This window comes from Sciurus vulgaris (genome assembly GCF_902686455.1).
Source record: "Sciurus vulgaris genome assembly, chromosome: 14".
NCBI lineage: Eukaryota > Metazoa > Chordata > Mammalia > Rodentia > Sciuridae > Sciurus > Sciurus vulgaris.
Window position 1 is genome coordinate 68,336,217 of NC_136475.1, and position 72,089 is coordinate 68,408,305.

Genomic DNA, 72,089 nt, shown 5'->3' on the forward strand with positions numbered 1-72,089 from the left:
GAAGCCCATTTGCTGTTGATAATCACAATAAGACATTTGTATACTAAATATTTTCTTCTTTTTATCATATTTAAATTTTAAAACCACTCTTAAGATTTTTAGAGCAAAATAGCATGGCATTTGGACAAAGATCAAACCACTTAGAGACTGGAGTCCCAGCTTGAGGTCTGGCTCTGCTGTTATTAGATATGTACTTCGCCAAGTCACTCAGTACCTCTGAGCCTTAGCTTTCCTAACAGTAAGGCAATACAGTAACAGCAACAGCACTATCCACCCTCTTGGATTTTAAGACTTTTCAGTAAGGCACAGTAGCAAGGCACATTGGGAGTCAGGCCGGAGCTGTTGAAACAGGAGGGACCAAAGTGACAGCAGAAATTTAGACAAGCAAGTCAGACATGGCAGCCAAGGTCACTGAGCATGGTTAAAAGACAGAAGTAGCAGGATGGCCTCCTTGGTGATCAGAGCTGGTTCACAAAATTGAGTGAGTGCTATGTGGAATCCCAGTACTTCATGGAGGTCCATGCTACACCCAGGCCTCATACCTTAGGAAGAGCAGTAAAAATTATAGGGAAGTAGACTAGATACCGGGAGTGGAAGGTCAAGGGAAGACCAGTTCTGTGAAATGAGGGGAACAGAGGACACTTGGAAACTTAGGTGGCAAACTACAGGGATTCACTAGGTTGGTTAAACTGTAATGCAAGACAAAGGATTCTAGCAATCATCCCTGAGATTCCATGACTTAGTAGTAAAAGAACCTTGGGCCATGACATTGAAGCTCACACATTGTCAGAGTAAGATAAGATTATAGGAATGAACATTGAGTCATCAGAGGGTGGTTTGGGAAATAAACCTAAAGTCGTTGAAGTGGGCCCATCAGTTATCCTAGTTGACTAGGTCTCTGCTTCGCTGGGTGCTCAGTTCCTGCAACAGGTAACTCTGTTTCACTGCCTCCTGTCCACAGGCTTGTTCTCTGTTCCCACCAGTTACTCTGTAAATCTGCACCCAGGGCACCAGGGACATGAGAGGAATGGGCAACATAGCAGGAGCTCAACAAGGGTTGGATGAATGGATGGAGAGACTGAATAAGTATTCCTCTGAGTGCGAAGGAAAATCATGGAACCTTGAGGGTAGTGTCTCATCCTTTGCAATTTAGCCAGCAGATAACTTTAGTTCTCACTCTCACTTCTTAGTCAGAAGGCAACTGTCAGAATGCAGGCTAAGTGCCCTCTTGGAAAAGGCAAACAAGCTGAAAAGAACTCAATGAAAGACAAGAAACCAGTCGTCAACACAAATTCAGAATTTCTACTTGAGGCCTGTCAAAACCAGTAGTCAACAACTGTGTGAGGCAGGAGAGTTAATGACTTCATTAATACTTTAATACATATAATACATACTTGAAATGGACTGACTTATTAGTCCTGACATACCTCCTTCACAATGCACTGAAGCAGAATATTATAGGATGGAATCCTTGGTGTTGCACTCTGGCTTCCTGGTACTTACGTGAGGAAGGTGGACTAGGCTGATGAGGTCTGCCCTTGAACCCTGGAGGTTCAAGGTGCTTATGTGAAGACCCTCAGCAAGCCCCACCCTGTCAGAGAGAGACTGTGCTCCCCCAGCCCTCAATCCAGCAAAGGGCCCTTCGCATTTCCTAATTAGGTTATATTCAGTGTGCACAGGGCTGGTGATGGATGAGATACTGAAGTGTAATCACAACTGATATTATTCACGTCCCAGGAATGTGCAGCCGAGGCTGCCCTGCTAGCTCCAGCAGAAAACAATGATGTGGTTGACAAGTTGCCTTTTCACATTTCAGATTCCGTTCCAGATTTATTCCTCCTGCTTGGCCACGGATACAGAACAGGTATCTAGAGAGAAGAAATAAGCAGGCTATAAAGTCCAACTCCTGGTTGTGTGAGGCTCCTTAAGTCATACACAGACTGGCTTGACCTGGCTGTTAGAATGTTCAGAAATGGGGCCAAATGGATCAGCCTCTCACCTGCCTTGAGATGTTTGGTTGCCTAGAGGCCCAAGTAACCACAGAAAGGGTAATTATATTAATCAACAGGTGTTGTGCCAGACATTGTGCTAGAATAAAAGATGAAGATAAGTTGCCTCTTTTGAAATGATTTGCAAGCAGGTGAGAAAGCCAGACAAAACATGCCAGCAATTAATACAAGACAGAGAGGACTCAGTACCATGATGGGGGGATAAACAAAGTCTTACTGACTCATCAGAGGAGGGGATGATTAACTCTGACTAAGGGGAGGAGGACTACTGAGTAAGAGTATATGAAGAAAGGATGCACATTCCAGGAAATAATTGGGACAGAGCCATGGGCAAGGAGCTATAATAGCACAGAGGAAGGGCAAGAGCCCTGTGGACAGGAGTATGTCACAGAGGAGGTGATGCTTGTGCTGAACTAGGAAGGCTATGGAGAGTTAGGAGGAAGAGCATTCTAGAAAATGGATAGCCCTGCACCCACCCAGGTGAAAGAGTGTGGCAGTTTGGGATACCGCAGTAACACACTGTGTTTGCAACCTGAGGATGGTAGGTGAAGCTGGAGAAGTAGGCATAGCCAGGACAAGACAGAAAATTTTTTTTAAAGCCCAATAAATACTTTGTGTTTCATCCCAATGGCTGTTAAGAAGCCACACAAGGTGGTCCATCTATTTGGCTTGGTGACTAACTGGACCTGAGGGGAGAATGTGGATGAAGGATCCAGGTAATACCTGACCAGAGTTTCAAACAAAGGTATAATTAGGTATAACTGACAAACAGCCTCATGTGATCCCATAGGCTTCACAAAGCAAGAAGGGAAAAATGAAATAATTCTCTTATCTACCCAGTAATATCGTTTCCATGAGCACTCTCTCCCTTATTTGATTATTTATGCAAGTTACCTCCTCTTTTCAATGATCGGTTCCTGGAGGACAGATCTGTGTCTTAACTCATCTTTGTGTTGTGCACACTTTTTAGCACTATCCTTACACATATCAACCATTCTGCAAATACTTGTTGAATAATTAGAAAATACAAAATTTGTATGTGTTGGAGACAAGATGTGCCAGGGTCAGTATTTAAACCAAGGAGAAGTCCTGCAATTCTGTCCTTTGCAGGGAGGTGACTTTCTCTGTCATCCTGCACATCCACCAGACACTTGGGGCCCAGCAGAGGCCTTAAGCGGCTTCAGAGCATCCTTTCTTCCTGTGTCCTGCTGGGCAAAAGAGTCCATAAAATTTCTAGAACACTCCAAAGTAGATGGTCAAACATTTGAAGATGATCGAATTCATGAGTTGGTCATTCACCAGTGCCAGGGACAAAGTGAATAGGAGAGGCTTGTCAAAAGATTCAAGACACTCATTCACCTATTTATCAACATCTTAGAGTTAAGATTCAGCAGGATTCTCTAAATTTTCCATTTTCAAACATTTTCCACAGTTAGTCTTTTTTATACAGTTAGTCATTTTTATACAGTTAGTCTTGTATACTAACTTCTTTGATGGGAAACTATCTACAAAAATGATTTGAAATCTTTTGCATATGAGATTTGTCTATTGTTTCCCATTTATTTATTTAATCATTTATTTATTAGTATAGACTCATGGATACTTATTGTATGCTCTGTTACAACTCAGTTCTCAAATTGGCTCTAGTTTTGACCATTAAGAGTTCATTCAGTTGGCTCCCTTAGTCCAGACATCGTGGGACTTTGGTTTCTAGAAGTAAAAGATACTCCAAGTCATCTTGTATAGCTTCCCCCTCCTTCCTCCAGAATCAGCTGTTTCTACAAGGATCCCTGGTTACTTTTATTGGAGAATGGTATTAGATATCAAGACAAGGGTGTGTTCTTTGCAGCTGGGATTCTATGGCTTCTAGACACTCTTACTCAGTTGGCAGAGAGATTTTATATATACAATCTCATGATTTTATGTATATATACATATATATACACATATATATATAATCGTGTCTACATGTAAATCTATAAATGTTTATATATGTATCTCTGAACCTATATTAAGCTAACTATGAGTTGATACTGGCATCTTCAGCTCCAACCTAGTTCCACATAGATAATTCTACTCTGCTCCCTTGCTCATCTGTATCCTCTTCCTCCTGCAATGAGTCCGGATCTCACCATCAGCTATCCATTTTCTTTATGATTCAATTACAATGTACTGTGTAGTACTTCCAGAATTTTAACCCATAATGCTACAGAAAATAACCTGATAATCTGGAGTGCCTTTAATCTTACACACTCTATTCATTTCTGAATTTACTTAGGCTAGCATTTTTTCCCATCCCTGTTTTTGTGAGGTGGTTTCATGTGTTTGTAATACAGTTAGATTCTTTTGTCATATTTTACATTCCATCCTGGGGTCCTCCAACCTCCTAAATGGTTTCAGAATTTTGCATAACTAAGGTTCTTTCATTGTTCTCTCATGTTCTATGGCTTTGACAAGTGCAGAGTGTCATGCATTCACCTTGTTGTAATAGCTTAAAGAAGAGTTTTGCCACCCTAAAAAAATTCCCCCAGCGGCTTACCTTTCCCTACAAGCCCTTTGAAATCACTGATCTATTTATCATCTCTATAAAATAGAATTTCACCTTCTCTAGAACGTCATATAAGTGGAGTTACATACACAAAGCCTTTTAAGATTGGCTTCTTTCACTTAGCAGCATGCATTTAAGATTCGTGCATGTCAGTGTGATTCAATAGCTCACTCTGAAGCCAGAATTAAGGACAGGCAATTAGTGTAGAAATAGGGGATCTGGTCAAATCCAGGAAATGAAGGCCATGAAAGCCATCTGCCTCTGGAAGTTGGAGACAGCCCCTGGAAGAATGGAATGTCAAGGATCTCTGGAGCTCATTGATTACCAAATTTACCTGCCTTTATCAAGGACCACAAGCAAGGAGCTGCTAATTAATGCCCCCTGGGCCCTTACCTGTCTGAATCACCTTGGCCTTCCTCCTGCCCATTGCTTCTCACTTTATGCAAAACTGGGCCTAGTCACGTAGGCAGGAAGGAGAGATAAGGGGGGAGAGAACTGGAGAACAAAAGAGACCTTAACCTATGAAAGATGTAGGGTGCGCTCACTTCTTGGGACTTTGGAATATCAGCTATGGCTCCCTTCTCCCTTCAGGGAGAAGTCTGTATTATTACCTTTAAATAAAATCTGCTCAATATGCTTGCCCTGGCGTGCTTCTCTAGTGTTCAAACTTCAAAATTAGAGGGAGCAGAACTCGTCACCAGTAAACGGCGATATCAACTCATTGTATGGATGTACCAAAGTCCGCTTAGTAATTCACCTACTGATTTGCTTCTAGGTTTTGGTAATTATGAACAAAACCATTACAAACATTCTGGTGCCAGTTTTTGCATAGGCATATATTCTTAACTCAGCTGGATAAATACTTAGGAGTATGATTGGTGGGTTCTATGGTAAGACTGTGTTTAACTTTGTAAGAAACTGCCTATCTGTTTTCCAAAGTGGTTGTTAACATTTTGAATTCACACTAGCAATGAATGAGAGTTTCTTTTGTTCCACAAAGTTCTGTCAATTCTTGTCAGCAAATGGTATTGTTAGGGTTTTCTTGTTGTTGTTGTTGTTGTTGTTGTTGTTGTTGTCATTGTAATTAGTGTGTACTAATGTCTGCATTGTTGTTTGACTTCTCTTAAAATAATAAAAGTCTGTCAAGAGTAGGCAGCAAAACTAAGACCTAAACAAGAGATCTAGGCCACTGGCCTAAATCACTGAGGCAGTTTGAAGTAGCTCAGACTACAGGAGAAGAGGTGGTTCTCTTTGGGGTGCTATTAGAAATGGGATATAGAAACCATTGATTTGTGTTCTCCATTTGACTTTAGCTATGTTCTTCATTCTCAAATAAGAGAACACAAAAGAGGTGTGAGCTAATACTTACGGTTTAATGTAATATTTCATTTAAATGAAACGTGTACAGGGCTGGAGTTGTGACTCAGTAGTACAGCACTTGCCTGGTGTATGTGAGGCCCTGGGTTCGATACTCAGCACCACATATAAATAAATAAATAAAATGAAAGATCCATTGACAACCAAAAAAATTAAAAAAAAAAAAAAAGAAATGTGTATGTTGGGGGCAGAAATATAGAAAGTAACTTCTCAAAACACAGGGGAAAATAATTTCCAAAATGAAAAAATATGCCCAATAAGGGAAGAGAAAGCTGTCACCTTGGTAGAAGGGACAATATTTAAAACCCTGGTTGCTCCTTTCTGTAAGAGTACTAAGGATTTGTTTAAATCCAGTATGGTGAGACACACAGACAAAAAAAAAAAAAAAAAAAAAAAAAGATGATGACAAAGGAAGAAGCTTGTATATTTACAGATCCCTAAAAACAGGTGGCAGGGCACACCCGCAGGGCCACGTGGAGATGCACCAAAGTCAGGGAGCAGAAAGAGTAAGGGGAAATGTGGTCAAGAGCCTTTATTGTGGTTTTCATAGGAAAATTAAGGCAAGACAGGATAAGCAGGTTTAGGATTGGCTACTTTGAATAAACTCGGCAGGCACAGGGGTAGGATTGTCTGGAGTCTCCTGGTATCTGATTCTGATCTGGGGTGATAGTGGTCTGTGAGTGATAAAGGTGGTGGTAGAGGTGTGAACTTTGGCTTGGTGGGTTTATGTATAAAAAGGCAGACTCCCAGACAAGTTCACTATCTCTAGGAATTTGCTAACCCTAGGGAGAGCTTGCCCATGATGTTAGAGCCTTTGAATAAAAGACATGCTTAAAGTATTCCTTGCTTAGATTTTATTGTTGGGTCTGTTTTCACTGGAGCTGCCTGAGGCTGCTTGACCTTCCTGGTTCCTGAGGATTGAGCAGTGGGATCCTCCCTAGATACTTGGGGCAACATTTCCTCCTTCAAGTTCTAGAAAGATGTGGTTGTTTGTAATATTAATAGTGCCCGTTCACCTGTTTCGTGCTTCATGCTTTGCAAAGCATGTCGATGCATCTGTTGTATGATTCAGTATGACCCCTCGGAGGTGGAAGATTTGTCCAGTACTTTTACTGCCATTTGCCATTTCTCAAATCTTTCAGCTTGCTAAAGAATCTAAATATTTACAGATCCCTCATCCATAGATCACCCTGTGTTCTCTGTTCTGTTTCCTTCTTCCTTTTCTCAGCTTTCCGTGCTGTCCTTTTTTCTAGGCTGTTCCTGATGCTTCATTCAACCAACACACATTTGTTGCACAGACTCAGTAATAGGAACTGTGCCAGGTCTTAGGGACACAGAGATGAATAAGGCAATCTCTGTGTGATAGGAAAAATAGATATGAACATATGTTTTGAGTTCTGATAATGTGGCAGTCATATACCTAAGAATTGTTCCTCTTAATCTTCACATCACTCTCGAAGTGAGTTCTATAATAACCACCATTCTTATCAAAAGTGAGGTTTAGAGAGTTTAAGTCATGAACCAAGGTTGCATGGCCAGCCAATGGACAACTGAGGTCTGAACTCAGATAACCGGCTCCAGAATAAATAAGTATAAACTTTTCTGGGTGCCATGGCCTTTCCACAGACATAAGTCAGAACACTTTCCCTTCCTAATCTTCGAGGTGATAAGTTTCTTTTCAAATAGGAACAACATTATTTGAAAGAAAAACAAAAGTCAAAACGTTTGCTCTGCTCTAAGAGCCCCTGTTATGAACCAACTGGATGATCTTGAGAAAATTACTGTGTTGGCTATCAATTACTAAAATGAAATACCCAAAATAATTAACTTAATAGAAAAAGTGTTTATTATCTCACTGTTCTGGAGGTAATAAAAAATAGGGTGGACCCATTGCTTTGAACTTTTGGTGGGAATGCTGGATACCAATAATGGCAGGGAGTTCATGGTAGAGTAAACTGCTCCCTTCATGGCCAGGAAGAAAAGAGAAACAGGAAGGGACCAGGGTCCCATAATCCCTGTGGAGGGCAAGCCCCAGTGACCTGAGGACCTCCCTGAAAGCCCTACATCCTAAATGTCCACAGTTACTCCCAATAGTACCACACTGGGGGTCCAACTTTTAATACATGGTCCTTGGGGGGGACATATAACAACCAAACTACCGAACTCACTAACTTTCTTTAGGCTTTTGTTTTCTCTGATGTAAAGTGAGAGGGCAGGACTAGATGACCTCTAAGACATCATTAAGCTCTGATGATGATAATCCGATGTATCTATACTTCTGTTTTGGAGACCCATTTCACTTTGAAGTTGAGAAATATAGACAGAAAGTCAAAGAAAACTAGGTGCTCACCTGGTATGAGAAACATCTAGAAATCTTTCTCGCTGGTGTTTCCTTGTTAATATAGATCTTTCAGCATTGCAAACTCAGTGCACCCAAACCGTTGTGTGATGGCACCAGGGAAACAGAAGAAAGTTAACACCTTTCAAAGAAGACCAACTTTCAATAACCAGAAAGCATGTGGGATACAAACACCTACTATGGCCACTCCACCTCCTCCAAAGCTGCCTGAACTCAGGAGGGCATTCCTAGGGGCCCAACCCATCCTGGCACCTTCATGGACTTCCTGGAAGTCCAGCATCAAGATGGCAGCAGGACTGGTTTCTCCTGAGTCCTCTCTTCCTGCCTTGTAAATGGCCAACTCCTCACTGGGTTTTCATGTAGAGTGTCCTGCACAGGCACTCTGGTGTCTCATTGTGTGTCCAAATTTCCTCTTCTTATAAGGGCAACAGATTGGATTAGAGTTTGTTTATATGACCTAACTTAATGTTAATTACCTCTTTGAAGGCCCTGTCTCCAAATGCAATCACTATGAAGTATTAGGGATTAGAACTTCAACATATGAATTTGAGATGAAAGGCACAATTCAGGCCACAATAATGTCGAAATCTTATCCATACTTCTAAGTCCTCCTCAAATACATGTTCCCTTCTAGAACTCTGAAGTTTAACTAGTTGCAATCTCTCCTTCCTTATAATCCCTTTCCTCTAGTCTACCACTTAACTAAGGACCTAAGAGAGAGTAAGTTCCTAAAATGTCTCCTAACAATGTCTTGTTTTATGAGCAATATCTTTTATATATCTAAATGGCATGTAGCTTAGTGCCTTAGTGTGGGAGGCTGCACATATGTGGCAACAGGAAGTATTTGGAAACTCTATTTTTACTGCTCTATTTTGCTGTGAACCTAAAATCACCCCTCCCACCAAAAAAAATTTAAAGGGGAAAATCAGCAAATATACTTTTTAATTGAGTTGGATTCTCTGCACAATCCTCACATTTTAAAAATTTGGGTGGGTCTGACTTCCATCTTTGGGTTTTCCATAAGCCCTCATTTCTTTATAGCTATCTAGGTCACTAGCCTGACAAAGAATGACAAAGCAATTAAGGACAAGAATGGTGTCTGAGACACAGTCTTCCTCCATCATAATCATAACACTAGCAGATTTATGGATTCCAGGACAGCATGAACCTGAGAATAGGAAGCTGCCTCCCCAGTATGTACGAAGCCTATTAACCATACTCAAAGGCAGCATCATGAGTAGTCAGAAGAGCTGTGCAGAGTAGCTACACAAAGGGAGAAGATTCCAGTCCATTGGTACTTTGGCTCTGGAGCCTCTCCTCTTTCCAAATCTGACTTTCTTGGAGACAAAGACAGTGTTCCTTGAGGATGGCACCATCATGCAATGACTGCAGCGTGTGCTTTTTCATTGCTAAAGAGACGTTAGGACCAATGCTAGTGCTGCTGCTGACAAAAGAAACATATCTGAGAAAGCCAGCCCTGTGAGCTGAGAAAGGGGAGGCAGGAAGTCACTTATAGTGGGTTAGAGAAGAGGAAAAACAGCATGGAAGAAAAGACCATAGATGAACCTCGAATCCATCACCACTTTACCTGGAACTCACATAGGCCATGAAACTCACTAATCAAGTCCCGAATCCTCGCAGACATACTCCTTGTTGACCATTTACCTGAGTGTGAAGATCTATACCATGTATCGATGCCCTGAGATCACATGCCCCAGTCCTATACAATGAAGTCTAATAATCATCCCATATTAATCAGGTCATCCTGATCACTCTATCTAAAATTAAACTCTCCACTTGTCGATCATCTCGACATGGTTTCAACTGTGTTGGTCTGCTAGAGCAAAAATACCACATCACAAACTAGATGACTTAATCAACAAACATTTATTTCTCACAGTTTTAAAGAATTTGGAGAAATAAATTCTGATGAAGCTTGGCTGAGAAGTCCAGTATTAAGGCCAATAGCGATGTCTGGTGAGGGCCCACTCCCTGGTTCAAAGGGGTTCTTACAGTGCAGGAGTGACTCTCTCAGGACCCTGTGCTGAGGGCACTAATTTTAATCACAAGGGCTCCACCTTCATGACCTAATCACCTCCAAAGGTCTGACTTTCTGATACACTTAATACTTTGGGGGTTAATATTTTCAACATATGAATTTGGGGAAGACACAAATATTCAGCTCATAACAGAGCCCAAGAGAGTCGGAAAGGAATTTCAAGAATCCTCTGGTGAGAGAGTGGGGTGCTAAGAGGGAAGGGCTCCCCACTAGAGCTCAGCCAGAACAGCTGCACTCTTGCTTATAATATATATCTGAGTTCTACTTGCAATTCAGTTTTTAAAGGGAAAAATTCTTCAAAACCATTAATGTACAAGAAAATTTCAGTATTAGTGAACCATACATCTCAGATGATCCATATGGTTCCAATTTCAATACACACTGTCCCATTGTCAGATAACATGTCAGAATGTATCCCCAGTTGGCATTTGGAACATATGGAGTTGATGACATTTATCACATACTGCCCTACATTAAAGGTGCTTGAGTGCTTGTTTATTTAAACAGTATATGTGTAGAAAGTGTATTCACCTTCATGTCCTTTAGAATACAAAGGTGTTCAGTAAATACAAGTTGAATGACAGTAAGAATATTGGTCATGGCCACTAGCAAGCATATTTAGGCAGTAAATCCCAATGGTTACGATATAATGGAGCAAACAAGCAGGATTCTTATCTCTGCTTTCTACACAATTAGAAACAATTTAAAGATAAGATTTTATAAGCCATAAGACAGGAGGTCCTAGGCCACTCTTAGGAACAAAGATTTTAATATAGAGTCACAGAAGAAACCAACTACCTTCGAAGCAGCTCAGCATTCATTTGTGTAAGCCTCATAGCGTTTCTGGGCTAAGATGCAAAACACAGACTTTCCAAATGCTGACTCTCATATATAGAGCCCAATTTAAACAACACATCCTGACTCAGACTAGTCAGGAGCACCAAGAGGTCCCTGGAAGGTTCTGCTGGAGGCTTTTGAGAACAGCTTCCACATTCAGTCCAGCGGGTTTGGAAAGATCAGAGAAATGTAGGGCAGCCCAAGGACACTGCCAGCAATTTAGCCCAATTCCTTGGCACAAAGTAGGCACCGGATAAATGGATGTTGAATATGTGACATGGGTCCCTCTCCTGCTTCAACCTGTACTGTCAGTGGCTGGAGAGCTCAAAGCATTGTCAAGGCCACTCACTCTATCTGTTGTCATCCTTCTTGAGGAAAACAGTGCAACTATTGTTTCTAGAGAGTTGATAACCAGGCAAAAATCCAGCACACCCACTTCAAGCAAGGCACTCCACCAGGTAGAGAGCCATGCTTGAGGGCCCAGCACATCAGCAAGGCGAGCTGCAGCAGAGGATCCTGGCCCTGAGCAAAAACCACCAGGGGCTAAGAGGAGATGTAGGCCATTGTCAAACGTGGCCCATATCTTTGGTTATTGCGTGTGTGTGTGTGTGTGTGTGTGTGTGTGTGTGTGTTTGTGTGTGAGATAAATGCAAGGACAGTCCTGGGTATCTTCTGCTGTGCATTTCCTGGTTCTCCTCATAGGAGTCCAAATTAGGTTACCTATAATTAGTCCTCATATGATGAGTTGTCCTTTGTGCACAGGGACTTCTGACACTGGGTATCAAGAAAGGCGACTCAGGTGTCAGAGAGACTGTGGGGCATCGTGTACACTCAGGCGTAAGGGTGTGTTTGGTGTGCTTGTCAGGGGAAGGCTGATGGGTCTGTGCCCATCTGTGCATAGGTATGAATGCCTGTAGGGAGGGCAAGACTATCATTGCAGGCTTCTCCCCACTCCTTCTTCAACTTGTTTCTCACTAACCCAGAACATTAACTGAAATAATCACATCTTCCTTCTCACCTCATAATACTGTCACAGCTCTATCATGTTTGTTTTGGCAGATACCAAGTAGGGTGAACAAAGAATTCTGACAATGCCACCAGGTATACAAATGAAGAGGGTTCAGAGAAAGAATTAGTGGGGATTAAAATCTAAATAAAACAAGCCATCACTATCCATATGATTTTTGAATGATCCACAGACCTTTTTCTAGTTCATTTATCCAAGCATTGTTTTATGACATGAATACTTATCATGTGCCAAGTACCTATACTAAGCATTAGGGATTCATTCATTCATTCCATAAGTATTTAAATCCCTGTTATGAGCCAAGCACCAATCAAGAGATTGGGATGTAGCAGTGAATACAATAGGCAAGGTTTCTATCGGAGCTTACATTCCAGTGATGTGGGGTAAGGGGAAAAATAAACAAATATGCAATCAGTATGTCAGGTAGTAAGTGCTGAGAAGAATAAAGAAGGCAAATGATAAGAAATGTCATGGGTGATGCCTTACATGGGACATCTTATTAGATCTCCAGAGAGCCAACACTCAAGTAGAAACCTGAAGAAAGCTCAGGGAGAGATGTATGTACAGGTATCTGGAGAAAGAGCACATCACAAAGAACATAATAAGAATGAATCAATTCCACTTCAGCAAGCTGCGGGCAGGGAAATGACTCATTATACACAAAAGTCTTCTAAGTTGCCTCATACCCCATCTGGAAAGAAGAAAAGCATAAATCAACAATAAATGCTTTACTTACTCGATATGAACAAAACAACCTAATACAAGAATGAAATGAGATAAATGCAAAAGGATTTTTAAAAGCATAGGAGGCTACATAAATCTCAGGTAATTCTATTTATTAGTCACTGAATCTCTATTAACAATAAAATCACATGTGCATTGATATTTGAAGGCCTAAAATTGGTGCTGGCCTGAGTTCAAGAGCTAATACAAATGCCAAAAGTGTCCTAGGAGTTGGTGGTTATGGTGAGTGACTCTGACCTGCTCAGAACTACATGCTAGGCTAAATCTGCATGCAAATATAGACTTATAGTACACCATTTCCTGCTGCATTTGATTAGGTGAAGCTGAAATCTCCTAACCAGGATGTGACTTGAACTTCTTTATTTATAAGGAAATCTCTGGTTAAAAAATTCCTTAGCCTTTGGCAAGCAGTCAATCAAATTCATGAGCACAGGTTAACATATTTCCACCATGGGTGAAATTCTAATTTCCAAAGAGGGGAGAGTCTCACTTAAATCTCTCTTAAATGTTTCAATGAGGCTGGGATGTAGTTCAGCGATAAAGCATGTGCCTAGCATGTGCAAGGCCCTAAGTTCCAACCCCAACACTGGGGGAAAAAAGTTATAATCTTCCAGCTTCTCTTACATTTTTTCTTAAATCTAACTCAGGGGATAATGGAGAACATACACACGCAAGTTCAGCCTGAATGTGGCATTTTGGAGGAAAACCCCAGCTGAGCACACACGAGTATGTTTTAGCTTTGCCAAAAGAAAAATAGTTATGCATTATCCATAGACTATAAAGACATTTTTTGTAAGCCTTACTTTAAAATGTTTGAATTTTAGAACTTAAAATGTTCCATGTGTTTTATATTTCTTCCTCAGTTAGATTAAAGAGAAGTGATTGAATTTTCAGTCTCAGCATACATGCGGTGTATCCCTGGAATGTTTAATATAATATTATTCTGTAGCTATGGAGTTTGTAAACAAGGCTTTTAAACTCATTGCTTATGGAAGCTAAGGGTTTATTTATTTAATAACTCTTTGAGTACCTACTATGTGCCCAGGCCCTGTTTAGGTACAGAAGCTACAAGGGCACATGAAGTTCACACATTACGGAATACAGGACATAACTGAGTCTATAAATAAATATGATGCCATGTCAGGTCATGAAGAAATTGTTCTTGCTTTATTCAGGGAAAGGGATTGTGGGTAGGGCTGCTTCTGTAGGGGAGGGAAAGCCATTCCCTTGAAGTCTCATTGCATAAAGACTTAATGAAGTAAGAAGGGAGCATTGAGTGATTTGGGGAAGTGCCTCCAGCAGATGGACCGAGTGTGGAACAGCCTGAAGGCCAGTGTGGCCAGGGCTGAATGAGTGAGAAGAGAAAGTAATGGGAAATGAGGTCTCACATAAAACCCGGTGTCAAGGGTTCTCATTCCCCAGCAGTATGAGCACTACTGTACAGTCTGGCTTCATTTTTTGGAGGTCAAGAGATGATAATGAACTGCAAGAAGAGTCTGCTATGAAACTACAATTTCCTTGTTAAATTTCATATTAACCCACATAAAAATGGATGTTTGGGTGTTTTCCCTTCTGTGCTTCCACCTATGCATTCCACCTGCCTAAAATTTACTCCTCTTCCTATCCAATTGTTCTCATGTTTCAAGGCTCACTTAAAGTCGTTTCCTCTAAGAATTCTCCCCTGACTCCTCTGACTGACTATAGTTGAATGGCTCTCCTTGATTTGCTACTGGAAATCTATCTAACTTAGGACTTCCTTGCCCTCGATAGATAGGTCTTCAGGGCAAGGCTGAAATGGTACGAGAAAGTTCATGTGTAATTGTCTGTTTTCCCAGAAGGGGGTTCATGAATCCTGTGAGCTTTTAAAATGAGTTTGTGCGTTAAGAGGTGGAGAACCACTATTCATGGCCAGTGCTTCTCAAACATTAAATGGTATGCAAACCGTCTACAATTCATTAAAATGAAGATTCCAATAGAGCAGGTCTTGGGTGGACTTGGTACGACTGGTCCCTGCACCTCACTTGGTAACAAGTGGCTGAAGTCAAGTCAGCACTTGCTTGTGTACAGTTGCTTGTTGCTCCCCACCCTCCCAATAGACTGCTTTTTGGACATTAAGAGCACTGCCAACACTCCTTGGCTTTTCTCCTGAATTGGACTAGTAGTAAAAGAGCCCAATATTGGGCTTGACAGGGGTTCTACAAGAATTAGTCTCAATTAGGCTTCGTAGGTTACCACCAATTTTTCAAGGCTAACCCTTTCCAAAATTCAGAGCAGAATCTCAGAACCACAAAGCAAAACTTTGCTCTCTTTCTGTAGGAAAGCCCCCTAACATTGAAATCTAAATCCATCAAATCCAAAAGCCCTCTAAGTTGTACAGGAAATGCACTCATTTGGAAGGAAGATTCACCATATGAGGGCATGTTTCCTCACTGAATATGTTCAGCACAAATAAATAATTAGGCATTCATCAAAGAAGCCAGAATAATTCACATCAATACCACAAGGTCCTTGTAGCGGTAGGTTCTGAATAAATTATTTAGAGTCTAGAGGTGAAGTCTCATTAAAAACAAAACAAAACAGGAAGATAAGCCCTCTAGAATGGTGTGAAATAGTGAAAATAGGGTTTCAGAAAACAATGCAACCTGCACTCTATGTTTGCACAAACTGTAAAGTTAGTTATCTAGTCATGTGGAAATACAGTGCTTTTATCAGCAGCTAACAGGGCAAATGAAAAACATTCACATACAAGGCATATGTGTAATGAATGTCTTTATGTGTACGAAAGAAAATTTTCAAGTAGAATTATATATAAATATATATACATATACACATTTGTACTTTTAAAAATACCATATGTAATGAAAGCTATGCATAAATATTTACAAAAATACCTTTATCTAAGTAGGCAAGTAACATGTAATATTTTTCAATAAATTCATATGTAAAATATATACAGGAATGCCAACTGGAACATATATTTTGAAATATGGTCCCTCTGTAAAACTCTCAGGAATCTGGAGTGGAACACAGGTAACTGCCAAAGGAAACTTCAGAGCCCTTGTCATTTGAAGAAAGGAAACAATGCCGGGTCTCTTATCTACATGGACTGTTTTGCTTGTCAAATTTCTAACATCACTTCAACAGAGTTTTGTGTTTGACTTCAGACCTCATGGCCATTTGACCCGCCAACTATTATTTTCTTTGAGGCTTTTAACACTCCACCCAAGTATTTTGCTTTCCAGCAGTTGTGTCCGCTTCCTTTTCAACTTCACCTTAACGTCGGCCATGGTTTACAACGTTGGCTTAACGTGCACCTCTAAGGTTTCAGACAGGCCCGGGGCATCGCGGTGATGACCTGAAGTTGATACTGCTCGGGAAAGCCAAGGTCTCCCAGAGGGTCTCAGCTTTGTGCCAGGATTTCCATGCAACCTGAGAGTCCCAGGGCTAGGACCCGGCCCGACGCGTCGGTCTCCCGGGAGTCCCAGCCACCTCCCCAAGCCAACCCTGAGGGCTGCGACTTCACTACCGGAAACGCCTCCCTTTCCTGTCTCCGAGTCCTTCCCTGGGCGGACGAAATGAAGAGGAAAAGACCGAGGCCGATTAAGAAAATTAACATTAATTCACCGGGTTCACCCTCCCGCCCCAGGGCGAAGGGGCGGGACGTGCAGAGCGGGCGGCCGGAATGACCGACGGGCGCAGGTGTCTCTACAGGCGGAATTTTTCGCTCCCGGCCCGGCAGCTGCGCCACTTGCGCCCCACGATGCGTCTGGGGCCGCCGCCACCCGCCTCCCCAGCTGTAGGTAAATCTCTTTGAAAGACCCCGAGGGAAAGAGGAAACGCCTCCTTCTGGGCAGGAAAAACCTGCAGCGCCTGCGTTTCTTCCCGTGCCCACTATTCAGCCCCGAGCCTCCGCGTCTCCAGGGAGCCAGATCCGCTCTCCGGGTTTTAGCGGCAGCTGCGAGGGGAGCGAGGTGGAAATTGACAGAACGCGACCCTCCCCTTCTCCCACGAGGCCGGGCTGCGAATGGCCCGGGGAACTGTGGCCTGGCTGGAGCGGCGCAGTCAGGTGGCACCGCTCCCCTTCCCCCAACCTCGGCAGCCCGCCCGGCACGCCCGAGCCTGGCACGGCTAGGTTGGCTTGGTGGAACCGGGAGAGGTGGGAACACCAGGGTTAGCGCGAGTGTCCCGCAGGCGGGCGGAGTCCTTTTGTCCTCGGGCACAATACGAACCGCATCACCTCGGGACCCACTCTGAACAGAGCGTCCGCGATCTTTCTTTGTGCCCGGGGAGCAGAAAAAGACTTTTCCTCCAAGAAAGCCACATCCCGGGGGGTGGCGCAGGGAAGGGAACAATGGGCTTCCATTGTCCTCCGAGGGCCCGCCAGCCCCGCCGCCGCCACTGACCCCCGCGCGTGCGCCAGGCCTCGCGGGCCAGGGCACAGGTACCGCGGCGGGAGGGCCAGCGGGCCCCGCGCCCTCCGCCCCGCCCCGGCCGGCCCGCCCCCGCCTCCGGCCCCGCCCCGCGCCGCCCCGCCCTCTGCAGGTTCGGGGCTCGCGGCTGGCCGCCCAGTGCTCAGTCTCGTTCGCACCTTCTTCGACCGCGGCCCGGCAGCGAAGCGCAACGCAGACGAGCGGCGGGGCCGGGAAGGGGCAGCCCGGACGCCAACCTGGGAAGTGTTCACACCGTCCCCGAGCGGATAATGCTGTGAGCCGGCGCCGCGCCGGCCGACCCGCTGGATCTGCGCGCACCGGCAGGCACTGCGTGCGCCGCAGCGAGCTTCGGTGCCCAGCGTCCGACCCGGTGGCAGCGGCTGGATCCTTGGCGGCTGCTGGTGAGTCGGCGCCAGCCAGGGCTCCCTCTTCTCTACCTGAATCTTTCCGAGCCGTGGCTGTGGACGCTTCCGGCACGCGCTGGTGTTGGGCTTGGAAACCTGCAGGGAGCGGGAATATCAAGGGCTTCGCCTCCTAACCTGGTGTCCGAAGGATCAAAGGGGACAGAAGGCAAACCGGGAGGGGGTCGGGCAGAGCGACCAGGACGCACAGCTTCACCATTTATGCCTATCACTTTTCAGGGTGGGGCTGTGCGGCTTTACTGCACCCTCCGAGCTATTGACAGAACCATTCTGGGCGTGCATTGCATTTTTCCATCTGAGAATAAACCGCACTTGGCTACCGCGCCCCTCGCGTGGTGGATTTGCATCAGGGCCCCACATGGGTGCACTCTGCGGATCTTCTGTGGCAGTGACAACCGCCTCCCGGTTGCCTTCCCCACTCTTTACAGAGGGCATTGTTTCTGGGGCCCCAACCTGCCGATCTGGCAGTTGATTTTTTTTTTTTTACCCTCCTGACTGTGGTTTCTGAACAGCTGAAGCATTTACAAGATTTTTTTTTTTTCTTTCTCCTTGAAACTGTCTTGACACAGACAAGTATCAGACATGTGAGGACGAATGGATCTGGCCAGTCAGTTTTTCGTTATGAATTATTATACTCCATCCCCCTCTCGCCTTTGGGAGGCATGTGTTTCATCTTATAAATAGAAAGTAGCATATTTTTTTGGCAGGACCTCCTTTATACTGTACAGTCTAGGAGAGGTCAGTTTAAAAATAAATATGCACTTGAATGTTACATTACCGAGAGCTGGGCTGTGGCTGGGACAAGCTGCGTGGACAGCAGCATCAAAGCCGGGAGCACAGCTGTGTTGAAAGGAGTAAAGCCCCAGAGTGCAGCCCAGGCTGACAGTCAAGTAATTACATTTTCCTTTTTTTTTTTTTTTTTTTTTTTAAGCGAGTGAATTAAAATGAAGGCGGGAAGAGGAATGTCAGGAGGGTATTGCAACATGAATCTTTCCAGCCCTGTGTATTTGGGGGAGTGGGCTGCTGTGCGCTGAGTGTGTAGGGGGCTCTGGGGAGGGAACTGATGAATGTGTTAGGGAGACAGATTCCTTCCCCACCCCCATCTCTTAACTCTCACAATATCCCAGAGTTTCTTGGAGGTGCTGCCTTTGGGGAGGGGGGAAGTGGGGAGTCCAGCAGATGTCCCTGCTTTAATAGCAAAGACAGCCTTTGAGACTTCACCTAAACATCATAGGGAAGAAAAGCCTCACCAGAAAGCATCCAGGATGCATCAGAGGTATCCCTAAATTGATTTAAAAGAACCATGAAATATACCAACTTATAAAAGATCTTTGACTCCAACAACCAGGAAATGCAACTTCTTTTCTGGACAGTTCCAGAAATCACTTTGAGACCACCTGCAATTTGTATGGGTTCTTCCTGGCAGCTAAGTTATGTAGGTATGCATGTGACCCAAACCCCTTCCCAAATAAAGCACTCAGAAATAAGGTGGGGCAGTTGTGAAATGTTTAGTGCTGTCACATGTGAAATAAATGATAAAGATCATTTCTTTTTGTAGCGTGAGGGGTGGAACCCAGGGCCTGGCACATGCCAGGCAAACACTCCCCCACTTATCTACACCCTGGCCTGATAAAGATCATTTTCTGTATTTAAAGAATAGTTAAAAGTCCTTCATCAAATCTTCCAAGGTAGGCTTTATCTTTCCATCACATAAAACAGGACCACCACTGCCCCCTGTCCCCTGACTCACAGATAAGAACTTTAGAGGAAAAATTTGGATGCGTTTCTGGGTCCATGGCAGTTTCTGTTCTCCAGTGGTGTCATCTGCTAGAGATTTACATTATGAGTTCCATGATTGAAACATGGTGCGTAGGCTGTGGCAGCCTCTACAGACATGAAATAAGATGAACTCCCCCCTGGCTCATTCTGAGCACTGAAATTCTGTTTTCTATCTCAATAGGACATGTAAAGGCCGCTAGCCTAATAAGTGTTGCACTGTTTTTCTTTTTGCTTTTTATTGCAAATTTAAATGTGGTGCAAGATGCATAAATACAAAGCCATACAACAAATGCAGAAGGCTCCCCTGAGCTAGCTTGCCCTGTCTGCTCTCCAGCTTTTCCTTTAATGTGGTGTTTTGTTTTATGTCCAACATGTTCACAAAAGCTGCCCTTTTTCACTTATAAAATTCCTGGTATTCAACAGTGTTGGGGATAAAGACACTTGAACCTATATCACCCAAAGATTTTTAGCAAGCCATAAAATTTTCACAAGCTCTTTGCCCATTAGCCATTGCATTTATCCTGTGGGTGGAACCCAGTTCACAACCTAAAAAGCCTCTGGGAAGACTGCTCTGATTTTTTTTTTTTTTTTTTTTTAAGTTATATAGGTTTGTTCTTTCAGTTGATTTCATATAGGCCCAGTCTAATTTTTTTCTGACCAGAATCCTATGAATCTGTTTTTTTTTTTCATTGATTAAGAACTTAAAATCTATTTTAAGTGCAGTATGTTTATCAGAGAACAAATATAACCATCTGAAACTAGTAGATTCATCCAGCCACAAAAATCTCTACCCAGCTTGGAAGCCAGAGAATTCTCCTAATACACTACTCTGTTCATTGTTTGAATGTTAAAAAAAAAGTACTCTCTCCTTGAGGCCTGTCCTAAGTGCCAAGAGGTCTTCTCAGCCCTTTATCTTGACTAACTCATTTATTGCCAACAATCATTCTGTGAAAGAGGAACCGTTAATAGTCCCATTTTACAGTTGTAGAGACTAGGGACAGATTGGGTATATAACTTGCCCAAAGTTATACAGCGAGGAACATACCTACACATGTATATGCAATTTAACAACATATTATATGCTTGCATGAGTGGGTAATTCTGCATGAAAGTCAGCAACTCTTTGAGTTGAAGGGTTGGGAAAGAACCCTGAGGTTATTATGCCTGTGGGTCAGACTGCCTAGGTACAGGGCTTAGTTCTGATATTTAATACTTACGTGTCTTTGGGCAAGTTACTTAACATGTGAATCTCAGTTTATCAATGATAACACTGACTTCTTAAGATAGCTTTAAGAGCTGTTAAATGGATCTCGTGCTATGTTTGATGTTAAAAGTCTAGATTGCTTCAATAAAATATTGTAGAACCTTTAAAAAAATTATGATAATATCACCCTGAGGATTAAAGGAGTTGACCAATGTAATATACTCAGAACAGTGGGGGACCTAGAATAAGGGCACCACGATGATGTTTCAGTGTTGTTTCTATTGTTTTACTAAATTCTTAACACTGTTTCTGTCATTTAACGTTTTTCAAAATAGATGGTATTGTGCTTCTTTTCCAGATGAGACTACAGGCTCAGGACAGTTTAGTAACTTAGCCAAGGTCACCCAGCTAAGTAAGTAGCAAAGTCAAGTTTGAACTCATGTGGGTTTGACCTTGTACTGAATACCACATCCTTAGCACCAGGGAGGAGGAGGAACAGGGAAGCTACTAAAATCTGATTATGGCTGTGGTTTTTGGCCTCCAGCAAGGAACTCATTTTGTATTACTCTGCATCTCACAGTGTCACCACCCAAAGAAAGATGACAGTAATTGCCAGCCTTAGGGAATACAGTGTGAATTATTTTATCAGAGATGGTTCAGTCCCATGCATAAGGCCACAGTGGGCTACGAGATCCAGCACAGAACTGCTAAAGTCGACGTAAGCAGTTTAAATTATACCACGAACAAGAGATTTACTAGGTGAAAATGTAGGACTCTGGAATGAGAAAGCAAGCCACGCCACAGCCGGGGACAGGGGATTCCAGCAGCCAGGAAAGAAGTGGGCCTCCTGTGTGGACTCTGTCTTTGGTTTCGAGTTGAGGGTCGTAGGGTCCAGTGGCCGTGTCTGGTCAGCCACCATAGCCACAAGGCCTGGCCCTGCAGTCCCCAGCACTCAGGGGATGCTGAGCCCATGTTTGGTGATGATATTGCCCTGGGAGCTGAGGGAAAGGCAGGAACCACAAGTAGGCCGGGCAGGAAGGGGCACTGGCGGCAGTGCACACGCCCTGCGTGCTGCTAGATAAGCGTCTGGTGTGGAAGATAGGGCAAGGAGGCTTTAGGAGGAGAGCCCCTGGCTTCCACCACCTTGATGCCCTGGGTGTGCAGTGAACTGCAAACCCGCCCTCAGGGCTGTGTAGACTGCTGTAGAGTTTCCCGAAGGGACGGCTCAAAATAGCTCAGGTTGCCTCCAAACCAAAAGCAATAGGCCTGGAGCTGTCCACCTCCATTTAGAACCTTCTCTTTTCCTTCCCCCTTCCTTTAGAGCCTGCAAAACAAAATAACACCCCAAAACTCTAATGAATAAGTAACCAAATGTATATGTATAGCAATAATCAGGTAGATGTCTTTCCTTAAGAAAATACCTCATACCTCCTTCGGCCTTGATACACTTCAATGCCAAGTTTCACCAGAGTTGCATGAAAATGACCTGAGTCTGACAGTACTTCTGGTGGAGAGGCAGTTTAAAAAATTTGACTGTACAGTTTTATACTATGAAGCATGACACATTTTAAAAATTACTATTTCTAAGTAGTCAAGTCAGTGAGTTCCAGACTAGTGTTTTCTTGGTTCTTATTGCTTGCCTAAGTCATGAATTAATAGTAGAACTCTAGAATCCCAAATTTAAAATTTTAAAAATAAAGCATTTTCAGTGATTTGGAAATGATTTGCTTTTTTGAGAAAGATAGGATTTGCCTTCTAGCCTTTTGCTCTTTGTTAAAGTGTTGCAGTGGGCACTTAGAAAATGGGACACCACTGCTAGAGTCCACTGAGACTCGAATGACATCAGAAATAGGTTCTGTGGGAAACCAGTTTGACGAAGGCCCCTTTCTGCAGGAGTGTTTAAAGCATTCATTATGCCAGTGTGCACTGTGAATCCCAACATGGAATTTCTCAAGTTGTTTTGCCCCCAGTGCAGCTGTAAGGCTGTTCTGGCAGAAAACACACTCTGGGAAATGCTGAGCCATGGACAGAAGCCACATAGTTGCTACCATGTGTCCTGCATTGCTGCAGGAACCCAAGGACGTCTTAGAGAACCATAGGCTGTTTAGAAATAGAGTGGAAGAATGCACTCGAAGATGCCAGAAAATACCCATTTGTTTTGCTATTTGGTAAAACTAACTAGAATTAATTGAGGACAATCAAAAGACAGGAAGGACTGGAGATCAGAAAACAGTATTCTGATAGAAGTCTTAGTATGACCCAAATGGTGTCCTTTTTTCACCTCTAACATGAGGCATTTGGTGCTCTACATTCCAATCAGCCATGATCTGTGTGTGGCACCTCTTACCAGCATTATCATACTAATAATAATGTGAAACCCCAGCTTGGAAAACAGGCCAGTAAAAGTCTCTGCAGAGCAGCCTGAGCAAACTGGAAGGCAGGGAACTTCAAAGGCAGACCTCTATTTAGACAGCTTATACTTTTGGGAATCAGTCATGTTCTTGTGACAACTTGAAGATCAGACTTGTAGACACACCATGCCAATGATAGATCACTGTCATGCATTTAGTTGAAAAGAGCTGTTCAAATGCATCACCATCATTTAGGCCATACACATTTTTAAAACAAGCAAAGGCACATTTCGTAATACGTGGTTTTGCCCTTTTGGAATGTGTTTGATTTCTTACCCTTTTTATTTATTTATTTTTTTAAAATTTCTCTTTGCCTAGGGTCAGTTCAGATTTAAAACAATGATTTTACCCCAGCAAGAGATGAGGCTCCATACTTTTGAATGACAAGTTGGTCATAGGCAAATCCCTCTCCTTGTCTGAGTCAGCCCTATCTTCTCATCTGTGAAATGGGTGAGAGGAGATGGGAGTGTTTCAGGATTCTCTAAGCCCTGAGCTCTCAATTTCTGTATTTCTAATTCTCTTTCTCTTTATCTGTGGCATTGCTAGAGAATCTTATGCCTTCTGTTGTGACACTACAGAAAATCAGATTCAGGAACAGGAGCCCCCCTCATTTGGTTCTTCTGGTAACATCCAAGGGTACTGTGGACATTGTTTCCTTCTCATCTTTATAACTGAGCAGTTGCCACCTCTGTCAGGACTTCCTGTGTCCCATGGGTGATGTGGTTGTATTTCCTAGTGCTGGCCTAGACCTCTCACCAGCCATGACTGTGATTTACATATGGGTGTGCTTCCTTATCATCTTATCTCTCCACACTGAATGCCTCATTGCTGTGGCCTCAATCCTAGAATAGTACCTGGTACTTCATAGGCCCTCAGTGGGTTTGTTGTCAGATGAATGCATGAGGGACCAGCCTGCGGGGGGGTGAAGACACATGGAAGCCACATCTCACTGGGTGAACCAGCTGGAACCACGTGACTCCCTGTGTACATGTCATAGTACCTGGAAATGGTTTTCTTGTTCTCAGATGACCTCTGAATGAAGGGTCTTCTGACATGTAGTTGTATTTTGGCCTCCTTGTAAGTTTAGCTTGCATCCATGACAGTGGGTTCTGTTCTGTATTCCTGGTGAAAGAGGGTTCAGCCAGGGGCTCACCTGGGGGAAGGTGCTACTTCGGTTGCCAGCCAGGTGGAGCGCACTGCAGGCAGATCTCAGGGCCAAGGCGAGTGAATAAAGCAAGGACTTCAAGATCCTTTTTTTTTTTTTTTGAGATGTAGAATTAGAACTAGAACGTTTTGGGAATTATTTACATTATATTTAAACAGTCCAGTAGGCAAGCTGAACCCAAGGTCCAAAAGAAAGAAGGTTGGAAGAAACTTCTACAGTGAGTTTCCAGCCCCTCTTATTCCTTCATCAGCTCTAGTTTTTTTGTTTTTTGTTTTTATAGTCATTACTAATAATAACTACCCCCCCACCCCCATTGATTTGGGCTCCCTGCCAACCAGGCCTTTGCCAAGTACTTTATTTTTTGTTCCTAAGAAGATGTCTGCCATTAATTGTTCTGCTTTACAGATGAGGAGACTGAGGTTGCCAGAGGAAGCATGAGAAGGGATGATGAAAATTATAGCTGATAAAAATATTTTGATACCTAGGATAGTCTTATTTTCATTAAATAGATAGTATTTTTTTCTCAATTTTTCTAGAAGCCAGATGTTTCTGCACGTTTAAAACCACAGAATCCTAACATTTCACAGCTGGAAGGGACTTCATCTCAGCCCCACTTTTACATTTGGACATGAAAAAGCTGAGGCCCTAAGAGTTCCAGTGACATGAAGCATGACTCTTTTCTTAACCTGGTTCTCTTTCCAATATTTTTTAGGCAAGGAAAAGAAAAAGAAAATTTTGAGCCTACTGTACCCACAGATAGTAACATTTCTTTGGTTAAAGGCAACAGATCAGCCCCACTCTCCTCAGCCTTCCATCCCTTCACCACTATTCCAGAAGTGCTTTCCTTGAGCCCTGAGGGCTCCAAGGGACACTGAATACAGTGTGAATAACCTCTATCCTAAAATACTTTGTCTCTGATATTAAATATAAATAAATCTTGAGCACAAATGAATACAGTTATTATCATCCTCTATATGCACGTGCAGACCAGGGGCTGCCCCTTTACATGAAGACCTGGGGGCACAGAACGTCTCCACCAGCTCCCCTCCCAGTGCAGGAGTGCTCTCTCAAGCTCCCACTTCCTTCCCTCCACCCCTCACCTTTGGGGTCCCAACTGCCACCTCAGACTCAGCCACAAACTTCCTGACATGGCCCCTTATGCTCTCTTTGAGCTGCTAACTCATGCTACTTTAGACTGCTTCCTTGCCAAGCCCTACCTGGCTTCCTGATCATCTTAATCGTGTGACTAGTTTCTTCCTTGGGACTCTATATGCAACTGTCACCTAACAGCTTATCAGGTACTACCAGGTTTTTTCTTCTCTCACCACCACCAGTCCTCTCTGCTGTCACTCTGCTTTTGCCACCTAGCTGCCCTCCAGACTTCCAGAGCTCCTTGTAAGGTGGGATTTCCAGATGAGTTCCAGACAAGCTGGGTGTGGACAGGACCCGTGCTGTGGGGTCTGTGCAGGAAGCTCAGAGGACTGCAGCTTCCAGCCATTGCCTCACACTGTGGGCTCACAGCTTGTGGTGAACTGAATGCCCAGGTTGGTTTTTAGGAGAACTACCAGCCACATCCTGCCACGTTCTGCACTTAGGTGATTATATAATTAACTTTAACCCAAACGCAGGATATCTGACTTGTTAGTTCATTTTATTCCTGCGGACTTCATCCTGCCCCTGCTCAAGTCCATCAGGGTAATTTTGGATCCCATTTTGTCACTAGCACATGGAGGCTCCCTGGGGGTCCCATTTATCCTCAGATAAGAGCATCTGCTGTGTCTTTCAAGTCAGTTGACCTATCAATAAGATTCTTCTCATGCTTTGCTAAACTCAGCATTTGATATGTAATCTACTCCTCTAGCAGTTCTCTGCAGTGCTGAGTGAACTTCTTATCAGTGCCTACTCAACATTTATTTCCTCTGCTTGAACCATACAAGTTCACTGAAGATGGATGTGATCCCTGGTAATTGTCTCTTTAGAGATCAAATCATTTGCCTATGTGTGTTGCTTAAATGACTATAGCTTCCCAAAGGTTCAAGAAAATGTTTCTATTATCAGGAGGTGAGTATTTGTAGCACTTTAGGATGTAACTCCTCGGGCCCTGGAAATCTAGACTCCCACAGTGTGAAGTCCTTTCCTGTGATTATTGCTCTGCCTTGGGCTTCCCTTTTCTATAGAATGTCCATTGTAGTTTCTTGAGATTTCCTAATACATTTTAGGTAACATGAGCCAAGTCCCCCCCAATCCATTTCCTTTTGAAAGGAAATGTCAGGAGAGCAGGCTCATTGTTCTTCGGGGCCTCATTCTTTATGATTTGAATATCACCAGGGGATCGGAATCATGCAGGGGACTGTGTTGTCAGATTTTCCTTGAGTCTTGATTAAGACACTGTTTGCACATTGCAGTCATGGATTGAAGTCATTTCCCATTTACACATAATGTCCACAAATATTTGCCCTAATCCCAAAGATCTGTACCATCATGTAGAATCTGGCTCACATTGATACACTGTTAAATTATTACCCTGTATGACAAGGGAAGGCTCAAAATGTCTTATAGATAGAAAAAATGAACAAGAGCTTTTGCCTTAACAAAAGAAGTGAGAGTGCCTTGTTAAATGACCTTTTTTCCCCCCTGTAGGAGTTATAGAAGAACTCCAACTTGTGTTTTCAGCAGGTCAGGAAGGGTTGATAAGGAATAAAGTCACAGCATCTATTTCATGCCTTCTTATTTGCTTATTTGTTCCACGAACGTTTCTTTAGCACCTACTATGAAGATCTAGTTCTCTCTCCCAGATGACAGCTGAGTGGGGGAGATGGTCAGGTAAGCAGTCAGAACAGTGTGGAAATTGGTAGGTGTGAAGTGTGCACATGGTGCTGGGTACTCAGGAGGCCTTGGCAGCTGGCAGGAGGTATAGCTGCAGGGTGGACAGTGGCCCAGGTTGTCCATGTGGTCACACATGGTCTTATCTCCAGGCTTTAAGAGCAGGCCTGTCCCTGAAGGGCTGCAAGTAGACAGTGACAAGTTTAGCTGAGAATTCTACATAGCCTACTCTGGTGTGGTTTGGAAGATAAAGTAGGGGGCTGGGTACAGGGAGGCAGGTGGGGAGGCAAATGTCCTTGTGCAGCATATTGAGGACCAGAAGGAAGGTGGAAGCAGGGAGACTGGACAAGGGGAGACGAGAGTCCAGCCAAACTGAGGTGACAGATAACAGGTCTTGAGAAAGAGGCAGGGAAGGAGTTGGGGCAACAACTGGGTTTTGCAGCTGGATGATTTCTGCCATTGGTCAAGAGAAGAAAGTGCAGGAGACATAAAGTACAGGAGGCAGGTGGGAGGAATAAAGACAGAGTGTCCAAGAGAAACAAAGTAGAGAAGTCTAAAATACCGACGGAGAAGAGTCCAGTGCTTCTCAAACTGTCCAGGAAAGGCCACTATTTTTTGTTTTGTTATTTGCTTCCATTTCCAATCCACCATATGATGATATCGTGCACAGAGAGTATACAGCGTGGGCCACATGTTCCTCGCACACCTTAGCTCCCAACACCTAGCTCCCAGATTTGCCAGGTAGAAGGGGGAGTTCCACTGATCACGTCTGATTGTTAGGCAATGTCAAAAGTTTATATAGGTATTTTTACTTCTGTTGTCATGGGATGACCCTGGTCCATGGACCCACTTTGAGTAGCACTGGTCTAGCAGAGTATGTGTGGGCTAAAGTTCTAATTTGGAAGTCACTATTAGAAGTGGTAGTTGAATTCACATGCCAGGCTATGATTGGAGGGGATTAGACAGCCAGCCCTCCAACCATAAAAATGCCAATATCTAAAGCAGGGCTCAAACTTTTTGTTTTTGGTAAGGAATCAGTTAATATTTTAGGTTTGGAGGGCCACATGTAGTCCCTATCCCAGCTACTCAAATCTGACCTTGAAGGGCAAAAGCAGCTATGCTGGGACTTCTCAACCTCGGCACCACTGAGATTTGACCCCAGATAACTGTTCTGGGGACAGTTCTGTGCACTGTAGGATGTTTAGCAGCATTCTTGGCCTTTACCCACAAGATGCCAAAAGCACCTCAAATCATGGAATCAAAAATGTCCCCAGCCATTGCCAGTGTCACAGGGGAAGGAGCGTGGGAATCACACTCAGTTGAGAACCACCAGGCAATAGACAATACATAAATGAATGACCATGAATGTGTTCCAATGAAGCAACTTACAAAAGCAGGCGAGGGGCCAGATTTGACTTACCCGCTGTTGCTTATGGACCCTTGACTTAAGAGAGGGCAGAAGGAAACCTAAAAGGATTAATTCAGTTAAATTTGAGGGTCTTCTGTGTTCCTAGCCCAAGAGGAGACTAGGGAATACTGGTATCCACAGAAGCTCTGATATGTAGCACCGTGGCTTACCTTTATTCTTTCAGACCTTCCCACCTACCTAGACATACTAGACATTAAATCACAAAACAGGAAACTAACAAATCACGTGTCACACAGCCTAAGAAAACCTCCAAGCAAGGCAGCAGCAAGGCCCAGTGTCCCTAGGGGCATTAGCGACTTCCTCCAGGAAGGAAGTGAGCGAAGCAGGTCCCAGAGGATGTCCTGCTTGGTGGCTGGTGGTAAGAAGGCAGGAGGACATTCCATGCAAGGAATGCAGGGTTCTCTGTTTCAGAAAGTTAAGAGGGAAGTGTCAAAAGTGAGGGAAGGGAGTTATTGTCCCTGGTCAAGCCATGTGATTGCACTCTGTCACATGCATATGCTTCCTCTGGGGGAAAGAAATTAATAGCACTTAACAATATTTTCTAAGAACAGGATGTTTGTTTTTTTCCTTGAGGCTCAGAGCACTTTTTATTGGTTTAAAATTTTAATCTTTTGACCTTTACCACGAAGTCAAATTCCTTCTGAGATTGTTTTTGACAACAGCAAAAATACTGAGAAGTCCTAGTGAGCTGGGGCTGGAGGGACGAGTGTCTGGAACCTTTTTATACTTGCTTTTGGCTTCTTAGAAGGTCAGGTTAGCATCTCTGTCTCTCCTTGATGTTGAGATAGGAATCCATGGTTCCTCTCCATACCGCCAGATTTCAGGACAGGTTGTCTTCATTGGCAGTTTTCAGGTTATCAAATCCGCAATGGTTAAGAGTGCAGCTGTGGCTGAAATTCTAGCTCCCCCACATTTTGTCTGATGAACCTGAGATGTGGGCTTAATCTGAAACTATTTCCTAAGAGGTTTGTTTTGCGTATAACAATAGATAAGACCTGCCTGACCTTGAGCAAGCACTCAAGCTTTAGCCGTTATTCTTCACATGAGTAAATTCATTAGAGAACCAAGCATTTCAAATTTGCTGCTTTCTAGGGAGCCTCTGTAAATCTGTACTGGGAGCAAATCAACCTGCCTTTTGTGATGGAAGAGCTAACGGGAGTTGAGGGTTTAACAGTTCCAAATTTGAACTTCACCGCATGCCACGTGTTGTCAGAGGCAAAAGGAGGAGTAAGATTCAGTCCTTGCTTACAGAAGAGCTTTCAGCCTAGCTGGAAATATATGTGTATGGACATGTATACGACTAACGCAGGGCAGTCTGCCATGGAAGTGGTTTAGAATGCAGTGACCACCACCAGGTAACAAAGACACCTGGTGTTGGTGTAATGCAGAGAAGCCATGTTTCAGCCCATCCAAGAGTAACAGATGATCATAGAGGGCCCTAGCAGGATGGGGGAAGAACATGGAAATCCCATATCTGCCCCTTATCCCAGCAGGGAAATAAACCTGTTCAGAGGGCCAAAATCTAAGAACGTGTCAGAAAGGCAAAGGGCCAGGAACTTGGCTCTCTTAAGGTGGCATGGGCCAAGAGACCATACTCAGAATTTCTATCAACTTGTCATTTGGGGCCATTTGATGGTATTATTTTTAGAAGTGGAGTTTTGCATGGAATGACTGCTGGCGTAAATGTCAGTTTTTATATTGAGCAACTAAGCAACTTCAAAAGTTTCTTGCTTTTGAGCAGTTTAGAATGAATAAGGTTGTTCCTGTATTGATATTGTCTTTGTAGTGTTGCAGGATCAAGTAGGATTCATCAGCTGGGGAAGCACAGCAGCACTTCTAGATTCCTAACCCACCAAACTAGAGGGCCCGGCTGGGCCCTTCTGATCAGCCCTGAGGCTGAGTCCCATGTAAAACCAGTCATGCTCAACGAACCAGGCATGAAAGAACCTGTCCTCCGCCTGCCTCATTATAACTGTCAGGGATCAATGTCCATATTGAGTCCTCACCAGTAACTCATTTTTATAGGGAAAAGGGCTCTAATGGCTTCTCTTCAGAAGTGTTGATACTTTGGGAGGTGGACATTCTGTCATCCAGTTTTGCTTCGACATGATCTTTCAAATAGGACAAGTAGATCCTATAAACGTGAAGAGTATACTCATTAGCAGTGAGTCTCCCATATGGTATTTGTGGGTCTCTATACAATCAAGGTTGTAAAAGGAAAGTAAATACTAGTGATAGCTGAATCATCAACACGATGTCCATTTATAAATAGTGGAAGGTGAGATGTATCAGACTTCCTGAGTGTGACTGTAAAATACATCCTGCTCACTCTGAGGTTTGCATGACGGAGCTCAGCAGCTGGGAAGTCAGTTAATGGAGCTTCCTGGTCTTGAACACATAGGTCTATCCCCAGTTTAGATGCTTTGGGGGAGAGGATAAGAATCTAAAAATAGAGAAGCCATCTTATCTTTTCAAATGGGCAGAGCGGAACAGAACAGAAGTATGAAAAGCATGTCGTGCGTGATGCTGTCGACTGGGTGTTCTCTGGTTACATTGATTTCTGTCTTGGATTTTCAGTTCAGTTCAATGTCGAATTTCTGACACTGATTTTTTTTCCCCCTGGAGTTTTGGAATTCTTTGATTTAGAGGAGCCCTCCTACAGAGGTTTGCAGAAGGCTTGGCATGAGCGCCCACATTGTGGCAATACTTTCTTGTTTCTGATACCAAAAGTTGGCCAGTCATCTCCATACTAGTAAAAGTAGCCGTGTTCAAACACAAAGCCTCTTCCAGGGAGCCTGTGAGTGTTCATATGGGAATGTGACACAGGACCATATGGAGATTAGCTGTGATAGTGCCTCTGTGGAGAGGGTGAATACCATCCTTCCTGCGGCATTGGGGGGTCCCAGGGCATGCTGCTCCCCTGCAGATCCTCAGCCCATGTCCCAGCAGCCCACTCCATCTTTCAAGAAACAGTTGGTTTTCTTGCAGTTTCTGCTTAGTAACCCTAGGGCCTCCCAGAACAAGTTAATCCCTTTTCCATTATGATTAAATGAATCCTTCAGATCCCTAAGGATTAATTTTCCCTCTCTATTAGTTTTCATTAAGCTGTTATAGTATTCTTTCCACTTCTTCTCATGTGTTCCCAGCTGCCCTCCTCAGAACATGTAGGAACATGTTCCAGGCGGCCTTTGTCCCTTCTAAAGTGTGAAGCTCAGGGCCCAGTTCAGTTGTCTGGTGGCTGAGTGCAGTGGGATAATTCTCTTTTTTTCCTGGTTGGCAGCAGAGAAATACCCCAAAGATGGGGATGGGGAGGCGTTGGAGGGTGCTCACCTGAGTCATAGTCTCTCCCTGACACTATTGGTTCAGACAGGAAAGAGGAATAACTTTCACATTTTTGCTTGGAATGCTGGTGACGGCGGCCAGGTGCTGGGAGAAGTACACAGACCCTGTGCTGAGGCAAAGGGAAACATGATCAGAAGTTGGGGTGACCTTGAAGAATATGACAGCCAAGCTGCAGGGGTGTGGAATGCGGCTCACTTCCTGTAAGAAGCAGAAAGGAAAAGGGCCTCGGGTCCCTTGGGGCAGTGGCACCCTGCTCACCCCACCTGCCCCTGTTTTCACGCACATGTGTTTTAAATTAACAGTGCAACCTGTTTTGCAGGATCATGAAATTTTTGGTACCCTTTCTGTCCACTAAAAATTAATCTTAAAACAATTAGTATAAAAATCAAACATTCTTTTCTTAAAATAAATGGGATTTTTTTTTTTCTCCCAACCTCTTTGTTCTTTTCAGAGCTCTATGAGTTGCCAATACAGTCAACTCTGAGTAATTCAGGAACTGATTTTTCAGTCTGTATTTTTTTTTTTTTTTTTTCATAACTCTTCCCTTGCTCTCCCCTTCTTAGCTCTTGCTGTGTTTTGGTATCTTCAGCATGTTTTGTTTGCCAAAAGGATGATAGAAATGTAGTAAAGGACTGCTTTGGGTTTTGTTTTGTTTTGTTTTCTTGCTGTGATTATTTCTACTATTGTTGCCATTTATGCTAAAGGCAGTCCCAAGTAACTAAAATTGTCTAGCCTGATGGTAGTGACAACTCAGCTCTCTGCCTTCTTTATCAAAATTGTGACTTTAGGCTGCCAGTGTAGTTTAATGGAAAAGCACTTGCTGAGCAGGCATGAGGCCCTGGGTTTGATCCCTGGCACCAGAAAGAAAAAAGAGAGAGAGAGAGATTTGCTCTATCTTCTTGAGGTTCTTTGTGTCTTGACACCTTGGATTTCTCACAGATACCTGTAAGCAGGAGCATGTCCATTCCCACCTGGATTCTGCATCCCTCATTTATCTGCTGGACATTCTCACCTTGAGAGAGGATGCCAAGAGACTTGCTGGGGAGCTGGGCCTTCTTCCTGGCCAGGCTTTCCTCTCCAGTGCCCAGAAACTGGAGTGTTTGTTTTCAAAGGAATCTGACTTTCCAAAGAGTATTATCTCAAGTGTCCATCTAAGTGGGGAAGGAGAAGCAAACCATGATCTCAGAACTAGGAGAAAGGGATTAGCAATCATGGAGAGTTCAGATTTCAGGGACAAGGGCAGGGCTTTTGAGAAAGGGCTATGCATAGGAATCTTTCTTTCTGCCTGTCCGACTTTTAAGATTCAGGGAAGATAACCAGAGTGAAAGAATAATGGCTGAAAAAGCTGGAGACGCACAGAGTGAAATGCAGAGCGAGAAAGGGTGCCCCCACAGCAGGAAAGCACGGAGTTGGGAAGGGGAAGGCCCGAGTGTGAGCGGCCATCTGTGTCACCGGCCACCTCCCAGGCTGAGAGCAGTGCCCCAGGCCTGAGCAGCTCCACCGGCCCGTCCTCCCTCAGTGAGGACGCCTGCCATTCCTCCCGCATCCTGTGCTCTCCTGACTTGTGGCTTTTCTCATTTTCCTTCTGGCTGAAAACTCTTCTGCCATCTTTTCCACTCCACACCGTGTAATTCAGTGCCACTCTTCAGCAAATACCTGATCACAGTGGGAAGAGGTGGCCTGACTCTTTGCCATGCCTACTTTGCCTTTGAACACATTTTCTGGTAGAAATGTTGGTATTCTGATCCATAAACCAAGTTTCCACAGCCTCCGCAGGACCTCAGTACCTCGTGTAAAACAGGCTTTCCAAAACAGTATAATCTGAGGTGCATGCATTTTTTATCCTTATTTTTTAAGTAGCCAATTCATTCAAATGATTCGAAAATCCAAAAATCATAAAAAGATATATCCTGAAAAATTTCTTTTTCACCCTTGTTCCTTTCTATTCACTTCCCCTGAGAACAGTCACCATTATGAACTTCTTGTGTATGCGTCCAGAAATACCGTATAAACATACCAGTTATGAGCAAATATATTTACATGGTTTTGCACCGTTTTTTCCTTTGAAGGTGTGCATTTTTGGGTTCTTTTCATTGGTTCATGTTAAAAACTTCATCCTTTTTTGAGATGTGATTATTATTCATTTGCATAGATATACCTTAATTTATTTGACCAGTCCTCTGAAGGTGGACAGTTAGGTTGTTTCCAACTCTTGGCTGTTATAAACTGTGCTAGTTTCAACCTGCTGTGCCTTATTTCCCATACATGTAAGTGGAATAAGGCCCTATTAGTGGAATCTGGGGTCAAAGAGCACATGATTTGCAGTTTCGATAGCTATTGCCAAACTGCCTTCCATTGAGGTTGGACCTGTTTATGCCTCTGCTGTCCATGTACACAGGGCCAGTTGCCCGTCCTCATCAGCCCAGGGGATTGCTACACAGTTGTGTCTTAAACAGGCTTTGAAATGTGACTCCTTCATGATTTGGGAGCTGATTGAATTCCCAGGGAGTGTGCTCATTCAATGACAGGCCAAGACCTTAGACTCCAGAGCCCAGCCTCCTGGCTTAGTGCTTGATAGCATGTGACCTTGGGAAGATGACTCAACTTCTGTGCCTCAGTAGTGTCTTTGTAAAATCAGGATGTTAATATCCTAGCAACAGCATCCTCATGGGTTCCACATCAAAGGCTGGAACAGTGCCTGCCTTCCAGTCTGCTCAGGCTGCTCTGTCATATGAAGGTGCTGCTGGCTCGCACGAGACCCACATGCCCTCTCCAGGATCAGTCACTTGTACTAGTGGACCAACCACCTCATGAGGTTTCCACATAAGCCACGGCAGAGATGGTGTTAAAAGAGCAGTCATCTTGGAAAGGAAAACTGATCAAGCTTTGTAGGTGTCTGCTGGCTGGTGAGCTAGGAGCCCAGAGTATTCAGGAAGGAAAGGAGGAAGTGGTCAGTGAAAAACATCAGCACTGGATTGCCTCTCCTGAGGTGAAGCCTGGGTGCCTCCAGCTGAGAGGAGGACAGATAGCAGATAAGATAGAGGGACTGGGTCAGAGTGCCCAGATGCTCCCCCAGCATCTCAGACATCGACTCATCTAAAGTTGCAAGCCTGACATATTTGCCCAAAATTCCTTTTTTTTTTTTTTTTTTTTTTTTAAACTTCAGATGTATTTGGGAGCTCTTAGGACTGGCACCGAATAGAAATTAAATACACGTTATTATTTTTAAAGTCCTAGAAACCTATATCCCAGTTAGGCAGTAAATACTATGGAAACTAGTCAAAAGAAGGGAAAAAAAAAACTGCAGAATCACTGTCTACAGCACATCTAAACTCCTAGTCAGCCATCTTCTTACTTTTTTTTTTGCTTTCAGCCACTTCCTTCCAACCTTTGTGTTCCTGCCATTAACATAAAAAGCAACACCCAGTAAGCCTCCAGCCTCTGGCTGGAGGGCTGCAGAGCTCATCCCCTGTGCCTCAGAGAGCAGCACCCGCTCTTCTCCTCACCATCCAGCTCCTTGCTCAAGTAAAGGGCTGGTGTGAGCCACCCAGGCAGAGAGGCAAAGAACGGCTCTCTGGCTACATATTCGTGGGATTTAAAAAAAAATAAAATAAAAAACTTATTTGGAAGCCCCTCCCCCAGGCCCCAACCTTGAGTCACCTGGCTTTACCAGCTGGCCACAGGCAGCCCTTACATGGCCCTGAGTTGAAGTGTCTCCACGGCAGCTGCGGGCCTTCCTTATGTGCTGAGGACACCGCTCCAGTGCACAGCTTTTCTTCAGGGCTGCCCACCACCTCCTGCGGTCTCAGCTCCTGCAGGCAGTCATCCTTCCTGTGCCTAGAGAGCAGGACAGTGGCACCAGGAGCCCTAGGCTGGGACCCTGTGTTGATCATTTAAACAGGAAGTTAGTTCTGTTAGTTTAGCAGAAAGACCCAAGGTCTCATCTTTTGTTACTGGGACAAGACCCAAATCAGAGCTAAAACTAGCACCAGCACCATGATCCCATCCTGTTTGGCAGCTGTAAGGTTGGCCCATTCTGAGTGGGAGCATAGCTCCCTCCTGCCGCTGCCGGGCCTCACACCCAGAGCCAGACTGGGACTGGGTGTCTAGCTCATCACTCTTGGCCTCCTCAGACCTCATTGTGGGACAGCCTGTCGCACGCTGGGCAAACCAGTTTCCCAGCAGAGCTAGTTGTTACCTTTGCTGGTGGGTGGTAGAGTGCTGTTCTTGTCACCTGCCACTGGCAAGTCAATTTAAAACCCTTGCTGAAAGGAAAGAAATATGGAGCAGATGCAGACAGCCTCCAGCTGCTACAAAACAAATGTGGCTCTCTTCAATCCACCATCTAACCAACATTTGCAGTATTTATTGGCAGGCTCTGCCGCCAGGCCCGGAGAGCCACATGGGAGAAGTTGCAACAAAGATGGAGAAGAGTTTAGCCTCTCCACGTCAACTGGTGCAGCTGAAGAGTTAGAAGATTATTTTCAAGAGATAAGAATTTCTCATCAGTAAAGGAAGGCCTGACATCCCTGAAGCCTTCTTGTTGCTTTTCCAGTCTTATCATGTTGTACGTCCAGGGAGAATGTGTTTTCTAGGCTGGTAACAAATTACTGGGGACTTAGTGGCTTACAGCAGCCCCCATTTGCTAGCTCATGGTATCTCACAGTTTCTGTGGGCCAGGGCTTTGTCCCATGCTAGGCTCAACTTGGGAATGACATGCTCCCTAATACCATTGTCAGAATTCATCTCCATAGGCCCTGTCACAACATGACAGTTTACTTCTCCAAAATCAGCAATGGAGGTCTCTCTCCCTTCAGCTCAGATGGGTTCCTGTATAGTGTAACCTAACTGGGAAGTGGCATGTCACCTTTACCACACTATTTTGTACAGAAAGAAGTCACAGGTTCTACCCACAGAGGCATTAAGCAGATCACAGGATTTGCTTACAATCATTCCTTCCCCAGAAAGAGGGCCAAGCCTTGCCAATAATGTTTCAGAATATTCCCAAGTGAAGGCCCAGTCTGTTACATATGATCATAATGGTTTTCTTTTTTCTTTGAAATGAAGCACCTTTGTTCTTTCATCTCAGAATACCTTCAGATCCTCAAATCCTTGTCAGCCCAGGACTCTGCCACAACTTAATCCCAACTCTCTAGCTCTTTCGTCTTCTGGTTGTTATTGAAAAAGGGTCATTTTTCTTCTTGACTCCTAATTTCAGTTTTCGCATCTGTAGGGATGCATCCTACAAAGATTTTGTTGGACACTTATATCATAGTCACTGTCACTCAGTAAATGATTTTTCAGCCTGTGTTAGTCAGCTTTTTGTCAGTGTGACCAAAATACCTGGCAGGAATAGCATAGAGGAGGAAAAGTTTATTTGGGCTTGCAGTTTCAAAGGTTCAGTCCATGGTTGGTTGGCTGTATTGCTCTGGGCCTGAGGTGAGGCAGAACACCTCAGGCCCAGGCATGGCATAGGGCCATACCTCATGCCAGGCATAGCAGAAGGGCATGGCAGAGGAACATTACCCACCTCATGGCAGCTGGGAAACAAAGAGAAATAGAGGTGCAGGGACAAAATATAAACCCCAAAGTCATGCCCCTGGTAACCACCTTACTCCAGCCAGGCCCCATTTGCCATGCAGTAAACATTTCAGATTATTAATTCAGCAAGTGAATTACTCTACCGATTAGGTTCCAGCTCTTATTATCTGATCATTTCATCTCTGAACATTGCTCTATTACCTAACACGAGCTTTATTGGTGGTTGTGGTGAGGGGAATACCTCATATCCGAACCATAACACGACCTCTTTCCTTTTAGACTGTTCATTTGATTACATTAATTTTATTTATATGCAGAACTCAACAACGGAGTATGGTCAGGCTTGCTAGTGTGCATATCAAAGCAAAAAATAAATAAACTTAAAATCAAGTCCACTTGGTCATATACTTTCTTCTTAGACTAGAAGGAGAGGACTAAAATCTGAGACATGTTCAGAAAATTGTGTCCATAACCATGTTTAAATATGTCCAAAATAGAAAAGAGATCAGTGGAACAGGGGAAGGGGATTGAGGGGGAGGGAGGCGGGATGGGAAGAGGGAAGAACAGTGGGATGAATCTGACTGAACTTTCCTATGCGCATGTGTGAATAGACCACAGGGTATCTCACCTTTATGTATATCTACCAGACACTAATAAAATATAAGTAAATAGAAAGATCAGTAGGGTCAAGGGAAGGGAACAGGGGGAAGAGGAAGAGAGGGAAAGGGGAAGCACTGGGGACTGAATTGGACCAAATTATAGTCCTTGCTTTTATAATTATGTCAGAATGAACCCTAATTTTATGTATAAGTAAAAAGCTAATTTACAAAGGTACTACTGTCATAGTTTTACAGTTTTTAAGTCCCTCTTTCTGCCCCTCTCTTTTTCCTGTCTTTCCCTGAACTAACCCTGAGACTAGTAGACCCTTGTTAAGATTAAAAGTCATTACCCTGCATCATGGAAGGAAACCAGACGAAGCTGGGCTTGGGTGGAAAGTGGCCCTACCATGGCGCACAGGCTTTGGTGAAAAGGCAGGCCAGTGAACCCTGAAGAGCAGAAGATTAAAACCACTTTGGTTTCTTCTCCAGGTCTCTCCTCACTCTGGAAAGGATCGGATGATGTAACCCACTGTCCAGGAAGCCCCACGTGGCCTTGAGCACAACCAGGTCTCTCAGACCCCATCTCACTTCAGAGCCACCTCTGAGCCACTGGGAGGAAAATGATGTGACAGTTCCTAACAAGAAGAACCTTGGGGGAACATATAACATCGGTGCAGAAAGTGGCCCCTTTCCCCTTTTGTGAAATAGACACTCTCAAATTCCAAAATGCCAGCCAAGACCCCGATCTACCTGAAAGCTGCCAACAACAAGAAAGGGAAGAAATTCAAGCTGAGGGACATCTTGTCTCCTGATATGATCAGTCCCCCCCTCGGAGACTTTCGCCACACCATTCACATTGGCAAAGAGGGCCAGCACGACGTCTTCGGGGACATTTCTTTCCTCCAGGGGAACTACGAGCTTCTGCCTGGGAACCAGGAGAAGGCGCGCTCGGGCCAGCTCCCCGCGCACTACGAGTTCTTCAGGGCCAACAGCACCTCAGACTCCGTGTTCACGGAAACGCCCTCCCCGGTGCTCAAAAACGCCATCTCCCTCCCCACCATCGGAGGGTCCCAGGCGCTCATGTTGCCCCTCCTGTCACCAGTGACATTTAATTCCAAACAGGAGTCCTTTGGGCCACCAAAGCTGCCCAGGCTCAGCTGTGAGCCCGTCATGGAGGAAAAAGCTCAGGAGAAAAGCCGTGTGCTGGAGAATGGGTCCATCCACCAGGGAGACGCCTCCTGGGGCTCCAGTGGTTCAGCATCGCAGTCCAGCCAGGGCAGGGACAGCCACTCCTCCAGCCTGTCCGAACAGTACAGCGACTGGCCGGCCGAGGACATGTTTGACCATCCTGGCCCATGCGAGCACATGAAGGGAAAGACCAAATCCCAGGAGTCCCTCTCTGACCTTACAGGGTCCCTTCTCTCCCTGCAGCTGGATCTTGGGCCCTCGCTTTTGGATGAGGTGCTGAATGTCATGGATAAAAATAAGTAACAGGATGCTAGCTCTTTTTCTTTGGGGTAAAAGGTACCAAAATAAACAAAAAAACAGAAACTCAGCTAACCACAGTTGAAGAGAAGAGCTTCCCTGGCTGTTTTTTTTGCAGTTATGTGATGTGTTTTCTAAACTAATTGTTCCTACAAAATATTTTTTTACCTGTTATGCCCTGTTTGCAAAAACAGTTTAGAAAAAGCAACAACAAAAAACCTGTCCTGGCAAAAAGAGGAAGTGAATCAGAACCCATTTTTGGCGGGCACTGCTGATGTTCAGCTGACATTTTTTGGTTTGCAGACGTGTAAGAAATCTGCCTTGCAGGATTGGCACTAGCTACGGAGAGCTGAGCAAGTCACACTAAGAAACGTCACAGGACTCTGACATTTTATGAGTTAAGAGGAAGTCAAAATTTATTTAACACCCAAGCCTTTTTTTCTAGACTCTTTTGTATATGATATTGTTTGGGCTCGTGATAGCAAATTCTCCAGTGTTAAGACTTTTCTCTGTTTTCACATTTGAGCAACTTTATGGGTTTTGGGGATTTTCTTGTAGTTCTTATATATCCCTTATATATTATATCTATATTGCAAAATTTTGACTGTCAGCTACATGTTGGTAAGACACGAGCAAGGTATTACTGTAACTAAGTTATTTTTAAAGTTAAAATATATTTTTATGTGCCTTTGGCTTTTTATTGCAGAGTCTACATTTTATAGATAATACATCAAATGTCATTTGACTTGTTGCCCTTAGGGTTCCATTGTAAGCTGTGTATGTGTGAGTTTAGATAAGCATATTCATACGTGGCTTTTTTTTTTTTTTTCTTCATCTATTATCATACTTCTAACAACAGCCAACAACGGATTGTAAAGTGTAAAGGCACAGGTTACTCATGATGCTTCTGCAGAGACTGTGGTCTACACCACGTAATGCTATTTGGAAATATGAGTATTTTAGTACAGTACATACTTGCATTACTTAGGTACTTCATACAACACAATAAAGAGTAAATGTTAAAATGAACTTGCTTGCTTATAATAAACAAGAACATAAGGGAATATTTTCTTTAAGTCCAGCTAGGAAAAATGCTTCTCTAAAAGGTTTCTGAGCCTTTAAAATAAGGTAAGAAATTATCTCCATCCATTCTGTAATTTTGATTACTTCCTTGGCTTGAGAGTCTAGAAGCACTAGTCCTCAATTTTAGGAGAAAGGAACATGTGAGATCAGAATTTTTTTTTTTTAAATTATCAACTTCTCAGTGCTTATTTCTGTATGTCTCCTCCCTTGAACACCCTCCACAGCAGATTTTTACAAACCCATTTCATCACATAGGATAAAGATTTGTTCATGCAGCAAGTGCCATGTAGACAAGATTAAGGAGGTGGCCAGGAGGGTAGAAGAGAGAATTCTCTGTACCCAGCCAAGCCTCTGAGATACCCTGAGGGTATTGGTTGAGGAAATAAGAACTGGAAACACAGATTCTTATCTTTTGTCAACTACTTCCCCACCAAAGAAAACACTTGCACACAATAATTGCCAGCTGTCTCTCACAAACTTCTCATTTCTCCTTGAGCTGTATCCCTGGAAGGACTTCCCCTACCAAACATCTCAGTGATTCTTTCCCCAGGCTTGGAGTTCTTGAACTTTTATCACCTGAAACAATTTTGAACTTGGGGTGAGATGCACTTAGGACTACTAACCAGGGAGAGAAGAAAACGTTCCCCAGAGCACTAAGTGCTTTCTGATTGTATGTCTTGATCCCACAACTTCCCAGTTTTCCTTTTCTATTGGACCACACCTTACTACTGCCAGTTCCCGGTTCCCAACAGACTTCCCAGCCTCTTCTGAATTTTGTCAATAAGGCTAAGTCTGATGAGCTCATAATTTGTAGCCAGTGTTAACAAGGCTCTTTCTATCCCTTCCCTATCTTAATTATTAGTGATCATATTCAGATTCTCATTATATTCTTCATCTGTTGCAGGAAAAGATCAACTATTAGGTGAGAGGAGAATGAGGTTCCTGCATTTTCTCTGCTACCTCTCTGGCAACTATGCAGAACATCTCTGCGGGTACCGAGTTTGTTTGCTACTCTATAAATGATCCTGTATCATGCGTGTCTTTAACCATTTTACTTTCTCCAAGCCCATACACACACGTTCTCTCCTGTTAGGTTTCATTTAGACAGCAACAAACATGCCGCTATTAGGAAGCAGAAACAAAGCCACATCCAGCATGTATTGAGTCAGTTCTCCTAAGGCAGCTTTGATCCCTGGTCCCTTTTCCAAGGAGCAGGTGCATTACTGGTGGCGACTTTCTGTTCTACAAAGAGGCACTTTAGACTCACACCTGCTGAGAGCTGAATTGATGTTCTTCTCAACCCCTGAACATTCCCCCCACTTACAACCTAATTTATCTTCACTTGTTTAAAGTTTAGGAAATCTAAGATGCAACTTTATTTGCAAACTAAAAGAGAATGACCAGCTTCCTATGACCCAACAACCAGAAAAGAAGTCATGCCATTCACACAGATAGGGACCCTTCTAGGAGTCCCTGAATTAAGTTGGTAAATATTTTAGAATAGTATACATTAAAGTATACATTAGGTGATGGTTCTAACCCTCCTACTGTATAGCCAGGCGAGATTGGATCATTTTACTGTGAAATATATAAACATATAAAATATATATAAACAATAGAACATGGCTATCTTATGATCTTTCTTCAGTAAAAGTTTCTTCTTTGGAAATTAAGTTAGCAACTTGGTCTCAGATAAAACTCTCAGATTTTAGTATTATTCCCCCAAGATTGTGAGTAGATGACTTTTTTTCCCCTTAGGTGAGTAAGCCATTTAAATAGGGTGTTGCTCTGTGTTCCCACCCACACTTTTGGGCCAGAGCCAGCAAAATAAGAGAAGTTTATAAATGTCAGATGATAAGCCACCATTGGGCTAGATAAGTAGCCTTCAGGCTATTTGGCTATTTGAGATTCAGGAAAGCCATAATAACAGAACTGTTCACATGCATTAATGTATTGGTACTGTCTGGGCAATGCATTTATTTTCTTAAGAAAATTTCCTCTGGTAGATTTAACACATTGGTTTCATCTGTCTACCTAGAGCATCATATGGTTTATTCTGATGATACACTATTTCATCCAGCAAGCTTTCTATCTGAGAATGTTTAATTTTTACCTTATTCTTAGCACAAGTAGGTCTAAATATTTCCTGCTTGAGCTGTCATGGAGTCATGACTCTGTGGTAAAAGGCTCCAAAGAATGTCATGTGGACGAACGGGAACTATGCTTGCTTTATGAAGTGATATATAACAATGAAATCTGTTTTACAACTACTGTGCTGCATTTAATTATCTTCCATTTTTACTTTAAAAAATTCGATAGTGATGTAACTTCCATTGGCTTCCAATGGAAGTCAATAATCATCCTTTGAAGGTCAGCCAAATTCCCTTCATGGAAAGCAGATTGACACGGGTGAAAGATAAAAACATCTGCCCAAATCAAAGCCATCGTGCAGAATAGAGTTAATATTCCAGAGATTCATCATGCAGAGATGTCTGCCATACATCAAAATTAGCAATGCTGAATAAGTGAATTGTGTATTACGCTCACCATAAAATCATTACTGGAATATGTCACAAAACATGTGCGTGATTCATTGCCAAAAGGATCATTGGAGAAAAAGCTTTGCATTCTGGGGAGGGAGATACCAGGGTCAACTTTATGGAAAAGAAGGACCAGAAGGGGACCTTGGGAGACCAGTGAAATTTTTTAGTGAGGGGGACATTCTTAGGTGAAAGAAGATCATGAGTAAACAAAAAGATACACTTCCATCCTAAAAGGGTCTCTACTCAACCCAGGATTGGTATTAAAAAAATGCTCATATTTGGGCCTGAAATATTGTTCCCACTCCTGAGAAAACCCTTTAGTAGAAGAAGAAAAGACTCTGGAATTAGATAAGTGATTCCCAAGATTAAATGTTTGTATAAAATTATCCACCATCCTGGGAAAGTTCATGCCTAGTCCATAGTGTATACCTGTGAACTGAAGGCCAAGGTAGGGACACTTCACTAGTGAGGCTGACATGAGAGACCAGGAAGTCATTCATGATGATGAAGTGAGAGGCACTCCACCAGATGAAACAAGTTCTTACTTCTGTCCCTGGACTCGAACACACAGATAGCTCTTCCTCCAGAACTGCCCCACACTCCTCTCAACCCATTTTTCCACAGCTAGCTTATCACCTCTGACCCAATAGCCTGAGGACCAAGAGAGAAAGCACCTTAGGAAATAGTAAGGAGGGTCAAAATGTCAGTGAAGAGTCTCAGCTGAGAATTATTTTTCTAAATTGGGCCCCCAGAACCTGAGAGAGTCAGGGGTTCTAGCTTTTTAAATAAGAAAACCAACCTAACAGAGTAGAATCAAATGTCCCCTGAATTTCTCCTAAATGCCTTAAGTCCAGACTCAAGGCCCACAGAAAGGCAGAAGTCCTGGATTTATGTGGTCCTGTGATTTCTGGATTGTCCACCCCATAAGAAAGTCTACATTCACTTCCATGGTGAGCCCTTACCCTCAGGGCATATCAGGAAAATGCTCATCTCAGCATGGCAAAAGGTTTCCAGCATTTATACAACAAATATCCTCATGAAATACTGGACAGATCCTTCCATTACATTTGAGTCTTGGAAATTCAAACAAAGAAACCATTTGAGGTACTCCTTCTGTGGAAAGTTCCTTCTTTAATGTACTCGCAAATCCCCAAAAGGATGCTCTCTTCATATTTTGGTTGACCTTGTTTATAAGAAATAGGCAAACCCTGAGTGAAACTGAAAAGACAATCCTACTCAAAACCCACCACTGAAGATCAGTTCCTTTGGATGAGGCATTACGTTTGGCATGGAGTCCCCTTAGAATAATCCCAGGACTAAGCATCTGAAAACCACCAACAAAGAAAAGAAATTAGATTTCTAGAAGATTTGCTTGTCACCGAATGTAGCCCTCACCAGAGGAGACAATAAAGAATATTGTTGGCTGATGGCCCTAGTGTTGGAGGAGCACATGCAACCATGGCAATTAAATCTAATTTTGAACCAACCAAATTAACACAGAAGATAAAGATAATGCTCTCAATGATGGACAAGTTTCCACTCATCCTACAGGCCAGAAGCCTTCAAGGCATTACGGCTTTGACATCAAATTTTGATGTTTCTCTATCACTGTCTGGTATTTCTTCCAGCTTTCTCTCCTCTTACTAGCAGAATTTTTGTGATAATTTCTTTGAGATTTTGATTTTATGCTGGAATTCTGTATTCTAAGGCAACCCATTCATTAGCAATGCCTCAGAAACACATGAAACTTGGAAAAACCTAAAGTGGCATTATAAATCACATATTGAATTTTTCATAGCAGCAATGTTCAGACATACCTTTGTAAAGAAAGCAGGGGTGTTGCTAAAAGTGGAGAAGAAAATCGATAATTATCTTGTAACCTCTACTCCTGTTTCATAAAAATGAAATTGGGATGGGACTAGAAACAAGAAGAAAAACATTTATGATGCTCTGGCAGCACAATTTTCACCATAAATGGCAAGAAAGAAGAGCACATGAACCCAATCTTAGATATTAGATTAGCATCCAATAAAGTTCTCCCATTACAGTATCAGACCATGGCTCCTGTGACCAAATAAAGCACTGTTTGTGCTTCACTCTGCAGTAAACCCTGTCTGTTTTTTAAAAACAAAGTGCCGGGTTCACTGTTGATTAAAATCATGTATTTTCAATGCAGCTGGCCCTTTAGATTTCATAAAGACAATAACTATTCATCGGCTACCTTAGGTAATTGAGAGGAAAAAATTAAATGTAATATCAGAACACAGACAAGAGGCAAATCTGTGAGTGAAAAAACAAGGGAAGCAGGGTCTTTCCATTAGAGCTCATACTCCTGGGGATCACTCTAAGCAAGAAGTAAACAGAGTATGGAAAGCAAAATGGCTTCCAAGAGGGTGCCTACCTTTCTAACCAGCCAAGAATTAGTATGCATATGAGGAAATCTCCCTTCTTCCTACTGCTGAATGCCAGCAGCTTTACCTCCCAGTCCCCATGCCTCTCCTCTAGCCCAGATGATGACAGAACCAGGTGTCTGGGTTAAAGGGTGCACACACCCAGGAAATATAGTTTTTGAGTCTCTAGCTCTCCAAACAAGGGCTCTCCTTGGAGGTTGACTTCACTATTAATATGCCAAATGATATATGAATGATGTTCCTGTGGTAAGCTGAATAATGGATCCCAAAGATATAAGGTCCTCATCCCTATAACCTATGAATGTTATTTTATTTGGAAAAAGGACTTTATAGATGTGATTAAGTTAAGGAATCTGAGATGGGGTGTTATCCTAGTCTATCTAGTAGATCCTAAATGCAATCACAAGTCTGTAGAAGAGAGAGAAAGGGGAATTTGACCCACAGAAGAGGACACCATGTGACCACACATAGAGGCAGGGATTGGAGCAATGCATTCAGGAATCAAGGAATACCAAAAGCCACCACAAATGGAAGAGTCTGGGAACAGATTTCACCCTAGAGGGAGTATTGCCCTGCTGGCAGCTTGATTTCAGTCCAGTGACACTGATTTCTGACTCTTTGCCTCTTGGACTAAGAATAATTAATTTCTGTTGTTTTCAGCCACCAAGTTTGTAGTAATTTCTTGAAGCAGTTGGAGGAAACCAAGCAATACCCAAGGACTGGAAAGAGTACAGAAAAGTGAAGAATGTCAAGGATAGAGAATGTTACGGACTGAATTATGTTCGTATATTGAAGACCTCAGTCCAAAGGTAACTGTATTTGGAGCTGGGGTCTTGAAAGAGGCAAGGCTGAATGAGCTCATAAGGGTGGGAACCTAACTGGGTAGGAGTCATGTCCATACAGGGAAAGGAAGAGACACCCAGGATGCCTACATACAAAGGAAAAGTCATAGAAATACCTGGCAAGAAGGTGATCATCTGCAAGCCATGGAGAAAGGCCTTAGGAGGAACCAACCCTACTGGCACCTTGATCCTGGATGTCCATCCTCCAGAACTGTAAGAAAACAAATTTCTGTTGTTTAACCCATCCAGTCCCTTGTATTTTGGTTGTGGTAGTCCTAGTCGATTACTATGGAGAGTTACCAAAGAAAATGCCCCTCAGAGGATTAGGTTTGTTAGGAAGCTCGATCAAGCCAGGATGACCCTGAACCGCAGTCTTCACTCTAAGAAGAGAAGTTTACATTGACTAGTGTGTTCTGGATGGTGGCGAGGAAGGGGAGAACTTTCCAGACAGAAGTTGGCAGGAACAAAGTCTAGCCTGGCAGTAAATGTCCAGAATGCATCTCCTGCTGTGAGTGCACGAGAGAAAGCTGTGCTCATGTGTCACATGTGGAGACAGGGTAACACAGTGTCTGGTCATACACAGGTGTTATGCTTGAGCCACAGGCCAAGTCAGACACCCTCAGGATGTCGCTGTCACACACAATAGATGCTTTGTTGTAACTCTATGCAAAATGGGCAGACTTAGCAGAGATGGAGGGAAATAAGATTTAAAACACATTTTGAGGCTTGTTTGCGGTTTTAGACAGCATTTGATATTGCAAAGGCTGAATTCAAGTCTTGTCATCCAGATAACAACAAAAGAGAAGTGGAAAGCACGCAGAGTGCTTGGTTATTGCTAGGGAGAGAGTCTTCTAGTAACTTTTTGCCTAAGAAGGGTTCCTTCCCACATGATGCCAGACAAAGCTAAGCAGTCCTTCCCAGAATGAGGCTGAATCAGAGGGTTCGGTGAGACTGAAGAGGGATGCGAGGGACATTTAAATACCATTCAAGAAGTCAACTCGCAAAGACATAGCCTGTGTGCGGCACTTGAGGACCCAGGGGCAGTGATTCCCACGTCAGGCACACAAAGAAAGTGAGGACATTGGAACATCGCCGTAGGGAAATGAAAGGATTGTCATGGCTGACCCAGGCCCCACCCACCTGCCACAGGTGCTGAGTGAGGGCTGTGTGCCTTAGTGCCACATTTGACACCCAACATGTGCTCTGCCCTGGTGTGCTTCATCTCATGGCCTAGCAATTTATGGAGCCAGCCCATAGCTCTTGGAGGACTGAGTCCTGGAACCTGTGTGTGGCACTAGCAGAAGGAGAAGGTACAGCCCTAAAGGGGGTTGCCAGATGTCACAGGTACAGCATGACTGTGCTGGAACAGTAGGAGTGTCAGCACCAAGGACACATCAAATCTTTATCACCTGTAACAGAAGGCAAGGAGCAACCCCAGAGGACTCAGGAAGTCCAGGAAGCCAGCTGTTGAATTGAGAAGGATCTAAAAAAGCAGCAGGATTCAGTTTGACAGGGGAAGCAGATCTGAGACTTGACCTCTGACCACCATGACTGACATGGTCTATCAGTCTCAATGACCAGGGGTGTCTTTGGAAAGCATGCTCAATTCTCTCCCTCCCAAAACCAAGCACAGCCCTGCCTCAATCCCATGAGCCACTTCCACGACCTCCAGAGGCTCTTTCACTCTGATGTCTCATTTTCTCACCGTATTCACTGAATCCTTCCAGGTTCTGTTCCTCTACCTCTCTCATCACTATTGTGCACCTGCCAAGGTCCTCTTCATTCTAAAAGCATGGCCCAGAACAGGCATATATGTAAGGTACTAGGGATAAGGCCCTAGTTGGTGAAAGCATGTCCCTGTCTTATACGATCCTCAAAAACTCATTATAGTAGCAGGAATAAGATTTGGAACTTTAGGAACTTGCTTATCTTCTCTTTGTAGAAATAATTATCCAATAGGTCCTCAAACTGCCACCAAATAGGCATTAACCTTTGGACCACCCAACATTAAACTAACTCTCAAAAAAAAAAAAAGTCACACAACTCTAATAACCCAGAGCTCTACATGGGCTGAGCTCACAGTCAGAAGACCAGCCAATCAACTGTGGTACAGCAATGAACAGTAATTAAAGACTTTTTAATATTCACAGCCTTAGTTGAAGAACTCTAAAGGAAATCCAATTCATAACCTATTTCTCTGCCAGAATTTTCCTGAAGAGTGTGGCAGAAAGAGGAGGAAGAACTATAATTGCTTATATATTCATCATTTTTACCTGTTTTATGACATAGTTGGTTTGTCCATAATCTCGTGGAAGGTCTGGGCTTTACGTCCTCATTGTTACTCTTTGTTAAGATGCTCTGATTCCATTATTGCCCACTTTAAGCCACGGCCCCAGCTATAATCCTCACCAGGTCCCCACAACCAGGAGGCAAAGTCTAAACTCTCGAAAATGGCGCTGGGGGCCCTTCTAGCCTCAGCCTCATTCACCTCTGTCAGAAATGTCACTGCCTCGGCAAACCCTGTGTTCAAGTCCCCAGAGATCCAGATGGTCTCTCCTTTTTGACCCCATTGATCTTTGCATGGCTCCCTTCAGTGGGTCTCCCACAATATTCTGAGGAAGTCCATCCTCCATCTAGCCAGCATACCCTCCAGCGGACTTCTAGCCAGGCCCAGGAGCTATGGTTCAATGAGGAAAGGATGAAAGAATAAATAAATGGATAAAAACTACAGACTAAAATCAACGCTCACAAAAGAAAGTTTTTATTACTTCACAAGAAAAGGCTTCTTAAGAGTCTTAACTGAATCCAAGAAATCCTGTAAATTCTGAAAAAAGAAATGTTGAGCAAAGTAGTATGCATTTCTCCAATATGTTAAAGAGACAAATAGGATTAAACCCTTTTAAAATACACATATATTTATATCTACACATACATCCTCATACTTCCAGATGTCTCCACGGATCTGGATTGCCTTTCCATATTTACAGTCTTAGCTATTTACCTTACAAAAGAAAATGGTCCTGTAGAAAACACTTATCATTTGCTCTAGTAAGAAAGAGCCATTACGGCAGGCCTTTACTATATTGTTGGCTTAAAGGACAAGAATGTGATTTGGATCCTGTAAGCACTCATGAGTTTTGAACAAGTCTAAACAAATATTTTTAATCAGTGTTAGTGCTTTAAGAAAATTTTAATCTGCCACTTAAGAGACACTAATGTACAAGTTGGCAAATAGGAAAACAAAAACCTGTCACCTTTACCATACATTATCTAAATGGGCTAAAGCAAATGTGTTTCAGATTCCTTGCCCTGCTGCACATGAACACATAATAGGATAGGGAACCAGCAGCAACTGATTTTATATCCTAATGGTGTTATTGGCTACTTCTAGGACAGCCAGAGGGTGTCAGGGAATAAAGAAATATAAATTACCTGCTACAACAAAGAGGAACTACATATAAAAATTGACTGTAGTGCCTCCTGGTGTGAAGCTAAAATTGGATTTGGGCATATAAATATTTTAAATGATATAAAATGTGATTCCAGTGCAATAGCTAGTAGTCACAATGTTGACACATAGCCATGAAGTGCATACACATAGCATTCAAACCACCTCATCCCACACTGCAGCTGTCACCAGCCACAGGACACTTGATCCACAGGCAGTAAAGACGTAAAGAGCCACATTCTAACCACACTCCAGGGCACACACAGGGCATCTAGAAGAACTTCCCCTTGCATTACCCTTGGCATCTTGGCATTCTTAGCATTCAAACTGAGTACCTGGACGTGAGAACTGAGAACGAGGGTGAGTAATCCTGGCTTCCCTTTCTTATATGGGATATGTGGCCCTCTATTCCATGAGTTTCATAGTTCTTAAATGGAGGAATAAATTCTATGTAAGCCTGCTGCCTGTATGTTAAAACAAAATGTTCACCAGTTTGTATATGTGCATGTTGTAGTGTGTAGGTGTAGAATGTGGGTGTGTGTGTAATGTGGGTTTGTGTCTATGTGAGAGTGTGTGGGCAGGGAGCAGGATACTGATGAGCTCAGACAGGCAGATGGCCAAAGAGACAGAGACAAAGGGTAGCAAAATTGCCTTCTTGAAAAGAAGCAGAGCAGTACACAGTATGATCAAGCATAAGCTGATTGCTGAAAATGAGACCACTAAGAGAGATCTAAGAGAGAAGAAAACATACAAGACTACACACATCTGAAGACATAGGAGAAACTTCCATTGAAAGCAAGAGTGATTGCAGAAAAGGAAATAAGGTGTGACACCAAGCAAGGCCATCCCTAGTGCGCATGTGTCCCTGATAAATATTTTTTTGCAGGGTCCCTTTCTATATAAGCAATTTGATTTTTCAAGTAACAAACCCCATGGGTCTACGTAAGGCATAGAGATTTTTCAAAGAGGTTTTAGAATAATGTGTGAAGAAGACGTATTTTAATATTTGTTTATTTTCCAGTTGGTGTAAGTGATGATTATTCCCAGCATCTAGGTTCCCTCGCTTCCTGTGCAGGTACCAGAACTAGCTCTTTAGATTCTTCATTGCTAGATGTGCTGATTCCAGCTTTCTTGCTAGGAGAAAAGGATAGCAAGACAGTTAATGCTCCCAATCCTGTGGCTCTTCAGAATGCATTCCTATTGAGACACGTGTATTTCCTTGCCTCTGCATTTCCCTAACACCTTGTATTTAATGCTGGTTATGTCGTCACTCATGATTCTGCCCCATCTACCTGCCACCCCTGGATACCAGCTTCTCACGACTCTCTCAAGGTTTGTTACTATGCTTTGTAGATGATGATACAAAGGCAAGTCTTGCCCACAATATGCAGGAAAATGTGAACGTTAATTTGTTTTCTGATCATGTTAAATTCAGTGTTTGGAATTTTCTGACCACTGAGCATGTTTTCTGACCGTACCTTCTCTTAAAATCCTCAGGGTAATCACTGCATTCCTAGAATGCATTTTCTTTGCACATTGACAGTAACCCCTGATTTCCACACACCAACTCCAGAGGGGAATGGGTGGGGGGGAGATCATAAATAGAAAAAGAAGAGTGGGTCCTTTTGCACAAGGAACATCCATCTCTCAGAAGACAGCTTAGGTATGGAGACTTCAATGTCGACACATTTACTAGAGGCAAGAGACAGCATCAGTCAGAGTCTGCTGGCATTGCAGAACAGCAATCTCAAAAACTCTCTGAGAGCAACAACAAGGGGACCTCCAGAGGTCTGCCAGGGAGGGGGTCTGGCCATCCTGGTGTAGTGATAAGAAAAGATGGGAAAAGATGTGTTGTGCCACCTTTACTGCCCTAGAGTGCTGGAGACTAGAAGCTGCTAGATATCAGGACATGGAAGGATGACAGCCAACGCATGGGCCCCCACATGTGAATCAAGCCCAGGGGTTGGTAGTAAACCATGGGCACCCCAGGTACCTGCACAGCCACTTCAATGTTTGTAGCAGCACAGTTCACAATTCCTACGTGAGTGAGAGGTATGAAAATCCTCACATCTGCACTTACACAATTTCAACAAAGACAGACTGGATTATCCTGAGGAACAATCCCTTGTCGGGTCACTTTCCTGGAATCACAGCCAGGTCAGGGGCCCCAGAGTGATCCCATCGATATGAGTTCCTTTGGGCACATGAGTTCATGGTCAACCTCACATGAACAATGGGGGATCCAAAAGCACCCCAAGAAGGAGAAACAAGGACCAGGGTCCCAGCTTGGAGCATCCCATCAGATGGCACTATGGCCCCACTGTTCCCAGGGAAACTTAGAAAATGTTGAGGAAAATAGTCCAAAATATAGGGGTCCCTGAAGTGAGATGCAGGGACTGAAACCAACAATCTCAGATGGTCTGAGACAGACATCCTGTACTGACATCAAGGATGGCCTGCCACCTCTATTACCAATCACGAGAGTTACTAAGAGGAATCAAAAGACACTGGGCAGTTAAGCAAAATGTCTAATTCACCACTACCAAGTAACAGAGTCTTATTTGAACCCAAATGGTCTGACTCTAAGACCTGAGTTCTCTGCTGTGAAATCATCTTAAAAAGATTATAGACTTCATATTCATACCGACCTGGGTTTAAAACACTATCCTGATGACTACTGGTCTATGATCTTGAGGTACAGCAGTGATAATAATACCACTTTAATTCCTTCAAAAACCTGGGATGGAACCACCATTTGACCCAGCTATCCCTCTCCTCAGTTTATAACCAAAGGACTTAAAATCACTATAGTGGGACAGCCACTTCAATGTTTATACAGCAGCACAGATCACAATAGACAAGCTATGGAAGCAATCTGGGTGCCCTACAACAGATGAATAGATGAAGAAAATGTGGTATATATACACAATGGAATATTAACCATAAAGAAAAAGAATGAAATTATGTCATTTACCAGTAAATGACTGGGACTGGAGAATATCATGTTTAGTGAAATGTTGCCGCCCAGGGCAATTTGTTACCGCCTGCAGCAACAATTGCACGGGTATTTATCGGAGGTGGACTGGAAAGGAACTACTTCTACTATCTTTCTTTTAGTGGGCTGCTTTCTTGCTTGTTTGCTTGTTCCCTAGCTTATAGAGGAAGTTTTAGAAAAAGAGAGAGAGAGAGAGAGAGAGAGAGGCTTTGCATAAGAGAGAAAGAGACGTGCTTAAGAGAGAGAGACTACACTTTCAGAGATTTATATCTTCTTAGTTCTGCTGCTGCTTCTTAAAGGTGCATCCTGCATCCTGCGTTCTTCATTCTGCTATCTAGAAGTGTTCTGCAATCTGCAACCTGCGTTCTGCCATCTTTCAGAGATGCTGCTTCTCCGTGCTTATTCGGTTATCCTATCTACTAGCTGTTTATCCTTGGTTCTTCCTATAGGTGTGTGTCTTATATACCTAAGGCAGCCAATCAGCTTAGGATTAGCACAATAGAGGCACGCCCCTTGGTACCAATCAAGAAAGAAGGAGGAATATCTGTTGACTACTAGCGCAGAGGAGACATTAACTAATGAGGCAAAAGTAGATCACGCCGTGTTAACTCTAGTTATGCGCCACCTCTTGGCTCAATGCCAGCCACCATCTTAAGGTTACCCAAACATGTCTTCTGCAGTGAAATAAGCAAGTCCCAAGAAACCAAAGTCAGAATGTTCTTTCTGATATGTGAATGCTAACCCACAATAAGGAAGGGGAAGATTAGAAGTTCATTGGATTAGACAAAGGGGAATGAAGGGAAGGGAAAGAGGATGGGATGAATTGGACATATCTTTCCTATCCTTATATATGAATACATGACCAATGTAACTCCACACTATATACAACCACAATAATGGGATCCTAAATGGAACAAGTTATACCTATTCTATGTATGTATAATATGTCAAAAGATAATCTACTATCATGTATATCTAGAAAAAACAAATAAATAAAAAAACACCCTCTTCATCAGATTGTTTTGCAGTGACCAGCCAATGAAAATTTTTTTTATGCTTTGCAATCCATATGGTATCTTACACAACCACTCAATTCTGTAGCATGAGAATAGAGTAGACATTGCATAAATAAATGAGTGTTAGTGTGTTCCAATAAAACTGAATAAAACTGATGGTGGGCTGAGTTTGACCCAGAGGCCTTAGATTGCCAACTACTTGTTTTGAAACTTAATAACGACAATAAAGTTTTTATAATAGTTACCTGCACTTGGCAAACATTCAATAAATATTAGCAATTATTTTTATATGAATAAAATGACTACAGTTAAAACATGTTGATTTAAGGTCCTACTTACCCACCATTTTTAAAAGCCTTATTGTTTTACAGCTACATTGTACATACTGGAGGAAAAATAATGGATGAATGAATGTTTCATTGCTTAAGTTATTCCCTTTTACTCTTATTTTCTAAAACTTCTTTTTAGAGTTATGTTTCAATGAAAACTGTCGTTATCTTTTAAATGAGTGTCTAAAGGAGCTAATGATAATAATAAAATAAAAATTGTAATCATGGGCCCCAAATATATGTACAAAAAAAAGGGGGAGAGCTGATATCTCTTTGTGTATTTTTATTTTGCATTTGAAATACAATGTTTCCATTCCTTCATATTTCTATTTCAGGAATTTAAAATAGTAAGAATGTCAGAGGCTACAAATCAATTTTTTAAAAGCTACATTACATTTTTGTAATGTATAATCAGTGTATCATCATTTTATCTGTGATTTCTGTAACCATGTTTAGTGTTATCTATGTGGAATCTGCACAGCACCTTTCTTTTGTGAGCAGTATTTCTTGGCTTTGGGAGGTGATCCCTTCCTCCATCTATTCCTGTGGTTGTAAACAGCTACCATCAGTCTCAGCTGGTCTTGAGGTGAGCCTGTGAGCTATGAGCTGTGAGAAGTGACTTGCTTCTGCTGGTCTCACATCCAGCTGTCAGGAGGACATTTGCCCAACAGAATGAAATCGACAAGTACAAAAGAGAAGAGGCCATGGATGGAGGGATAAAGGCTTATGTGGATCCAGTCCCCAACCCAGTCATTCCTAAGGTTCAGCCGTATCCCCATCTTCCCAGGCTTTGCTTATGAGAAACAAGGAATTCCCCTTTTGCCCAACTGAGTTTCAGTTAAGCTTGGACTATGACATCACCCTTGAATGATGTGAATCACCCCTACTGATTTATCCCAAGGGAAACTTCCTTGTCTGCCACTCACCTGTTGTGTGGTTTTGGTATCATAGAAAGTAGAGGAGAAAACTCATCCAAGAGTGGAACTCAGTTCAATGTACTACACTTCTTTCATCCAAAAGACCAAATAGATAACTGTGTCAAGAAGAGAATGACTTCAAATGATCAGGCAAGGTTTTTGCATTTATCTTTTATAACTAATACAATTGGAAACATTGTACCCAATTAGGAAAAAAAGGAAAACTCCAAGCTGACATCACTGGGATGAGAGACATTATGGATCATCTTGTTGCAGTGGCCTGTTCACAGGGTATGGCAATAAAACAGTTTTAGGAAAACCCAGTTTAAAAAGAAAAAAGTAGCAGAACTCCTTTGTTTGAAAATAATGGTTTTGTTTTGTTTTGTTTTGTTCTTTCTTGGGCTCTAGGAACTCGTCACTTAGTTGTTTGGTAAGTATACAGCAGATATGGTTACACATTTGGAACAATGGTACCAGTTATCCCCATATATCCAAGCAGACTACTGACTTTTAGAGATTAATGTACATAGAGGGAAACAAGAGGGAGGAGAGGGCGGGGGTATGAAAGATGGTGGACTGAGACAGACATCATTACCCTATGTACATGTATGATTACACTAATGGTGTCAATCTACATTGTGTACAACCATAGAAACAAAAAGTTGTACCCCATTTGTGTGCAATGAATCAAAATCCCATCTGTAAAAATAAAAAACAATAAAAATAAATTTAAAAAAAGAAAGTGAGACGAATCAACTCTCCAAATATATTTCCATTTGCTATTCAGGCAGCAGGTACAAGAAAATGAGCAATGCCTCTTGGAACCAGAGATCTGGGTTCAAGTCCTGCCTTTATGTTTTAGTTAAGTAGGGTACTTAAGTCTCTAAGCCTCAGTTTCCTTTCCAGTAAATTGAGGTAGTGAGATTATCTGCTTCACAGGGATGAACAGGATAATGTCTGCAAAAGGAAAGATATAAGATATTCTTCTATAGTGAATGACTAATTGTCTAACCCTAAGGGCACAAATCATTCACCAATTGGTGTGAGTTAGTGGATATCTGCTTCTCCTGGGAAAATAGAAATTCTGAAGGAGTAGGAGTAGGGATTAGAAAAAAGGAAGGAATATTTTGATGTCCTTTAAAAGGAAGATAAAACTGGACATTTGGAGAGTAGGAGAAAGATATCTGTCTGCAGGAAGGACGAGGGGAATATGAGGGAAAGAGTCCAAAAGGAAAGCAGGAGAAAAAGAAGTTGGAGGTCATCAAAGAACAGTTTCATGGTTTTCTAAGAATCACTTCTGAGGATGTGACACCTGACTCTCCACAAAGCCCACTGTGGTCCCTTCTTTTCCCTTGCGACTAAAGGAAGGCAAGAATCTCTATCATAACTTCTAACAATCAGCACATGTATGGCAGGAGGTGAGCAGAGATTAGAGGGTCCTATCTGACTGAGGTCCATCACACCACAGCCACACCAGACCCAGAAGATTAGCAGGCCACACTCAAGGCCAGCTGTGGTCTACGAGTCTTAGAGCAGATGCTGCCAACGGGGGTCTTCTGAGAGGTGCTATTCAATCTCTTCACCAGAAAGTGCCTTTGGAAAGCAAAGAAACAGACCAGACACCCAAATTCATAAAAACTAACAAGTGTCTAATCCTCACAGCAGCTTGCTTGTACAGCTGTAGCGGGTGCGTGCGACATCTCTGTGCATGCACTTGCCAAGCGTGACATCCAGGGAACTGTTTCACAAAGGGGCAGAGGGAACCAAACACCATCAGGGATTCTTTCCAGAAGTGACTTGAGAATGCCCTTCCTCTCAAGATTACTTTGTCCAACTGCATCTATCTTACTAATATTCTTCTGTCAGACACTGTGAATTTCATACAACAAAACTGTATTATCCAGAATCTTCCATGTTGTAACTACCTATTAATTACTTCTGCTTTGTCAGCTGGCCTCACACACAGGACCTAAATGTTTAGTCTGCAGTTTGTATAATCATTCTCCTGCTTCATAATTACTCTACGGAATGACTTAGCGCTGAAGGCACCACCACAGACTCCACCGAGCTTTTCATTTGCTTATAATAGCACATTATCTGGTCTGCGTTCATAATGCTTGCTCAGGGGTTAAAATGAATGGTTCTTTGAACAAGGTCCCAGTTTTATACCTACTTCTCAGGTTCTTGGGTCAGGGCCAGGTGAGTGGGTTCTGGGGGTAGTGGAGGGTAAGAGAAGCCCTCTCTGTTTCCACTGTGCACAAAAAGAAGGAGCTTTTACACATTGGGGCAAGAGGATGTGACCATTCCGTTTTCTAAACTGACCCTGATCAAGTTGGAATAGAAATGCCCTTTGAGGAGTCTCTACAATGGCCTTACTCACTCACCTGTCATGCCTAATATTTAAGTTGGACTTGGCCCAATGGATCCAGGAAAGATGGGCCTACACAATGGGACTGAACTCCTGACTTCAAGGAAAAGCAGACAAGGAAACAAGTTCAAGATGGTGCCATGGGTATGGAGGATTTGGAGATGACTTCCACGGCAGAGCAGGTCTTCCGTGGTGCTGGAGAAGCTCCTATCCCCAACAGGCAAGGTCCTCAGCTATTTCCAGCCCTACCTCCAATTCTTCATAACCCCAAACTTCATTTCAGCCAGATTGGCTGGCTAGCCTCACCCTCCTGACCGTGAACCTTTCACCACCTCTCCAATTCCACTCATGCTTTCCGCCTCCCTGGAATGCCCCCCTTCCATCCTCAAATCTACCTCCTCCAGAGAGCTTTTCTTTTCCTGCTGGCCCCAAATAATCTCTTTCATCTCTGAAACAACTCCAAACATTCCATTTGTAAATTAACCATTAAATTATTGCTCCTTTCTCTGCCTTCCTTCTATTGTTATCCTAAAGTGTCATTCAGATTTTTATGATTACTTAGCATTGTTGATGTATTTTCTTTACAAATACAAGTTCCTTGAAGGTAATTCCTTGTCTGTCTTCAGATCTCATGGCATCAACAATATTCCATAAATGCCTTCCTTTGATTTAGTTCATTTGCTGTATCACACCCAGAATTTACAGATTCTTTTCCTTCCTAGCAAAAGCCAGAGTAAGAATCAGAAGACCTATGACTAGGCCCCTTCAACAATGATGCTGGATTGATTTATTAATTGGTACTATGATTTCAGGAGTTGAATAGGTTTTCTTATCCCTGTATTCTAACTGTATCTTACTACCAGAATGTGTATATGAAATGTTTTTGTTTTTGTTTTGTTTTTCTAGACTGAAAGCCAACTTGCTCTGTACTTCTTTGAACAGGAGAATTAGTCATGGTTACTGAAAAAAGGAGAACATGTTCAAAGTAAATATCGGTGCCTGAGATTGCTTTTCACTCAAAATCTGAACACCCACTGAATCTGTAAATATTTACTGTAACTTATGGCAAAAAAGTTTTGGCTTCCTAAGTTATATTGCTGCCAAAATATTTCTTTCCCACATGCCTGCCCAGAGTTCTGGCCTGTGGCTGGTAATAGACCCTCTGCCTGAAGTTAACCTCACAGCGGAGATTTAAGCATATTTATGTGATAAGGCAGAGAGAGAGAACAGAGAGAGAGAGAGAGAAAGAGAGAGAGAGAGAGAGAGAGAGAGAGATATGAAGAGAATAGGAAACTTGAAAAAGTAAAAAGGGCAACATAGCTATCAGCAAAAGTCCTATTTGCAATGGTGTCTGATGTCTATTATATGAGTTAAAGGAAATCGCAACCTAACAAGGACACCCATTTCATAAAGAGCCCAGGTAAGGATGACTAATCCACAAGGCTGACCATTTCACAGCTTACACAGGCTCCTTTCTGCTCAAATACAGGGAACACCACACCCACCACAGTTGGGGTCGCATGACAGTCTTGTACACACCAGCTCAGGACCTCACAGAGGAGACCATGGCAGAACTGTAATTCTCTCTGACATCACCACCCAGAGGCAGCCCCAGACCCTACTCCACTCCCTGTCCTCCCTTCTCCTGTCTTCTGGCTCAGGAGGTTTTTCATGTTGAAAACACCTGGGTTTAGGATTTGGCATACTTTTGAGCTCCACAAAGAAATCCACTAACTTAAAACCATGAGGAGCAGTGCCACCTTTACTGATGATGTCCCAGAAAAGTTGGGGAAAGCCAGGCGAGTCAGTGCACATGGCATAGCAACATTTTACCCCACTGAGCACTCCTTTGGCCATGTGACCACTGCAAAGTATACTCTCTACCCCTCAGCCCAGCAGAGACCAGCCTCCTTCCTGCTGCAGGCACCCCAGCACAGGGGTCATGCCTGAGAAGGGACTCAGGGGCGATCTCTATCCCATTCCTAACCTTTCAGGATGATTGTTCTGCGTTTATTTAAATGGCCTCTGTCGAATGGACTTTGAGGTCATAGGGAGACATTTGGGGCCTTAATCTTTCTGCAGACTGTCCTGATTTTTTTGCACTGCCTAAATCCTCACAAGTGCAATTGGATATGAGAAAGAACTGGCTGTAAAATTTGTAGGAATCAGTGTACAGGTAAAACATGGGGTGGGGCCTCTAGTTCAGAAACTATCAATCATTCAAGACAGTGCGTTAAAAGCAGCACTGGGCCCTCCCTGAGGGACTACGCAGTTCACATGCCCTGAAGCTGGCCCTGATATGAGAAGCCACAGTAGTTACAACCATTTACATGAAATGTATGCTGATTGTGGCCAAATACCATGCAGCGCAATAACAATTGCGTATTTCATATTTATTAAGTGAAAATATGTAATCATTACACAGCACTGCTTTGTAATACAAAGCAAGGTATTGTTTTTACCAGCTGTAGTGCTCACTTTGTTGAATAGCATATGGATTACAAAACCAAACCCTGATCATATGCAGATAATAAGTCTTCAGAGGCAAGGCATTTGCCCACAAATTTTAATTCAAAGAGGATGTATATCATATGACTCAAAAAGGCATTGCCTTAACACCAGCCATGACTAGTCAATCTCCTAGCTTTCACTTAATTCAGGACAAAATAACTAATTGAAATTGTGGATAATATTAAGAGAAGTGGTTCCTAGACTTTTGGACTTTATAGATTAGTAAAAATTACAAGAAATTTAGAGGACGAACATGAAATTGACACATTTCCACTGTGTTCTGTAAGGACATAAAAACCATGAATTTATTAGAAAGGGACATTTATGAGCAAAAAGCACAAGAACATGATTTCAAAATAAAGAGAATTCTTCAAGTGAATCTGATATTATGAACAATTCACATTGTCAGTTTTTCCTCACTTCACAGAAGACAAGTGAAAACTTTTCCTCCGTCAGTGTGGACAGCAGACTGACACATGGCTTATGGATCCAGGAGTCTGTGGCTACAGGAATGTCTACCAAGTGAACTGCAATATTATCTTGTTTTAACCTAGGTGAGTTCTTAATACCCTGGCCAATTTTTGCTTTGGAAGAACAGTTGATTTGAATGTTGTCATTCCACATGTTGGCTTCCCCTCACTCTGTTCCCCAGTTCCATTCCTGAGAGATTGAATACACCTGGCCCAAACTCCTAACCTGTGTCTTTGGACCCTCATAGTTCCATCTCATGGGTTCTGACTACTTACACTTTGGTTCTTTCTTTATGTAGCTCAGGTTTAAATTCATCCATTGTTTTTTTAACAAAATAAGCCAACACAAATCCATTCGGATCAAGCCCTTCAGGATTTAGTCAACTTCATTGATGTTTGTTGGGTGGGTATGCAATCTCCAGCCATTTTCCTCAATCTACCTCCATCTCTTTCCTCAACCTTCTCCCCTAGCACAACAGGTAAATCCTTTTCCTCTTACAGAATACTTTTCCCCCAAGGTATATGCCATGAGTATTTAACATCTATTACATGATGGATTCCAAACTAATAAGATCCCCTCCCTAAAGGAATTCTGGTAGTTTAAATATGTTCTTCATCCATTAGGTACCATTAAAACTTTCCCTGGTTACTTGAACTTCCATTAATCTGCTCGTCTGAATTTATGCATTGCTAAGGATCTGAACCACATCATATAATCCTGTGTAATTTGCTAGTGTTTCACATCAGTTTATCTTGACTCTCAACTTGGTTGTGATCAATTTGGGAGTCAGGAGCAATTCTTATACCCCTGATCGTTCATTCAGCAAACAGTCAGGCACCCTTAATAAAGATGGTGACCTCTGACCTTGATTTGCTCATCACTTAGCAAGTAACAGCAGCAGATAAATGAACAGAAAAATTATAACACACTGTGGAAAGGGCTATAGTAGAGATGTGAATAAAGTACATGGGAGTCCAAAAGAGGAAAAGGAAGGAGGCAAAAGAGGCCACAGGGGAAAAGCATTCTCCACAAGGAGACTAAAATATGCCCAGGCATGGAGCTGAAAAAGGCAAGCTAAAAGCTCAGTGTGATTAGGACATGACACTTTTCGAATGAAGAGAAAGAAGTAAAGGGGTTGTCAGGCAGGCTATAAAAAAGTCTTCTGGATTTCTCAGCGTCCCAAGCCTACTGATGGATTTGTAATCTGTGCTTAATAAATAATAATAATGTACCTTGGTAGAGAACCTTACCATCTTCAAAGAACTTTAACATTCCTGATCTATGACTCTATAGATAAATGATATCTCATCCCAATTAACAGATAATAAGATTAAAACATGGAGAATTTTAGTGATGTGCTTTAAGTCACCCAGTTAAGTAATTTCTGGTGCAACTCTTAATACAATTAACTTTTCTAATTCTAAATCCAAAACTCTTTCCATCACCCAAATCATGACTGAGCAGACCCATATTACCATAGCTAAAAATGTTGGTAGACACGATGCATCTTAAAATGGAAAGAGAACGAGCTTTAGAACCATACTAGGCAAAGTCAAGTCACTTAACAATACATGTGACCTTAGGAAAGTGACAAAATTTCAGAACCTGTTTTGTCCTTTACTGTCAACAGTACATGATGAGCCTCTTTCAAAGAGCCAGCGACGAGATTAAAGCGTGCAATCCCACCATAAATTGTAAGTCACAAAATAAATATTATAAACTATTTTTAAATGACTTTTCAACAGACAAAGGAAGCTTTAATTGCACACACTTTTCAAAAAATAAATATAGACATATTTTAAGTTATACCAAATATTTTTATTTGGCCCAAGCAGTCTGATGTGCCCTTAAAGCTATTCATTTTTCCTTATTTTTCCTGGACTGGACTTTACGTACTCAGCTTTATTTCTAAAATGAATTACAAACTCACTTACATATGAATCACTTGCTGTCCTCATTTCACACCACAAGGTCTATTTTCGGGGGGATGGAGAGGGAGAATTGACAGGGATTACAAGCTTCCGTAAGAATTTGTTATTTGTTCAGATAAAATGGCTCCTCTCTCCATGGACTTCACTTTGAAAGAAATTGGTTAAGAGACACTATTTTCCAGGATCTTTGTGTCATTAAAATGCTGCCACTTGGGTGGGGAAAGAGGACACAGGGAAATGCCATGCAAATGTCAGTCAGATCTGTCAACACCCCCCACCCCACCCCACCCCAGGGCTTTTGCAGGCTCATTAGTCAGCTTCCCTTCCAAGCGCCTACATTCAGAGAGACTAAGCACTAGACTAAAAATTTAAAATTACCTCAAAGACCAAAACAATGGTGAATAAGATAGACACAGCAATGAAAATACAATAGGGACCCCCACAATGCACAAAAAATCACGAGGTCTAATTTTTATATACCCCTGCAACTCCCTCCTCAAACAACTAAGCTCTTCAATCAATTAGTGCCATCTAGCATGGAAAAGGCCAAAAAAAAAAAAAAAAATCTAGCTCTTACAGCCAATATTTTCCACTGAGCCAGCCACCCCCCTCTTTTTTTCTTCCCTGAGGTTAATAGTGAAGGCTCTGTTTGTTTCACAATGCATTAATTCTTGCTGCTTGCAAGAAATTATTTTTGGAGGTATCATATTTTAATATAAGTTTCCATGAATCTTTCCACATGATTCCCTTGCTTTTAAGCACTACCCTTCCAGCCTGGCTCACCCAACAATGCCCACGCTTCATACACCCTCAGCCCCAGGGACAGGCCAAACGCTGTGTTCACTGTCTGGACCACAGCCCCGGGTGATGGTGGGGAAGGAAGAACATTTGCAACTGAGCTCAAGTGTCATGGTGGTTTTTAGCTGGCACACGCATCCGAACATGGTCACTGGGCTTTTCATGCTCATGAAGGGATTTTCCAAAAATCTAAGCTATGTTTTGAAACCTGCATTATTATAGGGTATAGCTCCTTCGCTCCATTCTTTCTTCAGCTCTCTGCTTCCCAAATGGTTTCAGGGGAGAATTTTTTAAAAACACAGTTAAGGATTAAAACAAGAGGCTGATTAAAAGAAAAGTCACATTGTATTCTTTCATATTTTGGTGAACCTAATTATGCCCAATTTTGTTTACCATGTTCTCCATTCAAAAGGCCAGAATAGCTGCAAATGTAAGAGAGTCACTCTGGAGGCAGGAAGGCCCCAAACACTAGAGCATCATGCACCAAAGCCACTGACTTGTTCCTTTCCTTTCCAAATGCCAAGGATTGTCATTACGTTAAAAATACATTCTCCCCCAATCCATACCTCGTTTTCTTCATTTTCTATGTACCACACATCTATCGCTTATGATAGGACCTGTAAAACAAAGTGATCAGTGTTTGACTTCACTCTTGTCATTTTATCAGGTGAGTTTGAGCCTTAGTTTCATCTCTTATCACAGGGGGATAACGATGCCAAGCTGATAGGTTGAGTTACTATGATGATTAAAGAGAAATGTCATGTAAGTTTCAATAAATAAAAGTTAGCACTACTATTAATATTATTATTGGTGCCATAGACTGTTATGCTGTGGGGTCCCCAACAAACACCACCTCCAGTATTTGCCTGCTGGGAAACTCCCCTCTTACCTTGAAGTTGAGCTTAATGATGTGACTTGATTCAGCCAATGAAAGCTTAGCAAGTGTGATACAAACAGAGGCTTGAAAAGCATTTGAAAAATGAGGCTTGTAGTCTTGGATCCCAGTTGCCGTTTTGTGAGGAAGTCCAGGTCACTTTGCTGGAGACAGGCTGTGTGGAGATGCCTTGTGGGGTGAGACACCACATGCAGAGAGAGGCCATCTTCAGGGAGAACTGAGATGTCCCAACCGATAGAACACTGAGACACTAGGAAGGAAAAACCTCACAAGTTTAGAGTTGATGTAAACAACTGGGCAATAATAATTGAATGAACATTGGAGTTAGAATATGTGTGGGTTGAATCAAGTACAAATGATCTTGCTATGGGCAAATTAATTCTCTCTAAGCCTCAGTTTTATATCTGTGCATGAAAATAAAGGCAGCTACTTCATAGGGTTATTGTGAGGATTAAACTGGACGATCCACATGAAACGTTTAGTTCAGTGCCAGGCGCATGGCTAGCCTTTTAACAGTGTAAGTGGTGTTGGGATTGTTTTCATTGAAGTGGGAGCAGAAGCAAGGTGATGTTGTTCAGAACAGTGGGATATCTTGTAATAACAAGTTGGCAGAGGACACTGCCCAATCTGTGACCCTCAGGACTTGTGGAGCAACAAAAGAAGATAGTCATTGATACCCAGGTCATGTGTGGCATGGCAGCTATGTTAAATGGCCACCATGTGTACGCTCACTTTTCCTTTAAAGAAAATATTGACTTTGAGTTTTCACAGGTGCTTTAGATTTACTCACTGGGGTCTTTATGCAACCACCTGTCCTTGTTTTTCTTTTGCATGGGGAATAAGAAGTAATGCTAACCCCAGCAAACCCGATTTACCGCCAGGACCTGACCCAGGAGAGAAGGAACATGCATCACCTTTCCACCAGTAACAAGACAAATGGGTCCGAGCAAACAGACACCAGACAAGGGGAAATCTAACATACCAGGAGGGCGGTCAGCCCTGTTTCAGCCTTAACCCAGGTATCCCTACAACCACCTAACCCACACGAAAGGGAGACCAGGGTCTACATATGTCAAGAGAGAGATCTAGCAAATGCAATTGGTCATACTAGAAGGTGCCTTGAAGGTATTATTTAAAAAGAAACCAGACTTGAGCAACCTGATTTCTCAAGCATCTGCTCCATGGCCCTGAATCTGCACAATTTTTGAGGAAAGCATAATATTACCTTTACTGGCAGCATGACCCTGCTGCTAACCAAGGACTAAATGTCCTTCAGACGAATACACAATTTACTGAGTAATCAAAAACTTTCTGTAGCGGGTGGTCAACTGGTTTTCCCAGAGACCTAGGACTGGGAGGACTATTGAATTGACATCCACAGCCCTCTTGTATTTCTTAGAATCCTCTGTGCCTTGAAACCTGAAAGTGGCCAGTTCCTCCCTCTGTGTAGTTCTCTCATCTTACAATTGGGCAGTTTTCTGGGCCTGTGCTCCTGCAGACAGCCCCACCGCCTCCACTCCCACCCCCTTCCCCCATGGCTGCTGCCCTGCCCTCACTCCTGCTTCCCACAGACCCCTTCTGATGTCTACCTACCAGCTCGTGTGAACTTCCTGATGACCCAATTTCCTCCAATGCCTAGATTGCCAAGTGAAATTCTGCTTTATTCATGAAGTTTCCCAAACAATCTAGCAAGCCAAAGGGGGAGATGGGGCTGGGTCAGGACAAAGTGACAGAAAGGCTGGTGCCACCAAGAAGCTGAGACCCTACCAAAAAGATGATGTCACCTTATGAAGAAGAGAGCAAAGGCCGAAGAAAAGCAAGGCAAGAGAGTGGTCAGCCAATGGCAAGGAAGAGGAGCAGGAGAGAGAGAGAGGCCCACTTTTCTGCTCGGCTCCTTTCCCAAGCCCCTGGCAGCATCTCACCCAGTGAAGTGTCTGCTGGCTCCACCCCCTGCCATTCGTAGGGTGACCAACAACACTCTGCTACTCATCAGAGGGCATTATCTGGTGTCCCCCTGTCATTTAAATACCAGCCATCAGTATATGACTCCCAGCTGTGGAACTCATAGTAGGAATGTCAACTTGGGTCCTTTAAAAAGTGACAACATCCAGGAAAGCTCTCTGGAAAGGGTAAGAAGACCACACCAGAAAAGGACAGAAGTGTAGTCAGAGGTACCCAGTCAAACTGTCTCTTGAGAAACCAAGGCCAGAGGACACCAGTGCCATACTACTTGGGGACTACCAAGCAAGAACTTAACCGGTCCTTCCTATTCCTCTCGCTCTGCCCCAGCCCTGAGTCACCCAAGGCAGCCCAGTGAGCCAAAGGCAAATGCTCTATAAGAGTCAAAATGCTCTATAAGAAACCCAGAAGGTGATGGGCATGCCTCCCCCCTTCATATGAGTTTCAGACAGCCTGAGAAGATAGCAGGAACTTTGCTCTAGCTGGGACTGTTATTATAAATAAGATGTATATATTGGCTAAATGCAACCAGAGGACTTTTTCATTATTATATAATAATACCAAAAAGAGGATGATTCCTACATGAAATGTCATTCAAAGGTGATCAAGAGACAGAAGCCAAGCTAGGCTTCGCTAGATAAGTCATGAAAATAATATGACTTCATGATCACACCAGATCAAATTCCACTCGTTCAATATGCTGGTTAGGCATTCACTGGTCCAAACAAGCTCTGGTTAGCATCACTCAGAATCAGATCGGAGGAGAGTGGAATGGGAAGTCAGTTCAAGCCAGATCAGCTTGTGAAGCCGGAGACTTCTGTAATTGCTAGGGAGGGGTGACCCCTGATTTGCCTGCTCCCCTCCCTGCCCTCCATTTCTCCAAGATCTCCTGCCTACTGACTGCAGCCAGTCCAGTGGACCCCTGCATTGCAAACCACCCAGAGAGCCTGAGATCAGAAGGTTTCACACTTTTCCAACTAGAAGAATTTAAAGAACCAATATAAAGCATCCCTGTGCTATCAGTTCATATTCAGAACCAAGAGAAAGAAATAAACCTGGGTATCAGGCAGACAGATCAAAATATGGCTCTTATTATAGATAAAGCCCCTGGAGACTGTGCCTTAGATGTGATGATCCAACGAGTAAGCCAACATCACACCCCAAGAAGTGCATCCACGGCAGTGCTGGACAACCCCCAAGTCTGCCATGAAGGTGTCTGCCCCGGAAAAGCATAAGGGAAACGTGCCCTGTGAGGCAGGCTGACCCTGAGCCAGAGGGGAGAGGTGGGACCGAGCCTGTCATTCTCAGGCACTCCCCCAAGATCCCTCATCAGATAAAGCAAGGAGAGAGTGAGGAGGCAGAAGCCCTAAAATCGCCCAGCTCCTCCTACAGGGAAACAAAAGGAGTGACTGGTGTGCACTTGTTTGCTGCCACGTTGGTCTTTCTCTTTGTTTTACTTAGGTTTTTTTAATTATTATTTTTAAAAATTTGTTCTAATTGGTTATACATGAATGCATTTTGACACATTGTACACAAATGGAGCACAACCTCTCATTCCTCTGGCTGAACATGGTGCTGAGTCACACCAGTTGTGCAATCATGTGTGTATATAGGGTAATGATGTCCATCTCATCCCACCTCCACACCCCCCCGCCACTCCCTTCTGCACAATCCAAAGTTTCTCCATGCTTCTCTACCCACCCACCCTCCGCCACCGCCACCACATTATAGTTCAGCCTCTGCTTATCAGAGAAAACATTTGGCCTTTTGTTTTTTGGGTTTCGCTTATTTTGTATACCATGATATTCTCCAGTTCCATCCATTTACCTGCAAATGCCATCATTTCATTCTTCTTTAAAGCTGAGTAATAGTCCATTGTGTATATGTACCACATTTTCTTTATCCATCATCTGTTGAAGGGCACCTAGGTTGGTTTCATAGTTTAGCTATGTGAATTGAGCTGCTGTGAACATTGATGTGGCTGCATCACTGTAGTATGCTGATTTTAAGTCCTTTGGGTATAAACCAAGGAATGGGATAGCTGGTTCAAATGGTGGTTCCATTCCAAGATTTCTGAGGAATCTCCATACTGCTTTCCAGAGTGGTTGCTCTTAAACAGCACAGGGCACACTTCTTTGGCTGAAGAGGATCGGGAAGAGAGGACTCATGCACTCCACGCCCCTCAGCATCACTGAATCCTGAGCCAGCTCAGGAGACCCAAACCAAACATCTCTGGAAAATACTGTCTTGGGTCTCCAGGGAAGAATGCCTTGGGTGGACTCGAAACGTGCTGCTGCTGTGACTCATCAACACTTTGGTAGATTTCATTTCTGTGGTTTGACACCCAGCTCTCTCAGTTTTATGGGTGCCATTGCTGCCTCTGGCTCTGTGCACAGCTTAGCACAGCACAACCAGCAGGCATCTCTGTGCCTGGGGCCTGTGCCCTGCCTGTCACCAGCCCTCCCTGGGGTCTGCTCCCTCCTGCCTCTTCAGAGGTAGGGGTCACCCACTGAGCTACGACCTCACCTTAGCCAAAGTCTAATTAAGGGTGTCCTTTGGCATCCAAAGTCAGCCAGTTGTGTCCTGCTTTGAACTGGCTCCATTAACAGCCATTCATCTGCTTGCTTGGTCAGAAGAACAAAAAATGAATGATGATGTTGACTGACTGGGAGGGAGAATTGAGGACAGAGTTGTGTGGATTCAGAGTATTGGTCTTTTTCACTCAGTGATTTTTAACTTTTGGTTGCATGGGAAGGCAAGAAGAGAGTCATAAGTTTTTTAGATAAACCAATGAAAGCTACAGGCACCCTCTAAAAACATGTGCACATGCATATACAATGTATAAATATATGTGTGTGTATATGTACATATGTATATACAGTATTTTATGTATAAAGCATATATAAGTATTATTTATATATTATATATAAAGTATTATATGAGCATATAATGTTATGTATATACATTATATACACACTGTTAGATAGTATACTATGTATAGTATAAAGACTCCCTTAAAGTGTGTTTACATATATGTACACACACACACACACACACACGTATATAAACACACACACATATATCCCAGAATAAGAACTTCTTTAAATCATATCGAATTTTAGAAATATGCAGGACTTTAAATACAATTTGGTACAAAATAAGGATCTTAACTGAAATAAAAATATATCTTTAATAAAGTGATATCCTGCATTCTTGTAAAAGCTAAAGAAAATAAAGACAACTGAAACCACATAAAACATATAAAGAATTAATTGAATAAGCAATGAAATTCCTACTGTAATTTAAGTCTTATGTTTAAGACTGAGCTTCCAGGAAGCCAAGATAAAAAGAGAAACATCAGAAAAAGCATCCAATTATTGAGAACTACATATTAAGAACCATGAAAGTGGGGTTGGGAATGTGGCTCAGTGGTGGAGTGCTTGCCTAGCATGTGTGAGGCACTGGGTTCGATTCTCAGCACCACATATAAATAAACAAAGGTTAAAAAAAATGAAAAGAATGCTTAAAAAAAAAAAAAGAACCATGAAGGAAGCAATAAATGTACAAAATGTGATCCTTCTTCTTAAAATTTTTTAGAAATTTATTTTATTTTTATAGACTGCATTTTGATTCATTGTACACAAATGGGGTACAACTTTTCATTTCTATGGTTATACACAATGTGGATTCACACCATTTGTGTAATGGTACATGTACAAAGGGTAATGATGTCTGTCTCAGTCCACTGTTTTTCCTTCCCCCACCCTCTCCTGCCCTATTTCACTCTACAAAATCCAAAGCTCCTCCATTCTTCTCTTATCCCCCCACTGGCACCCCGCCCCATTATGTATCATCATCCACTTATCAGAGAAAACATCCGGCTTTTGGTTTTTTGGGTTTGTCTTATTTCACTTAGCATGATATTCTGCAACTCTATCCATTTATCAGCAAACGCCATAACTTTATTCTTCTTTATGGCTAAGTAGTATTCTATTGTGTATACATACCACAGTTTCTTTATCCATTCATCTGTTGAAGGGCATCTAGGTTGGTTCCATCTAGTTATTGTGAATTGAGCTGCTATAAACATTGATGTGGCTGTGTTACTGTAGTATGCTAATTTTAAGTCCTTTGGGTATAAACTGAGGAGTGGTATAGCTGGTTCAAATAGTGGGTCCATTCCAAGCTTTCTGAGGAATCTCCATACTGCTTTCCAGAGTGGCTGCACCAATTTGCAACTCCACCAGCAATGTACAAGTGTGCCTTTTCCCCCACATGCACACCAACATGTTATTGCTTGTGTTCTTGCTAACAGCCATTCTAATGGGAGTTAGATGAAATCTTAGGGTGGTTTTAATTTGCATTTCTCTAATTACTAAAGATGATAAACACACATATATTTGTTGATCACCTGTAAATCTTCTGTGAAGTGTCTGCCCAGTTCCTTAGCCCATTTATTGGTTGAGTTCTTTATATTTTGGTGTAAAGTTTTTTAAGTTCTTTATAAATTTTGGAGATTAGTGCTCTGTCTGAAGTGTGTGTGGAAAAGATTTTCTCCCACTCTGTAGGCTCTCTTCATATTATTGACTATTTCCTGTGCTGAGAAAAAAACCTTTTAGTTTGAATATATTCCATTTATTGATTCTTGCTTTTATTTCTTGTGCTATGGGGGTCTTGTTAAGGAAGTCTGGTCCTAAGTCAACATGATGGAGATTCAGGCCTACTTTTTCTTCTATTTGGTGAAGGGTCTCAGGTTTAATTCCTAGATCCTTGATGCATTTTGAGTTGAGTTTTTAGAGAGTGAGAGATAGAGGTTTACTTTCATTTTACTGCATATGGATTTCCAGTTTTGCCAGCACCAATTGTTGGAAGAGGCTATCTTTTCTCCATTTTATGTTTTTGGCACCTTTGTCTAGTATGAGATAACTGTACTTATGTGGGCTTATCTCTGTGTCTTCTATTCTGTATCATTGGTCTACCTGTCTATTTTGGTGCCAATACCAAGCCGTTTTTGTTACTATTGCTCTATAGTAGAGTTTAAGTTCTGGTGTTGTGATACCTCCTGCATCACTCTTCCTGTCCAGGACTGCTTTGACTATTTTGGGTCTTTTACTCTTCCAGATAAATTTCATGATTGCGTTTTCTATTTCTATGGGGAATGTCACTTATGAATAGAAATGCATTAGATTTATGAGTGTTGATTTTATATGCTGCTACTTTGCTGAATTCATTTATGAGTTCTAATTTTCTGGTGGAGTTTTTTGGATCTGCTAAATATGGAATCATGTTGTCAGCAAATAGTGATTGCTTGAGTACTTCTTTTCCTATTCGTATCCCTTTAATTTCTTTGGTCTGTCTAATTGCTCTGGCTATTATTTCAAGCACGGTGTTGAATGGAAGTGGTGAAAGAGGGCATCCCTGTCTTGTTCCAGTTTTTAAAGGGAATGCTTTCAGTTTTTCTTCATTAAGAATGATATTGGTCAGGGGCTTAGCATAAACAGCCTTTATAATGTTGAGGTGTATTTCTACTATCCCTATTTTTTCTAGTGTTTCGAGCATGAAGGGGTGTTGTATTTTGTCGAACGCTTTCTCTGCATCTATTGAAATAATCATGTGATTCTTAACCTTAATTCTATTGATGTGATGAATTACATTTATTGATTTCTGGATATTGAACCAACCATGCATCCTTGGGATAAACCCCACTTGATCATGATGCACTCTTTTTAATATGTTTTTGTTTGTGATTTGCCAGAATTTTGTTAAGGAGTTTTGCTCCTATGTTCTTCAGAGATATTGGTCTAAAGTTTTCTTTCTTTGATGTGTCTCTGTCCAATTTTGATTTCAGGGTGATACTAGCTTCATAGAGTTTGGAAGGATTCCCTCTTTTTCTATTTCATGGAATATTTTGAAGAGTATTGGTAGAAGTTCTTCTTTGAAGGTGTTGTAGAACTCAGCTGAGAATCTGTCTGATCCAGGCTT

General features: G+C 42.7%; 1 protein-coding gene across 3 annotated transcripts; it reads left to right on the top strand.

Annotated features, from left to right (window-relative positions):
• Positions 1–15,931: 15,931 nt before the first annotated feature.
• On the top strand, positions 15,932–40,619 carry CDC42EP3 (CDC42 effector protein 3). Of its 3 annotated transcripts, none has more exons than XM_079109909.1 (2): positions 15,932–16,760; positions 38,595–40,619. In XM_079109909.1, exon 2 carries the CDS (start codon positions 38,832–38,834, stop codon positions 39,594–39,596), a length of 765 nt encoding a protein of 254 aa, XP_078966035.1. In that variant the 5' UTR covers positions 15,932–16,760; positions 38,595–38,831; the 3' UTR covers positions 39,597–40,619. The 3 variants fall into 3 exon arrangements, with proteins under 3 accessions (XP_078966035.1, XP_078966034.1, XP_078966036.1); XM_079109908.1 differs by lacking the exon at positions 15,932–16,760 and adding an exon at positions 17,532–17,791; XM_079109910.1 differs by lacking the exon at positions 15,932–16,760 and adding an exon at positions 17,813–18,702.
• The last annotated feature ends 31,470 nt before the right edge of the window (positions 40,620–72,089 follow it).

Excerpts from the sequence above, each read along its gene's own strand:
- CDC42EP3 (XM_079109909.1), top strand. The coding sequence starts at position 38,832 with ATGCCAGCCAAGACCCCGATCTACCTGAAAGCTGCCAACAACAAGAAA.